We start from the raw sequence: 72,089 nt of genomic DNA, 5'->3' as shown, positions 1-72,089 counted from the left end.
TGAACGATTGGACCGCACGTTATTGTGTGCAGTAGTTAGTAATCTGACCTAATACCATTAGAGTAAAGTGGTCACAAACGCTATCTGTACATTCTGACGTGATTTGTGTAATTTTTTATTTTGGAAGGGAAGTTCGCTGGTCACTCAGGAACTATCTAACAACCCCAACTTTACTGGAAAGAGTAAGTGTCCTGCGGGTAACCCTCATATGTTCCAGTAAACTAAAGGTTCACAGGGGCCCTAGGTTGGGTCCAGCAGCTCTGGCTACAGTGATTGCAGCACAGGCCAACGTGGGCGAGAAGTAAGTGGGGTACTTGATAAACCACCACCGCCGGCCTGCCCAAGGACATCTTGGTTTGTTTGTAAGGGTTCGCTGAAAGCCTTGATATTCAAGGAGGAATAGGCAACGCCTGCAGATTATGGGGGCCATTTGTTCAGGTAGGGGGCGATCAACCTCGGTTCGGGTTGATTCAGAGAACCGATCCATCGGGTCGGCACGATATGTGATGTGTAAGAAATATGGAAATCACGCTGAAGTTTTATGTGATGAATGGGAGAGAATGACTGTACAAGACAGGGACAAATTCCCAAGAATAGGTAGCTTTAGTCCAGTAGTGTTACAAAATTTAAGGAGGAGGATAAGTCTCATTGAACCAACGAAGAGACAAAATAAACATTATGAATATTTACAGTTATGGCAACAGGAAAGTGAATTACAAAAAGAGTCTATTGACTTTTCTGACTCTATCTTGAGAGGAGAGATATGGCAGCAGGAGAGGAGTTGATTGCGGAGAGAAAAGCACAAAGGTGGAACAATAAAAACGCTCTTAGCAACTGTAATATAGATTATAAGAATAAGTGTAATAAATGTAACAATGATTATTGTAATACTGTTGAATGTACAACTATTAACCTGTGCAAGCTGCACCCCATGTCAAACCTCCCTCAGGAATACAAACAAGAAAGTGAGCCCAGAACGATGTCGGCGCCTCTTCCGGAAGCCATCCTACAAGACATCCAGGTGGACACGACCAAATTGGTAAAGGCAATAATCAAACCCCCTAACGGAGGGTCAGGTGAGGTCGTGTCCACAGGTACGTACAATGTTTTATATCACGCACAAACAAATGTACCCCATATTGTAAGACCAAAACAAGGTGATGTAATTGAGTTTAGTCCTGTCAGGGTGATCACAGTCCCCAATGGGAAGACTGACGATCAGGGAACCATTCCCGTCAAGGACAGTGCAATGCGCCATCCCTGGTCCCGGACAGAATTGAGATCAATCATGTCTGATTACCCAGATCCTAGGAAAGATCTAACTGTATGATCAAAGATTCACAGAAGGTATACCAACCCCCTAGACAACGACATAATCATGGTATCCAAGGAATCAGGTAGGTACAGGGAAAGCGGTTGATGGTGATGAGCATCCAAGCGTTTGAGGAGGCATCAAATCAACCAAAACCCCAGGCCATTGGCACATGGAGGAACTTCAAAAGTTATGACACACCATTATAATCAAGGATCACATAGGCAGGAAAGGTGATTATTAGGAATGGAGGCAAGCCTGAGGTAACGGTTAATAAATTGGGAGGTCATTCACTGAAGACACAGGAATGACCAGGTTAAACGTTGTAAATGTATTTGTGAAAAATGTTTTTTCTTTCTCTCTCTATCCCCATCTCTGACGATTATTGGTAAGAATTCAAACATTGCATATTCGCTTGGTCCTTGCAGAAGTCTACCAAACCCCAGCATGACCTATCCACCACAATGTATTCTGGCCAGATACAGACAGTGGAATAATGCAAGTGCTGGTGGGGAGGGACTGCTCAAGGAAACCATTAGACACGTAGATACGACAGCCTAATAGTCTGACAATGTTTTCTTAATGTTGACAATGTTTAAAAATGCTTTGTTTCTCTTCTCTTATTGATGGTTATTGTCGAGTTATGTAATGTATATATGCACATGAATTGTTCTCTATCTCTTTTGTTTTTATTTTCTCTCTCTTCTCACTCATGTTTCCATGATTTAAAGATGGTATGTCACCCCTCAGTTGGACCAATGGTAATGCCAGATTTTTGCTCCTTACAGAAAGATCGTCGGTTAGGAAGGAATATTGCATCACCAGAATGATCGTTTTTGAAGACTGAGAGACAACACCTTTGAGAGGACAGCAGAACAAGAAGAACAACAAGACGAGAGAACTTATTATCGTAACGAGTTCTCTCCCCCTCAAACTGATTTTCTTATACCCCATTTACAAATTTCTTCTTTTCTCCTCCTGTAAGATGGACTTGCCCCAAGAGACTGTGATATGGATTTTTCCCGTTAACCATGATGTTGACCAGAGCAGTCTGTTTCGGTGAGAGTACCAGTGAGGTCGAGAAAGGATCCAGAAAGGTCCTGATGACTGAGACGGAGGTGTAAAATTCCAATAGCAACCCAATCACCAAGCAAAGGCGAGTACCGGGCACGATCTAACAACCATGTTATCTGTAAACATTTTCTTTGAAGGATTGTTAGTTCAAAAAAAAAAAAAGAAAAACTGTATCTGTAGGCTCTGTGACAATGGTTGAAGATGGATGCATAAAGAAATGCCAATCCAGTCTTAATATCCATATGGACCAGCATCCATTGAGTGACCATCACTCCTTAGTGGGTAACGTGTTAAATAAAACAGATTGTTGGGTATGCTCTCAAGTACCTCAGGGTCATAGTAAATCAGGGCTAGTACCATTTCCTTTAACGGTAGGGGAGGTACTTGAGCTAAGGGGTGGGAGACCGGTGGACCGGAGGTTTAACATCTCCAGCCCTCCTAGTTTGAAGCTCCACCAATACCATGTGGATAGGTCCCTCTTATGTTTTAATATCTCCAATCCCCGTAAGCCGGGAAATTGGGAAGTGTCATGGAGCAACCTTACCATGACCTTTTCACACAGAGCAGATAGAATGCCTACAGATACAGAGATCGTACGCCACATAGCCAGTAGAGGAAAATCTTTCCGGTATCGATATACCTTAGGAAATAGGATTACTAGAGTTGGAGAGGTATCACCAGGATACTGTGCACATATCGTACAAACTGATACGTGTATTAAGCAGATGGAAGAATTAGGGTCAGGAGATTTCACCTGGAAGGTTTGTAACATGGTCATGTCCTTCTCCGTCCCTTATGTTCTCCCCGATGACGCATATTTCATATGCGGGAGAAAGGCGTATGAGCGGCTTGCCCCAAACCCTGAAGGATTGTGTTGTATTGGAAAAGTACTACCTGAGGTAATGAGTCTAAGGAGTGAGGAAACCGTAATTAACCTGGATTTGATTTATGACCCAATGATAGAAACCAGAATGTGATGAAAATGCGATTATACGGTCCGTTTCTTTCACCTGTTTTTCTGCTTTTCTCCAAGATACAAAGACCCCCTTGGACGAGGAAGCTGACGAGACGAGATGTATACAGACAACGGATTGACCAAAGAAGAAGATTTGACAACTTTAAATATGGACACTTGATGAACTTTGCCATAGATCCCCAGTTTCCCTAGTATCTTTAAACTCACGCTAGCCCAACATTTTTGTAAATCTGATGGCTCAGACAAAGCTATTTGCTCATGCCTAAGGAGCAATACAGCGCAAAGAAGACGACTCTCAACAGATACCGAAAACAACTTCGACGACAGAATATCATTGCATTTTCCATAAGTGTTCTTTATCTTCATCTCTACAACCCTCAGGTAATGACACACATAGACGATAGGGAATACAGGCACAGATATCAGCAACCACATACCTCCCCCATTCATGTATCATCAACTAAAATGTGCTCCCCCATTTTGTTACAACCACAGCCGAAATGAGCTCGGTAAAGTTTGACAGCCCATCCACAGACCCTTAGTACGGGATAAGAAGGAATTCAAATGTATACTTCGCAATACCTCGAAGCTTGATGTACAACACGTACGGCACGATGATACATGACCCCCCAAACATGGATTCATACACACATGCTTCTGCTATCTCACTAGGTCATACCCTCTTCACACCTTCTCCTCTCTCCTCCCTTACCCAACCATTGAAATGTATTAACCCCTGACATATATTTTTCTCTTTTTGAAATGTTTTAGGAAGTGGCAGTTATTGGTGACTGCCAAAGGGTGGACTGTCAAAGTCAAAAATATTACATAGAGAGACCATATAAACTGCACACATATAAGCCGCTATACTTGCAAATATGCGCAGCGAGCACAGCAAACACCAGACATAATGGAGATTTAGAATTGGCTGATGAATTAATGTCATGGATGTGTATCATTCGAACCGAACCAGATAAACACATCATGTTTGGTATTGAAGCAAGCAGAATGAGGTGTGGGTTAGTTTGAGGCCTGTTGTGTTGGTGTGGGACATTGCAGCGGATAGATATGATTATATGTATAAAAGCTAAGATCATATTGTTAGAACAATGGATGCTCAAGACAACCTTTTACTAAGTTTTCAGGGCTGAACCTGATTAGCACATACAAAGAGAATGGTGACTCAATACAAAGGAGAAAGAAAGACCCCTCCCCCAGGTACTGGTCAAACAGGAAGGTAGTGGTCAGGTGTGGCCTCAGAGAACAGATGTAATGTAGCTACACTCACAGACACACACACAGCTACCTGGCACCAAGCAGCATGGCGGCTGAATCCCCAGGACATCTTCCAAACTAAAGGCTAAGTATTGAACTTCACATGGCTAGATAAGGAAACAGATAGATTGCTTTCTGGTTTAAATAGGATATTGTAACTTGGTTGTGTGATTGTTGGGTGTTTGTGGATACTCTGTGAAGTCCGTGATGAATTGGAACAGTATACAATCTGTAGCATAATATTTGTGGTATTTGTTTGCCTATGGAGATTTAAAATAGATTGTGCTGGTTAGTTATAATATATATATCCTGTTAATCATAAATACCACCATGCAGTTACGTTTGTGTTAATTACATTGTGATCTGGTCTTGTGATGAATATGCTCTGGTTATTGAGATACTGAAGTTGTTTGGGATGTGAAATTATGAGATGGTTCTAGGAAGTTGGATTACATTGTGAAAGGTGTTTTAGATGGTTTGGAATTGTAAAATCAGAACATATGCATTGTTTTGAGGCTTGGACATTTTGGAATAAAGTGCCATGTGTTTGGACCTGCAAATCTAAAATGGCTGCTGCTGGATGTCTTCCCCTCCCCCTTTCAGCCATGTGGTGTGGTCTTTGGAATCAAGTGGAGGTTTCTCAAAATGGAGTCTAGCTTCCATCCCATGCTGTATTCAGCATTGACTAACTGCGCAGCGATTGTCTCTCACATGTGTAGTTTTATCTGCAACCATGTTGTCTCTTATTTAATGTTATCATTGTCTTTCTGTGAGCCAATCTCTCTCTCTCTCTCTCTCTCTCTCTCTCCCCCTCTCTCTCTCTCTCTCTCTCTCTCTCCCTCTCTCTCTCTCTCTCTCTCTCTCTCTCTCTCTCTCTCTCTCTGATCTGTTCTCTCATATCTCCCCTAGACTAGGCTAGTATTGTATTGTATTAGATAGTATTGTATTGTATTGCATTTAGGTCAGTGTAGTATTGTCTTTTTTGTATTTATTGTTTAGTTCTGTGGTTAGGAAGTCTCTGTTATATTGTAGTGTATCAATTGTACTGTTATCCCCTTTTACAAGTATATTAGATATAATACAGTTAATAGGCCTTGGAACCTAAACCAGCATCTGTGTATTTTCTATAGTGATAAGTGTTCATTTGAGCGTCGGTGACGCTCAAGCAGCTTTGTAGTTAGTCAGGTTACACAAGGTTGCATTTACACCCTGTACTCACATTAAGGTATTCAGTGTATTTCATTGGTATAAGGTTTTAACATAAAGGTATAGCGTTGTGAGCGTCTGCGCCGCTGGTGACCTCCTCGTGGTCTCGAGCGTATGCTACGCCATAGCGAATCATTCCCCTAGACATAGCCAATAACGTGTCCTGTGATCACTGGGCCGTGAGCGAACGTGACGCTTGAGCGTCTCGCCTACGGCTGAGCGATCGCTACGCCAATAGCGTACCATTACGGTACTTCTTGAGCAAACAGCGTACAGTGTTCTTAGCTTCATAAAGGGTTGTTTATACGACAAGGAATTTAGCATTGTCAGTACAGTAGTCCACTGCTCTACCTACCTCTGTGTCGTCAAGTATACTATCCATCCATACCTGTGGTGCATTTTAGTTGTTGTGCGAAGTATATATAGTAGGAGGACAGTGCAGAATTTTGCTGACCACCAGTATATAATATATAGCAGTACGGTACAGTATTCCATTGCTCTACCTCTATGTCATCAAGTATACTACAAAAGTTCAGTAAAATGACCCAAAAATCAAAATTAAAAGCATCTGAGGAGAAGCGTAAACTTGCCAATATGCCATTTATGACATGGAGTGGCAAGGAACGGCTGAGGCCCTGGCCTATGTTCATGGCTAGTGGTTCAGATTCACATGAGGATGGAAGCACTCATCCTCTCGCTAGAAAACTGCAGTGCCACTCCTAGATGGGCCAGGTTTTTGTGTCGGCCACTTCGGTCGCTTAGCTTAGTCACACTGCTACCTCATTGCACCTCTTTTTTTCTTTGCATCATGTGCTTTTTGGGGACTATTTTTTGAAGTGCCATCCTGTCTGACACTGCAGTGCCACTCCTAGATGGGCCAGGTGTTTGTGTCGGCCACTTGGGTCGCTTAGCTTAGTCACACAGCGACCTTGGTGCACCTCTTTTTTTCTTTGCATCATGTGCTGTTTGGGGACTATTTTTTTAAGTGCCATCCTGTCTGACACTGCAGTGCCACTCCTAGATGGGCCAGGTGTTTGTGCCGCCCACTTGGGTCGCTTAGCTTAGTCATCCAGCGACCTCGGTGCAAATTTTAGGACTAAAAATAATATTGTGAGGTGTGAGGTGTTCAGAATAGACTGAAAATGAGTGGAAATTATGGTTATTGAGGTTAGTAATACTATGGGATCAAAATGACCCTCAAATTCTATGATTTAAGCTGTTTTTGAGGTTTTTTTTAAAAAAAACACCAGAATCCGCCAAAAAATTTTCATTGAGGTTTTGCCAAAACGCGTCCGAATCCAAAACACGGCCGCTGAACCGAATCCAAAACCAAAACACAAAGCCTGAAAAATGTCCGGTGCACATCACTAATTATTATTATTATTATTATCCTTTATTTATATGGCGCCACAAGGGTTCCGCAGCGCCCAATTACAGAGTACATAAATAATCAAACAGGAAAACAGCAACTTACAGTTGATGACAGTATAGGACAAGTACAGGGTAAATAAACATAGTTACATCAGCAGATGACACTGGAATAAGTATCAGGTGGCAGAAGACTGCTGGATGTGGTACAGCTGAAGATTATTATAGTAAGATAAAGGATAAGCACATGAGGGAAGAGGGCCCTGCTCGTGAGAGTTTACAATCTAAAGGGGAGGGGCAAACAGACATGGGTGACACAGATGGGGTACATAGAGAACGTGGAACAGAGGGTTAGGATGAGATTTGACTGGGTTTGGTGAAGAAGTGGACCCCCAGAAGGCACAAGTCAATACTTAACATTGCAACATTTTACTGGGCTATGCAGGAGAAAATTAAAAATAGGGGAAAATAAAAATAAAAAATCGATAACTTCTACCACTTTCAAAAAGGTCAATGGAAGCTGAAATAATGGACAACTACCTCATGGAAGCCAGATACAGTATACCAAACAGTATTTGGCAGAGTTAGGAATGAGTACTTGTGAAATACAGTAACATTATGTCATAATATTTCAGAAACTGCATGGCTGGTCTCTTGCACTCTTTTGCTCTAATACACCACCTGCTTTAGGATTTATATTCAAAAACATTATGTCTCCATAATCCCAAAAACGTCAGTCTTCTTGGAAAGTGGTTTGTTCCTTTGTAAGGGAAAGAGAACAAACGTTCTCAAACAACGGTCTCTCAATTTCTTTTTCCTCTGGGAAGGGATTGTGGATTCGCAGGAATATCTGAGCATTTCTGTAATCAGAAAGCAGTGACTTTCTACAAATGTTTACGAATAATTCCAGTGATTTTGTCATTTTCTTCCAGTGATTTGGACCAATAATACCATTGATTAGAACGAATAATTCCAGTGATTTTGTCATTTTCTTCCAGTGATTTGGACCAATAATACCATTGATTAGAACAAATAATTCCAGTGATTTTGTCATTTTCTTCCAGTGATTTGAACCAATAATACCATTGATTAGAACAAATAATTCCAGTGATTTTGTCATTTTCTTCTAGTGATTTGGACCAATAATGCCATTGATTAGAACTAATTTTTCCTGTGATATTAAGGTGTTTGTGTCACTTAGCTTAGCCGTCCAACGACCACAGTGCACCTCTTTTTCTCTTTTCTTTGCATCATGTGCTGTTTGGGGCCAATTTTTTTAAGTGCCATCCTGTCTGACACTGCAGTGCCACTCCTAGATGGGCCAGGTGTTTGTGCCACCCTCTTGGGTCGCTTAGCTTAGTCATCCAGCGACCTCGGGGCAAATTTTAGGACTAAAAATAGTATTGTGAGGTGTGAGGTGTTCAGAATAGACTAGAAATGAGTGGAAATTGTGGTTATTGAGGTTATTAAAACTATAGGATCAAAATTACCCCCAAATTCTATGATTTAAGCTGTTTTTGAGGGTTTTTTGTAAAAAAACCCCACCCGAATCCAACAAAAAAAATTCAGGGAGGTTTTGCAAAAACGCGTCCGAATCCAAAGCACAAAACCCGAAAAAATTCCAGTGCACATCTCTAATTATAATAATATGCAGCACAGGTGAGCATACCCCTACACCACACAGGGCAAACCCTGTAAAAATTATTTGGATAATAATATAAGTAATGTATATAAGCCTTTTATTTGGAGTAAATAATATAAAGCACAGGACAGCACCATCGGACTTATGGCAGTACAAGACACCACCACTGGACTGATGCTGCACAAGACAGCATCACTGGACTGGACTTATATGGCACTAACCCTGGACTTATACGGCAGTAACCCTGGAGTTGTATGGCAGTGTCAGACAGGATGGCACTTAAAAAACTAATCTTCAAACCACATGATGCAGAGAAGAAAAAGAGGTGCAAGATGGAATTGTTCTTGGGCCCTCCCACCCACCCTTATGTTGTATAAACAGGACACGCACAGTTTAACAGACCAATCATTTCAGCAACAGGGCATTCCACACGACTGTGGCTGAAATGACTGGTTTGTTTGGGCCCCCACCAAAAAAGAAGCAATCAATCTCTCCTTGGACAAACTGGCTCTACAGAGGCAAGATGTCGACCTCATCCTCATCCTCCGATTCCTCACCTCTTTCAGTGTGTACATTCTCCTCCTCACAGAGTATTAAGTCATCCCCACTGGAATCCACCATCACAGTTCCCTGTGTACTTTCTGTAGGCAATTGCTGGTGAATGTCTTCCCGGAGGAATTTATAATTCTTTTTGATGAACATCATCTTCTCCACATTTTGTGGAAGTAACCTCCTACAATGATCGGTGACAAGGTTACCCACTGCACTAAACACTCTTTCGGAGTAAACACTGGAGGGGGGGCAACTTAGGTAAAATAAAGCCAGTTGTGCAAGTGCATCCAAATTGCCTCTTTTTCCTGCCAGCATACATACGGACTGTCTGACATGCCTATTTGCATGCTGTCACTCATATAATCCTCCACCATTCTTTCAATGGTGACAGAATCATATGCAATGACAGTAGACATGTCAGTAATCATTGGCAGGTCCTTCTGTCCAGACCAGATGTCAGCACTCGCTCCTGACTGCCCTGCATCACCGCCAGCGAGTGGGCTAGGGAATCTTATTCTTTTTCTTGCAGTCCCAGTTGGCGGGAGAATGTAAAGGAAAAGCTGTTGACGGGTCACGTTCCACTTGAGTTGACAATTTTCTCACCAGCAGGTCTTTGAACCTCTGCAGACTTTTGTCTGCCGGAAAGAGAGATGCAACGTAGGCTTTAAACCTAGGATCAAGCACGGTGGCCAAAATGTAGTGCTCTGATTTCAACAGATTGACCACATATGAATCCTGGCAAAGCAAATGAAGGGCTCCATCCACAAGTCCCACATACTTTGCGGAATCGCTCCATATTAGCTCCTCCTTTTATTTCTCCAGCTACTTCTGCAAAAACCTGTTTAGGGGAATGACCTGACTCAAGCTGACAATGTCTGAACTGACTTCATGTGTGGCAAGTTTGAAGGGTTGGAGAACCTTGCACAAGATGGAAATAATTCTCCACTGTGCTTGAGTCAGGTGCATTCCCCCTCCTTTGCCTATTTCGTAGGTGGATGTATAGGCTTGAATGGCCTTTTGCTGCTCCTCCATCCTCTGAAGCATAAAGAGTGTTGAATTCCCCCTCATTACCATCTCTTGCTTTAGGTGATGACAGGGCAGGTTCAGGAGTGTTTGATGGCACTTCAGTCTTTGGCATGTGGTGGCTGAATGCCGAAATTATCCCTCAATTTTTCGGGCCACTGACAGCATCTCCTGCATGCCCCTCTCATTTAAAAAAAAAATTCTGCACCCCCAAATTAATTGTACGTGCAAAACATGGGACATGCTGGAATTTGTCCAAATGTAATGCACGCACAATATTGGTGGCTTTGTCCGATATCACAAATCCCTAGGAGAGTTTAATTGGGGAAAGCCATTGTGCAATGATGTCCCTCCGTTTCCGTAATAGGTTTTCAGCTGTGTGCCTCTTACGGAAAGCAGTGATACATAGCATAGCCTGCCTAGGAATGAGTTGGCGTTTGCGAGATGCTGCTACTGGTGCTGCTTTTTTTGTTGCTGCGGGATGCAATAAATCTTCCCAGTGGGCTGTCACAGTCATATAGTCCCTAGTCTGCCCTGTTCCACTTGTCCACATGTCTGTGGTAAAGTGGATAATGTGGGTACAACTGCATTTTTTAGGACACTATGGACACTTTTTCTGACGTATCGCCTGCCTAGTGAAGTGGAACCTAAATGGGATTTGGTACTAGAGACACACTACCGCAAACAATTCTCTAAGTCCTACTGCACTAATGGCAGATACCGGATGCACGTCTAACACCAACATAGCTGTAAAGGCCTCAGTTATCCACTTTGCAAAAGGATGACTGCTGTCATATTTCATCTTCCCCACAAAGGACTTTTGGACAATCAATTGCTTAGTTGAAGTAGTATAAGTGGTCTTCCGACCTCCCCTTTGGGATGATGATCGACTCACAGCAGCAACAACAGCTGTGGCAGTAAAAGCAGCAGTAGGCGTACCACTCAAGGATCCTTTGTAGGAATCCCGGTTAGGAGAGGACTCCTCAGTCTTTCCAGTGACATGGCCTGCAGGACTACTGACATTCCTGACTGAGGAGGAAGTTGACGTTGAGCGAGTTGGTGGTGTGGCTTGCAGGAGCTTGGCTACAAGAGGAAGAAGGGATTTAGGTGTCAGTGGACTGCTTACGCTCTTACCCAAAGTTTCACTGACTTCTGATGAATGCATTACAGGTGATGTATAAGGGAGTATGGCCCTCATTCTGAGTTGTTCGCTCGCTAGCTGCTTTTAGCAGCAGTGCAAACGCTAAGCCGCCGCCCTCTGGGAGTGTATCTTAGCTTAGCAGAAGTGCGACCGAAAGGATCGCAGCACTGCAACAAAAAAAGTTCAGTTTCAGAGTAGCTGCAGACCTACTCCTACCTTGCGATCACTTCAGACTATTTAGTTCCTGTTTTGACGTCACAAACACGCCCTGCGTTTGGCCAGCCACGCCTATGTTTTTCCAGACACTCCTGCGTTTTTTTCTAGCACACCTGCGTTTTTTCACACACTCCCCATAAACTGTCAGTTACCACCCAGAAACACCCACTTCCTGTCTATTACTCTGCGGCTAGCAGTGCAACTGAAAATCGTTGCTAGAGCTTGTGTAAAACTACATCGGCTTTTGTGAAAGTATGACGCGCGTGCGCAGTGCGCCCCATACGCATGCGCAGAATTGCCGATTTTTTGCCTGATCGCAGCACTGCGAACAAAAGCAGTTAGCAATCAACTCGGAATGAGGGCCTATGTTCCTAGGTGGTTAACGTCCTTACCGCTATTTATTACAGATTGAAAGAGGCAGCAGATGGCTTGATACCTGTTGTCGGGATTTGTGGAGAAATAATTCCACACCGAAGAGGTGGGTTTTTTGGTATATTGCCCAGACATCACAATGGGCTTATTCATCCTACGGACAACAGGTGTCTCCCCCGGGGCCTGATTTAAACAAACCACATCACCATCAGAATCCTACTCGTCAACTACCTCTTCCGCGCCAGCACCACCCATATCCTCATCCTGGTGTACTTCAACAGTGACACCTTAAATTTTAATATCAGAAACTGTACTGTGGGTGCTTCTTCCAGCACTTGCAGAGGGCATGAAAATGGTGGAAGGAGCCACCTCTTCCCATCCAGTGTTGGGAAGGTTAGGCATCGCAACCGCCGACACACTTAGACTCTCCTTGGGGATTTGTGATACCATCTTAGAACGCATAGTGCTTTGCGGTGCTTTATCCGGCTTAACTTTTATCATTTTTCTAGCGGGAGGATGAGGGTTTCCATCGTCATGTGAAGCTGAAACACTAGTCATTAACATAGGCCAGGTCCTTAGCCGTTCCTTGCCACTCCGTGTCGTAAATGGCATATTGGCAAGTTTACGTTTCTCCTCAGGCCATTTAAATTTCTTCTTTTGGATCTTTTACTGAACTTTTGCTTTTTGGATTTTACATGCACTCTATTATCACATTGGACATCAGCCTTGGCAGACGATGTTGATGGCATTTCATTGTCTATGTCATGACTAGTGGCAGCAGCAGCACTAGGAAGAAGTGGTTCTTGATCTTTCCCTATTTTATCCTCCAAATGTTTGTTATCCATTATTTTTCTGGAGTTATATAACAATATGCGGTACAGGAGAGCTTACCTCCACACCACACAGGGCAAACCCTGTGAAAATTATTTGGATTAAATATTAATAACCCCTTTATTTGGAGTAAATAATATACAGCACAGGACAGCACCACTGAACTTATACCACTGGACTGGACTTATATGGCAGTAACACTGGAATTATACAACAGGATCACTGGACTTATACACCAGTCCTACTGGAATTATATGGCAGGATCACTGGATTTATAAGCCAGTTCCACTGGATTTATGCAGCAGTACCACTGGATTTATAGAGCAGTATCACTGGACTGGACTTATACGCCAGTATCAGAGCCGGATTAAGGGGGGGTTTCCGGGGGTAAGTACCCTGGGCCCCCTGTCATAAAAGGGCCCCCCGCCATGCACCGGAGATCAGATCTCTAATTCGATCTGGTCCGCGGCACTGTACTTCCGTGCATTGCGCTCCCCTCCCCGCTGACAGGTGACAGCGAGCCCAGCCGCCGGCGCTGCAGAGCTACCTGAGCAACGGCTCAGTCGCCCAATAGGAGGAAGTAAAGCTGCAGCCTGCGGCTCAGTGACTGGCTGAGCACGCAGGCTGGAAAGAGGAAGTTCCCACCTCGGCAGCGTGTGGGGATTTGTTCTGAGAAGGAGAGGAACATTCAAGCTTCCACTCTGCTGTTTGCAAGGCAGACTTTTTTACTTTTTAAGGTATGCATTTGAAGAGTTATGTGTTTATATATATATATATATAGTACTGTATATGCAAATATGTATGTATATATACACTATATATATATATAATGTGTGTATATAATATATGTATGTATATATATATATATATATATATATATTTGTGTGTGTGTGTGTGTGTGTGTGTGTGTGTATATATATATATATATATATCTGTCTGTATGTATGTATATTTGTGTGTGTGTGTGTGTGTGTGTATATATGTATGGGATCAGGTCAGGATCCCGGCAGTCGGGATTCCAGCAGACGCAATACTGACGCTGGAATCCCGACACTGCTCGGAACCCCGACAGCTGGAAACCGGAACGAGTGTTTGACGGTCCACCGGAGAAGTAAGCTGTGGGGGGTTAGGGTTAGGCTTTGGAGAGGTGGTTAGGTTTAGGTTGCGTGAAGGGGAGGTTAGGTTTAGGCACCCCCGGGGAGGGTTAAGGTTAGGCTGCAGAGGTGGGGGAGGGTAGACTGCGGGAAGGAATGGTTAGCGGGGCATTGGGGATAGATAACCTTACCCTTAACCTTACTTAAGGGCACTTACCTTGCCCGTCGGGATTTTCATCTTCGGAATAGCGCCCGCATATCAGACCCAACCCATACATATATATGTGTGTGTATATATATATATGTATAAAATTTACACCTTAGGGCCCCCCTGTCTTAAGTACCCCGGACCCCCCGATGCCTTAATCCAGCTCTGGCCAGTACCACTGGAATGCAGTACCACTGATGCAGCACAAGACACTACCACTGAACTGATGCAGGACACTTGCAACAGAGACATGTACTCGTCCTACACCCTCCAATGCCGGACTGATGCAGCACAAGACAGCACCACTGCACTGGACTTATACAGCTACACTGGACATATGGCAGCAGAGGACACCACCACTGTGACTGGACTGATGCAGCGTAAGACACTACACTGGACTGAGCAGCACAAGACAGCACTGGAATCGCCACCCCACTTTCCCTCCCGCACAGACACTGAGGATGGAGCCACGTCCTCTCACTACACTCTCCAATTCCAGAGTGAAAATGCCAGCGACACGCGGCTCCTTATATGGAATCCAAACCCTGCGAGAATCCGACAGCGTGATTATGATGTTCTGCCTCATTCTGATTTCCGGGTCAGGCAGGAAAACCTGAGACCGACTCGGATCCCGGCTCGGGTAGTGAAGTTCGGGGGGGGTTCGGTTCTCAGGGATCCAAACCCGCTTGTCTCTAGTTATAAGAAAATCTCAGAATTTAGGTCAATATTTCAAATATAAAATATACAAATTATGCAAAACAAAATAAGTTTTCAAAGTAACAAATATTAATACAAGCACAATAAAAAAAGAAAAGTGAAAATAGGCAGGTATCCTGTTTATAGCAGTTAATTATCATGGCTATCCCTGATATGTGAACCTAAAAGTCTTGATAAGTGACACAAAAATGCATAGTTATGCGGCTTTTCATGGACCCTATGTTTATTTTGGGCCAATTTTTGTTTTGGAGAGGAAAATGGAAAAAAAACCTGTGTTTCATGAGTGGTACACCATTAGCACTAATAGGATACTGGCCATGGTGTTCAATTTATTGAGAATGTATATCAGTGGTTCCCAAACTTGTTGGAATCATGTCATCCTAGATTATCAGAATTTTTTTCATGGCTCTACTAGGCCAAACGTTTCTTATTGAGATTTTTTTTTTAAAATAGTAAATTAAGTAAATTGTGTTTATATGTCATCCTTATTATGTGGTGAGGAAAGGATTCACTTATGATTGTTCACATATTTTATGATTGGCAGTCACAAGCACTGTTTTTGCCTATTATTTTGAACATAAATAATTTTAATTGGTCTTGGGCCACCAATCCAAGGCACCACTGCAAATGCACCAAGGCACCACAAGTTGCCTCTGCACAATGCATAATATTATGTATTAAGTATGAAGTCATTCCCACTGGAATCCACCATCACAGTTCCCTGTGTACTTTCTGTAGGCAATTGCTGGTAAAGGTCTTCCCGGAGGAATTTATAATTCATTTTGATGAACATCATCTTCTGCACATTTTGTAGAAGTAACCTCCTACAATGATCGATGACAAGGTTACCCGCTGCACTAAACACTCTTTCGGAGTACACACTGGAGGGGGGGCAACTTAAATAAAATGAAGCCAGTTTGTGCAAGGGCATCCAAATTGCCTCTTTTTCTGCCAGTATACATACGGACTGTCTGACATGCCTACTTGGATGCTGTCACTCATATAATCCTCCACCATTCTTTCAATGGTGTCAGAATCATATACAGTGACAGTAGACATGTCAGTAATCATTGGAAGGTCCTTCAGTCCAGACCAGATGTCAGCACTCGCTCCTGACTACCCTGCATCACCGCCAGTGAGTGGGCTAGGAAATCGTATCCTTTTTCTCGCAACCCCAGTTGGGGGAGAAAGTGAAGGAAGAGCTGTTGATGGGTCACGTTCCACTTGAGTTGACAATTTTCTCAACAGCAGGTCTTTGAAACTCTGCAGACTTGTGTCTGTCAGAAAAGAGAGATACAACGTAGGCTTTAAACCTAGGATCAAGCACGGTGGCCAAAAAGTAGTGCTCTGATTTGAACAGATTGACCACCCTTGAATCCTGGAAAAGCAAATGAAGGGCTCCATCCACAAGACCCACATACTTTGTGGAATCGCTCTGTCTTCGCTCCTTTTTAAATTTCTCCAGCTGCTTCTGCAAAAGCCTGATTAGGGGAATGACCTGACTCAAGCTGACAATGTCTGAACTGACTTCATGTGTGGCAAGATCGAAGGGTTGGAGAACCTTGCACAAGACGAAAATCATTCTCCACTACGCTTGAGTCAGGTGCATTCCACCTCCTTTGCCTATTTCGTAGGTGGATGTATAGGCTTGAATGGCCTTTTGCTGCTCCTCCATCCTCTGAAGCATAAAGAGTGTTGAATTCCACCTTGTTACCACCTCTTGCTTCAGGTGATTGCAGGACAGGTTCAGGAGTATTTGATGGTACTTCAGTCTTTGGCACGCAGTGGCTGAATGCCGAAAGTATCCCGCAATTTTTCGGGCCACTGACAGCATCTCCTGCATGCCCCTGTCATTTTTAAAAAAATTCTGCACCACCAAATTAATTGTATGTACAAAACATGGGACATGCTGGAATTTGCCCAAATTTAATGCATGAACAATATTGGTGGCGTTGTCCGATATCATAAATCCCCAGGAGAGTCTAATTGGGGTAAGACATTGTGCGATGATGTCCCTCCATTTCCATAATAGGTTGTCAGCGGGGTGCCTCTTACGGAAAGCGGTGATACATAGCAAAGCCTGCCTAGGAATGAGTTGGCATTTGTGAGATGCTGCTACTGGTGCTGCTGCTGTTGGTGTTGCTGTGGGAGGCAATAAATTTGCCCAGTAAGCTCTCACAGTCATATAGTCCCTAGTCTGCCCAGTTCCACTTGTCCACATGTCCGTGGTTAAGTGGTACAACTGCATTTTTTAGGACACTGAGGACACTTTTTCTGACATTTCTGTACATTCTCCGTATCGCCTGCCTAGTGAAGTGGAACCTAAATGGGATTTGGTACTGAAGACACACTACCTCAAACAATTCTCTATGTCCCACTGAACTAATGGCGGATACCGGACACACATCTAACACCAACATAGCTGTAAAGGCCTCAGTTGTCCGCTTTGCAAAAGGATGACTGCTGTCATATTTCATCTTCCCCACAAAGGACTTTTGGACAGTCAATTGCTTAGTTGAAGTAGTACAAGTGGTCTTCCGACCTCCCCTCTGGGATGACGATCGACTCCCAGCAGCAACAACAGCAGCGGCAGCAACAGCAGCAGTAGGCGTACCACTCAAGGATCCTCCAGAGGAATCCCAGTTAGGAGAGGACTCCTCAGTCTTTCCAGTGACATGGACTGCAGGACTACTGACATTCCTGACTGAGGAGGAAGTTGACATTGAGGGAGTTGGTGGTGTGGCTTGCAGGTGCTTGGGTACAGGAGGAAGAAGGGATTTAGTTGTCAGTGGACTGCTTACGCTCTTACCTAAAGTTTCACAACTTGACACTGACTTCTGATGAATGCGCAGCAGGTGACGTATAAGGGAGGATGTTCCTAGGTGGTTAACATCCTTACCCCTACTTAATACAGATTGACAGAGGCAGCAGATGGCTTGACACCTGTTGTCCGGATTTGTGGAGAAATAATTCCACACCGAAGAGGTGGCTTTTTTGGTAGTTTGCCCAGGCATCACAATGGGCTTATTTATCCCATGGACAACAGGTGTCTCCCCCGGTGCCTGACTTAAACAAACCACATCACCATTACAATCCTCATCGTCAACATCCTCCTCAGCGCCAGCAATACCCATATCCTCATCCTGGTGTACTTCAACAGTGACATCTTCTATTTGAATATCAAGATCTTGACTGTGGGTGCTCCTTCCAGCACTTGCGGGGGGTGTGCAAATGGTGGAAGGAGCCACCTCTTCCCATTCAGTGTTGGGAAGGTCAGACATCGCAACCGCCGACACAATTGGACTCTCTTTGGGGATTTGTGATACCATCTCAGAACGCACAGTTCTTTTCTGTGCTCTTTCCAGCTTAACTATTTTAATTTTTCTAGAGGGAGGATGAGGGCTTCCATCATCATGTGAAGCTGATCCACTAGCCATGAACATAGGCCAGGGCCTCAGCCATTCTTGCCACTCCGTGTCGTAAATGGCATATTGGCAAGTTTACGTTTCTCCTCAGATTATTTAAATTTCTTTTTTTGGTTCTTTTTACTGAACTTTGGCTTTTTGGATTTTACATGCCCTCTAATACCACATTGGGCATCGGCTTTGGCAGACGATGTTGATGGCATTTCATCATCTATGTCATGGCTAGTGGCAGCAGCTTCAGCACTAGGAGGAAGTGGTTCTTCTTGATCTTTCCTTGGGAGTTATATAAGACAATATGCAGCACAGAAATGACTGGAATGACTGATGGACAGGACACTACCACTGGTCTGATGCAGCACAACACAACAACACTGTAAGGGACTTGTGGTTGTTATTATTAATATTATTATTATTATTATACAGCAGCAGTGGACATATAGCAGCAGTGTATATCATCACTGGAATGACTGATGGACAGGAAACTACCACTGGTCTGATGCAGCACAACACAACAACACTGTAAGGGACTTATGGTTGTTGTTGTTGTTGTTGTTGTTATTATTATTATTATTATTATTATTATATGGCATCAGTGGACATATAGCAGCAGCATATATCGTCCTTGGAATGACTGATGAACAGGACACTACCACTAGTCTGATGCAGCATAACAATACACAACACCACTTTATACAGATACTCATGGATATATGGCAGCAGAGAACACCAACACTGTGACTGGCTGGACTGATGCAGCATAATACACTGACTACACTGGACTGGACTGAGCAGCACAACACCGCACAAGACTCGCCACCTCACTCTCCCACCCCCACACAGACACTGAACACTCTCAATACACTCTCCAAGGCTGGAGTGAAAATGGCCATGACACGTGGGTCCTTATATGGATTCTAAATCCCACGAGAATCCGACAGCAGGATGATGACGTTTTCCCGCGTTTGGGTTTCCGAGTCAGGTGGGAAAACCTGAGCCTGGCTCAAAACCAAACTCAGAAGGCAAAGTCCGGTAGGGTTCAGTTCTCTGAGAACCAAACCCACTCATCTCTACTAATAAGTGCATTATGGTATGTATTTTTATCCCGCTATGTATTATTTTTGGTGCGTTAATCTTTGATAAGCCACACGTCCTTTGTCTGATATAGTTTAAAAGTCTATGTTCACTATTTTTAAGATAGCTCAGTGTAGCTCTTATGGTCTAAGTGAAGAAACATTAAAGGATTAATAGTCCTTTTCCCTACTCCTGTTTTTAAAATGTTTTGGGTACGTATGATTATAGTATGCTCAAACTATTGTGATAACTGAATAGACTACTCATAAACTAAAGTTAAATTTTTTTAGACTAATATAGTCAATGTTTTTACATTGGAAAACTCTCACGTTATACCAAATGCGAGAAGCTATTTAAATATTTTGGTATGTAATAGACACCACATTTTAGAAACTATTTCTGTATTGTCTTTGCCCACTCTTTTCTAATAAAAAGTACTGCTCTTTATAGGTAAAAAAAAGTTGGTACCACTTATCTTTATACTTATTCTGGTTCCACCTGATAGAAGAATTCCATGAGAAAGATTTCTATTTCATATAGGTTGGCACCAGTAATATATTTTTTAACTTCAATTATTTTGATCTTCACATATTTACTCTCACCCATTGCCTTTATTAATTCTTTAACCCAAAAGATACCCCTGAAGAAATCCATCATGGATGAAACACATAGGGTTTATTAAACCTCATGCACCACCCAACTGTATGAGCACCCACCCTAGAGCTCACACCTTTTTGAATGTGAGGGGAAAAATTTGTGAACATCTCTCTTACTTTGGTTCTTGTGCATGAGATTGTATTACAAATCTGTGATTTTTATGTACATTGTACTGTCAATATTTTAACATTTTAAAATTAAATGTATGGTATCTTTTACTGATGTATCATTTCAATCTCTCTGGGTGACTTCTTGGTGAGAGGGATTATTACAGGCTTTAAAGCAGAGTATCCCATTAAATCTAAAGGGACAGAAGAGAACTCTCTATATGAAAATTCAGACTGGGTCACACCTATTCGTGCATCAACATACATAAATCAGCAAACTCTGGAATTTTAGTTTGTATCTATGTTTTTTTGGTTCCCGCTGACAGGGATTCCTCCTGTGGTGCTGCTACAATTCTTGCGCGAGATAAGGGTATTTGTTTGTATTATATTATATATACATATAGTGTATATATATATATATATATATATAGCGAGAGAGAGAGAGAGAGAGAGAGAGGGGTAGGTGAGGAGTAGCATTAGCCATTTATTATGTAGGGTATTTCACTCATTCACTTCTTTCAAACCCCAATGGAGCTTAAAATCTATATTCCCTGTCACATGGATGCACATACTCAGTCTCACTAGTATGTTTTGGAGTGTAGGAGAATATGAAAGCACCCAGAGGAAACACACACTAACATGAAGAGAGATACATACTCCATACAGATAGTTAAATGATCAGGAATTTATATCAGGAACTCAGGTTTGTGGCATGGTGATTAGTAATGCTAACCACCATGCCAACTGTGCTATCCAGTTGCCTGATTCTGAATCATACATGGCATATGAACAACTAGACAGTGAGGACACATCTGTATATTTGTTTATGCACTTTGTTGTATGCACTTTGTTGTGTACTCTTTGTGCCACCCTATAAAGGATAATAATAATAATAATAATAATAATAATAATAATAAAAAAGGTGGCCCACCTGGAAGTGCATTAGTATTGCAATATATTGACTTACATTTTATTTTAATTTTAAAACAGCTATATACTATATCACTTCAATGTGTTCTCATTCAATATTCTTGGGTATGAGATTGTATACTTTATAATTTGTAATAAATAAGCAATAAACGTGTGGAACTACAAATGCTTTTTACTGTTTTGTGAAATATTTTTACTTGGCAGGGTGCCTCTTTTTCTGAACATTACACAAATCAGTTATAATAACAGTAGAAACGTTCTACCTTTGATTTCAATCCAGATCACGTAATGAAAACAATGCATTTCTTGGGGTATATTTTTAATTACTAATACTGTAGTAGATTTTAATCATTTTCATCTGATCTTAATTGATGTTGGGCTGTCATGGGTAAAACACACATTTACTAACACTTAAAAATAATACAAGTTTGAGCATCCCTTATCCAAAATTCAAAATTCCAAATTTTTGGGTCCCCTACTGAGATAATGACATACATATATATATTATATATTATGTTTATATATAGATATATTATATAGATATATAATATAATATATATGTATAAAACAGAGGGGATAGGGATACCGGCGACTAATGTGGCTAAAAGATCGTGTTTAAAAAATGTTTTTTTTTTAAATGAAAGCCAAAAAATATAAAAACAAAAAGTTTTTAATACATGAGAGCTTTTCACAAGTGGCGCTGTACTATCTTCCTGTACTAATATATATGTATATGTGTCATTATCTCAGGAGGGGAACCAAAAATGTGTGATTTTGAATTTTGGATAAGGGATACTCAACCTGGTATAAAAAAAATCATCTGTTATTAAATATGTGGTTTAACCCTGGAAGCCCAACATAAATTAAGATCACTTTTAATCAATCTGAAATCGTTTAAAATCATTCTTTAGTAAATATACCCCTTAGAGTTTAAGGACCCCAGTCACACACAGCCATCAAGGTTATGGATGAAAGGAATGTAACATTTATTTGTAAACCGTTATTGATTTAACAGACTGATTCTGAGTTGAGAGCAAAGCAGAAAAGATTAAGTAACTTTGCACTTTAGTAAAAGCAAAACAGCCAGTGGGGCTGATTTAAAATGTGTGTCCAAACTCAAATTTAAATTGCAGTGTAAAAATAAAGCTGTCCAGTATTTGTTGGCTACATGCCAAAGCAGACAGTTTTTCCCTGCTTAAAAAAACAATAAATGTATGGGAACCCTTTGCATTGCAACATGGTCTGTTCCAGGTAAAAAGGTACTTGCTTTTCTAACATTTAGGGCGGAATATAATGAAGTTGGAGTATGGCGGCCATGTGGGATGCTCGCTGAACTCAGACATTTTCTTTAACGAGGCAATCATGTACAAGACATGGTTTATCCTTGTACATGACTGCCCCTTAAAAAAAACATCCGAGTTCAGCCGTCATCCAGCATGGCTGCCGATCTCAGACTTCATTACATTCTGGCCTCAGAATCAGCAACATATAACAGTGCTTTACACAAATATTTAATTCCTTCACATCACTACCAGTCTAGTGGAGTTTAGTTTAGATGAGAGCTGTCTAAGCTTAAGCATGCCATATATGAGTCATTTGTTTTATGTGATTGGTTGAAAAATTAGGCATCAATTACTAGGCAGATAGTTGGTGGTGTGTTTTGTTATTGGTTAGTCAGTGGCCAATTAAGGGGTTTAGGGGAATTTCAGTTTACTAGGATAAACTGCATTTAGGATAGGGTTTCAAGCTGGTTGCCATCTTTGCCAGTTTAACGTGCCAATGGATGTAACCTATGGTGTTTCCTCTACTGGCTAAGTACTGTATCTGTGTTTGCCTCTATTTGTATATTTCTGCCCATTTGTTTCTTCTTCCACTAGCTCGTATCTCTTTCTCCTTCTGACTACCTCTATTTGATGTTCCTACCCCCCTACATTTTTCTGTCAAATTTCCCCCTCACATACTCCTCCCCCAGTGGCTCTTATTGGGCAGAGATGCATGGAATACTGGGAAAGGCTTCTTTGCTGCTAGTTGCTCATACGATTAGATTCTTTGGAGTTTGGGGGTTATGCTGCCCAGCTCTGTTTTTTTAGCAGGAGCGGTGTTGGGGGCTGTCAAAACTGGTTGGTGCTGCATGTTGGGGGCAATGACACTGGTCAAATGAAGGGCATTGACTTACTTTTGAGGATAAGGCTGATTTGTCCACCTTGCTGTGGACAAATCAGTGGCCTTTGAGTGAGAGGTTCCACAAATCTGTCTGCCTCGGACAAGGCACAGGGGAAGTTTTATAGTATTGTGTCACACTTTGTTGCACAGTCCGGTGGCTTGGTTGTCAGGATTCACATGTTGCATTTGATAGATCACATTTGTTTTGCCCTGATGGAATGAATTAGTCTAGATTAGGGATTGAATTTTTCTTGGGTGATTGTCTTTTTTGGGGGGTCATGGCTTTTTGTTGGGTTTGCAAAGGAGGATACTGTTAATTGAACCTGCCAGGCAGTTGCTCCAAATCAGCTGCAATGTGTGGTATAAGGGATTATTGTGGGATGATAGGTATGGCCTACCACAGCCAGAGAACATTGGGTGCCTCATAATGTGTCATATCAATGGGTGGTGGGTCCTACACCCAGGACAGGCAGGGGTCATATTTTTACCCCACATTTCTTTAACATTGTATTTGGTTGGAGCTGAGTGTTTTTTAGCATCCTTCTTTGCAATAGAACATTTTAATTTTGTCATCTGTATTGTTATTATTCATTAAGCACAATAAAGTTATAGATTCCTTTTGATCTCTATCATCCCATCATGTCAACCTACATAGAAACTATGAGGGTTTTTTTGTTTTCTATGTTAGATGTGACTTATTCTACATACCAGTACTTTTTTTGAGTGTAAGTGGAAATTATATAATCTAGAGAAAACTCATGCAAACACAAGGAGAACATAAATACTAGGGTGGCCAATCCCGGGCCATTTTTTCAATCCTGGGAATCGGAATTGAAATATGCTCAATGCCGGGATTCCCAGGATTGGTTCCTTTTCAGTGTCCTCATCCTCCCCACCTGCCCAGTTCACATAATTTACCCTCATCCAGATGGGAGGTAGGGTGGGTCCACCTGCTGCAAGGAGGTGAGGTAAGATGCAGGCTGGTGCAGGAGCTGAGGTCTGTGCAGATGGCTGTGCAGCGCGACCTCAGACTTCACATCATGTTGCGCAGTGCGCACAGCCGGGGGGAGGTGAGCAGTGGGAGCCAGGCAGTGTCCGAGCCTCCTGAGGACACTCAATGCTGTCCGGCTTTGAAAAAAAATAATGGGCTTTCTAATCTTAAAATCCCCTGGATTGGAAACCCCAATCCCAGGATTAAATCACGGATAATTTTTGGTCAAAATCTCGGGATCCCGACTATCCTGATCCCAGGATTAGCCACCATAATACATACTCTACATAGGTTTCGGTCAGGAATTAAACTCAGGGAATTAGTATTGTGTTGCAGTTTGCTAACCACTATTTCAACTGTACTGCCTCTCGCTGCTTCTCATTGGACTGATAGTGATTATAAATCAACTTTGTCAGCCTTAATTTACCCACCGATTCTTTAATCTGTTTGATCCTTCTCTTAATCATGGTGATTGCAATTCAAAAACATTTACACTTCTGGAAATGTGGCACTGATCATAATAGCACTAATTTGGGAGGAACTTTAATAGAAAAGTTATAGTCACAAGAAACACAGCACAAATGCTGTACCCTCTTCTTTTGTGATTCCAAAATAACTAATAGAACTTTACTGTATTGTGTCCTTTCAGTCTTACTTGGTATGCTTGTTTGCATTTAATGAAAGCATGACACTTTCAAGAATGTATTCAATAATATAGCAATCTGCTATAGCAAATGATCTTTTGCATATCAGAGAAGGAATTTGAATTATAATATGGTCTTTTAGTTGCTTAATTTGTACCATTAAATTCTACATTGAATGTATCTTTATTAATTATTATTGCGACTATGGTTTTTACTAAATATACACTATAGCCAGTAAGCAGCTGAATGCGTTTGATCACACACTGATGCTGAATACAGTATAAGAAATTAGTTTGTATTGATGAAAAAAGATCATTTGGAAGGAGACAACTTGATGAATGCTTTTCACTGCAGGCTCCCTGCAGAAAATACATGGAGACGGCATGATGTTGTGATTTTAGTGAGCTAAGTGAAAACAAAATGTGATGAATTCATAAAGTAATTCCACAATGAAAATGTAAAGTCATCCACAATGTGTAAAAGTCACGACATACTCTGTATACATTAAAATTCAGTGATTTATATTGTAGTATTCAATATTTTGTAATTTGTGATTAAGAAATTGAATGAGTCTCTGGCACTAAATCTGTCAGAGTTGATGGATAGACCAAAATTGAATGGTAAACATTCAACAAAATAAAAAAAATTAAAAAAACAAATATAAATTCAAAATATAAATTCCTTTTTCAGAAGTTGTGAATATTACATAATTCTCTTTCAGTGTGGGTCCTCCATCCAAAATGAATGTTCCTAGGATGGGACACCATGCTGTACAGATGTGCCCTCCCTCATCATTGCTGCAGTACATTAAATAGCCCTACTAATGCTGCCTTGTCGTGAGCGTGTTAACTAACACTGAGTGTATTTGCATGCATTTTTCCCCTGAAAATTCTATGTGAAGCAGACTTTGCTGACTAAAATGTTATGCGGGTATGCGTTTAACATACCGCCCGTCGGGATCCTGACGGCCACAATACTACTGCTGAAATCCCAACACTGCTGCTGAAATACTGTCGAGGTACTTAATTCTCCCTCTGTGGGTGTCCACAACACCCTCTGTGGGTGTCCACAACACCCACAAAGGGAGAAAAGAACCTGTGGCGGTATTTCAGCGATATTTCAGACAACTTGCCCGCAGTGTGAAGAGCACAGCGAGCCGGCAAGGGGCCTGGATGGGATGCCGCTGTCGGTATAGTGAGAACCGGCATCCGGTATGCCGGAATACCATAACAATACCATTATGTGGTATGACTATATTCTGTGTGCGATTATAGCTGTATTTGCATATGAAATGCTATGTTACAGTGTTTTAACATTTTGAGGTGATTTCTTTAAAATGTTGAAATATTGGTTAGATTTCAGGTGTGCTTTCTTATAAACTTTGTGTGCCCTGTACCACTTTTATTATGTGTTGAAGTACTAGCATGAATGACAGCTGCAGCACAGGTACTAGATTGCTGATCCTGCTCTCTTATTGAATGATCTACATCAACTCACAGTATATCTACATTATTATGACAACCAGATAATAGCCAGAGTAACCACCATGTGCATCATGGACAGCAGCAAGATGGGATGAACTGTCTTTTTAGACACATGTGTGGTAGCCCCCAGGTTCATTTTGATGGTGAGTTGCTCCACTGTAGCATGTCGGTTGGCCCTCATGCACCTTAATGGCTGACTTTCACCTCTCACATCAATGGCATATGGTGCTCCACAGTTTCCACATTGGTTATTCACAGTGGTGTCATTTGTCCAACAAGTACAACGCAGTGCTCCAGGTCCAGTTTGACTAGTACTAAAATCCTCGTAATGGGGTTAAATGCCCCTGAGTGCTGCAGCCCACAGTCCCAAAATAACCTGGACACTTTTAGTGACTTTGACAGTTATTAATATTAACAATAGAATGTGCTTCCTAGTAAACTTCCTACAAAATATGATGGAGGTGTTTTTGTCCAATCCAAAACACGCAAGATCCAACGCTGAGAAGAGTACTTTTTTAATCTTTTTCTGATCGAGTTTGGTGGGGAAACCTGAGCTGGGACTCATATTTACTCATATTTACTCATATTGCAGACATCAGACATTTGGGAGTGTTTCCATAGAACCACACATCTCACATATATATATATATATATATATATATATATATGTGTGTGTGTGTATATATATATATATATATATATATATATATAGATATATAAAAGTGTGTATATATATATATATTTATATAAGTACTAAAAATAGATAAAGTGAATTAAATCAATCAAGTTAGACGAAAAAAGTTAGATGTGCCAATTTTTGATTGAGTCAAGTGTTCCAATTTCACATATCTGTGAATTGCAATAGTATGTGAACCTTTAGGCTTACCAGATATTTTGGAGGTGAAATTAGAGTCAGGTATTTTCAATCTATGGGATGACAATCAACATTGAAATTCTGAGATATTTTTACGGCAAATTTCAGCAGAAATATAGAAAATTCTGAAGGGTTCACAAACTTTATAGCGCCACTGTATAGCCTTGCACAATAGTTGGGTGCCACACTGATATTTCCATCTGCATTAATTTAATATGCATAGCAATTTTGTTCAAACAATATTTTTTTCTTCAAATTCACTATCCACTGTTTTAATGCAAGCTCCTCAAACATCAGTATGCTTATTCGTTTCATACATGCCACAGACTTTGTAAAAAAGCTGCACAGTATGTCCCACAACACAGTTCTGTACTGAGTTTGTGACTTATTTATGCAGCAAAGTACATTGCACACTGGAACGGGCATTGCATGTACAACTCAGATGCTAAAGACTAAGGACTGATGTAAGTAAACTGCACTATGCATCATGTAATAAAATCTTGTGCTTAATCCATGAAATACTGATCCAGACCCTATAAGCAGCTAAGAAGGCTAGGTGTGAGGACCGATGTGTAAACATATTGAAGATCACCACCATGATAATACAGTAAAACACGCACCATTTAGCTAAATGAGTTTAACCATCACTGTGATAACCACATAGTTATATTAAGGTACAGATCCCACCAAGAACAGCAATGATACATGCTCACAGCAGATTTTCTTAAGGCACAATGCGTCATTATGTTTTTATAATGTTCTGTCTATTTTAATACTTACATAACATGATACATCCCATCAACTCCTTCCCATATATTCTGTATTTCTTTTGCTTTCTACAGTATATCCTTTTGCTCCAGCTTCCTGAGGATAATTTTCATAATCTTAACATCATTCTGACTGCAGTTACTTGACATTTTTATTTATCTCATAATCAATCAAGCACCTTTTTTGTCCCCGCATATATCATGGTTCACATTTCTTTCACCTTTGAATTCTAAATTTATATTGGCAGAAATATCCATAACTCTTCTTTCAGAGTATGAAAATTGTTTTAAATTAATTTGTATCAAGATTTGTTATGTATGCTAAACAATATGTTATTATGTCATAAAAAGTGTCCAAGCCAATTTGGCTCCCAGTGCGAGATTTAAAAATGCGCCCCCCATGACATAAAAAAATGCGCCCCCCATGACATAAAAAATGTGCCCCCCCACACACACACCTAGATAAAAAAAAACTTGTGTGCGCACACGGCAAGGGGGCGTGGCCTCATCTAAATGGGTGTGGCCTCTTCTGAAAAGACTACCTCACAATCCAGTTTTTGATCCTGCTCCAACAGATCATGACCACCACAGGAAAAAAAAATTCTACCATATTAAGCCCCACACAGTAATGCCCCCTGCACCATATTATGCCACATACCGCAATGCCCTTGATACATTAAATCCCCACACTACGGCAGGCAAGAGTCCCCAATTCACACATTACGGCAGGTGTCCCCATTTTACACATTGAGAGAGAGAGAGAGAATACTTACAGAGGCGATTACCGCTCTTCGGCCCGCCTCACCAGTCGCTCCTTGCGCCGGCCTTTCCCTCTTCCTAACTTGGATCCCCCTCTGTACTCCGCTTGGGGGGGGGGGGGCTTCGTGGAGTGACGGGGTTGCGTCGTGACGTAATGACGCAACCGCGTCATTTTGTGAAACTCCGCCCCCGAGCGGGTTACTCGGGGAGAAATAGGAGGGGGAAGCAGGGAGCCACAGTTAGTGACACGGCGGGCGCCCAGTGCGGTTGCACTGCTCGCCTGCCCCAAGAAACGGCCCTAATGTACAGTACAGGTTAAGTATCCCATATCCAAATATTCTGAAATACGGACTTTTTTGAGTGAGAGTAAGATAGTGAAACCTTTGTTTTCTGATGGCTCAATGTACACAAACTTTGCTTAATACACAAAGTTATTAAAAATATTGTATTAAATGACCTTCAGGTTGTGTATATAAGGTGTATATGAAACGTAAATGAATTGTGTGTATGTACACAAACTTTGTTTAATTCACAAAGTATATGACAACATTGGCTAAAATGATTTTCAGGCTGTGTGTATAAGGTGTATATGAGACATAAATGCATTCTGTGCTTATACTTGGGTCCCATCGCCATGATTTCTCATTATAGTATGCAATTATTCCAAAATACGGAAAAATCCGATATCCAAAATACTTCTGGTCCCAAGCATTTTGGATAAGGGACACTCAACCTGTATTACTAAAACAAATTAGCAGAGATGTGTGCAGACTAGAGATATGTTGTGGGAAGTTTTCGGAGTTTTGTGTTTTGGTTTTGGATCTGGATCCTCGCTCGTATTTTGGATCTGGACGATTTTTGAAAAAAACATAAAAACAGCTAAAATTACAGAATTTGGAGGTAATTTTTATCCTACAGTATTATTAACCTCAATAACATTCATTTCCAGTCTATTCTGAACACCTCACAATATTGTTTTTAGGCCAAAAGGTTGCAACAAAGTCGCTGGATGACTAAGCTAAGTGACACAAGTGTGCGGCACAAACACCTGGCCCATCTAGGAGTGGTAATGCAGAGGCATACAGGATGGCAGTTTTAAAAACTAGGCCTCAAAGAGCACATCATGCAAAGAAAAAAAGAGGTGCAAGATGGAATTGTCTGGGGCCCTCGCACCCACCATTATGTTGTTTAAACAGGACCTGCACAGTTTATTAAACCCATCATTTCAGCGAGAGGTGGTCCTCCTGGAAATAGTTTGCCAAGTTCTCTGAATCATAGCTAGCTACAAACATACAACAGGTTTTACTATCTCACTCTCACTCAAAAAAGTCTCACTCTCACTCAAAAAAAGGTTTCACTATCTCACTCTCACTCAAAAAAGTCCTTCATATTTGATGATTTTTCACATTATGAGAAGAAGCAAGAGGAAAAGGACAGTGTCAGGAAGGTGATTGAAAATAAGAGAGGCACATGCAATCAGGAACAACACACAGGCTTTCACCTCCACTCCTATATTGGTGTGGAACAGAAAGGACTTCAACCAAGCAAGTATTTAATTATTAATTACCACATTACTTGACAAACTGAAAAACTAGGAGCCAAAGCCTCCTCTATTTTCAGGTATTCAGATAATCTGGTTTTAATGCTGGGATGCAAATAAACTGGTGTATACCACAGGATCATGATTGGATATTTTCCTCTCCATGGAGTCTTGTGACTTATTTTGTAAAAATCTCATGGGTTTCTTTATTTCCCCATTTTTTATTGCATTCTTATTTACATATTTTGTGGCAGATGCCTAATTTTTGTTTTTCACAGCTCCCAGTTACACGCATGTGAGCATACCTGTTTGTCTTGTTTATTTTATTCATATTAAGTACTAAGCACAGCTGTGCAGTAAAAAAAAATGTTGTTATTGAGAACCTGCCCTAGTGGAGCTTACCACTCTACAGTCCAAACTCATTTCATACTATAAGCAGGACTGCGGGAGGAAGCAATGCTAACCTCTGTGCCCACAGCATGCCTCAGCCTGGCAAGCCAGACATCTTCCTGGCTGAGCCACCATGAGACTCCATACTGTGCATTATCCAGTAACTGTTTGTGCCTCACATGAGCTCTTGGCCCATCTAGTGATGCAGTGCAATGGAAGCTGATGCAATGCAAGATCACTGAAACTCTGATCTTCTAACACCGCAAAGTCTTGCGATAACCCTACGCAGCCCTTAGGAAAAGAATATCCCTGTACAATAAATGTGCATCTTCTAAATAAATAATCCCAAAATGTGGGACATCAATGATAAATCATAATTAAGGTTCACTAATTAGAGCCATTCATTTGAGTGAGTCCCTAACATGAAATAATTGAGAAGAACATCTCTCTAATGCTCCGGCAGAAAACATCACGTTTACCTCTCCGGCAGTTGCGCTTGATTATGATTCAGTCTCTTCTGAGTTACACTAACTTTGGCCACAAATGTAGTGTCTCCCCACTTTATTTAAAAACACTTTGGCAATTTCCATTTCCACCTTTGCAGCTAGTTTTTACAAATCTGTTTGTGATATTTAACCTTGTTTCATATCTTCTCTAGGCTTTCATGTAAACCTAGGATCAAGTACAGCAGCACCCCTGGACTTATACAGCATAGGCAGCACCCCTGCAGAATTACTCAGCACAGCAGACATGCAAAAGTACCCCTGGACTTAACTGGCAGTGGGGCAGCACCCTTGGATGGAGAGGCAGAGGGGCAGCACCCCATATAGTCAACAACCCTGGTATGTTGTGACAAAGAAAAGACGTGCAAGATGAAATTGTCCTTGGGCCCTCCCACCCACCCTTATGTTGTATAAACAGGACATGCACACTTTAATAAACCAATCATTTCAGCGAAAGGGTCTGCCACATGACTGTGGCTGAAATTATTGCTTTGTTTATGCCCACACCAAAAAATAGCAATTATCTCTCCTTGCACAAACTGGCTCTACAGTGGCAAGATGTTGTCATCATCCTCAGATCCCCCCTTCAGTGTTTACATCCTCATCCTCACAGAGAAATAATATTCAAACAAACATTCCACATCATTTAGTTGACAGTTGACTGCTTACGCTTTTACCTAAGGTTTATGAACTTGACAATGACTTATGATTAATGCACTGCAGGTGACGTATAACCGAATATGTTCATAGGTGGTTAACATTCCTACAACTACTTATTATGGATTGACAAAGGCAGCAGATGGCTTGACACCTGTTGTCTGGATTTGTGGACAAATAATTCCACACTGAAGAGGTGGCTTTTTAGGTATTTTGCCCAGGCATGACAATGGGCTTTTTCATCCTATGGCCAACAACTGTCTCCACTGGTGCCTTATTCAAACAAACCACATCACCATCAGAATCCTCATTGTCAACTTCCTCTGCAGTGCCAGCTACACCCATATCCTCCTCATCCTGGTGTACTTCTACAGTGATAACATCAATCTCAACATCAGCAACTGGACTGGCGGTGCTCCTCCCAGCACTTCAGGAGGAGTGAAAATGGTGGTAGGAGCCTCCTCTTCCCATACAGTATAGTGAAGGTCAGGCCTAAACAACGCAACTGCAGACATTGCCAATACCCATGGATTTTTACAAGACCCCTGTAATTTTACAGCATACAAGGCAGGGCCAGTGTACATTGATTTTCACTGCACCCTAGAATTATTACAGCATACAAGACAGGGCCAGTATACATTGATTTTCACTGCACCTCTGAATTTTTATAGCATACAGGGCCAGTGTAATGTTATTTGAACAGCAACGCCCCTATATTTTACAGCATACAGCAGTGTGCATTTCATTTTTAACAACTGCACACCTGAGTCTTAAAAGCATACAGGGCCAGTGTAATGTTATTTGAACAGCAGCACCCCTATATTTTACAGCATACAATAGTGTTATTTTATTTTTTAAGAACTGTACCCCTGAATTTTAATAGTATACAGTGTCAGTGTAATGTTATTTGAACAGCAACACCCCTATATTTTACAGCATACAGCAGTGTGCTTTTAATTTTGGATAACTGAAACCCTGAATTTTAATAACATACAGGGCCAGTGTAATGTTATTTGAAAAGCAACACCCCTATATTTTACAGCATACAGCAGTGTGCTTTTCATTTTTAACAACTGCACCTTTGAATTTTTATAGCATACAGTGCCAGTGTAATGTTATTTGAACAGCAACAACCCTATATTTTACAGCATACAGCAATGTGCTTTTAATTTTTAACAACTGCACCCCTGAATTTTGATAGCATACAGGGCCAGTGTAGTGTTATTTAAACAGCATCCTTTATTTTACAGCATACAGCAGTGTGATTTTAATTTTTAACAATGGTACCCCTGAATTTTTATAGCATACAGGGCCAGTGTATTTGTTACCCCTATATTTTACAGCATACAGGAGCAGTGTGCTTTTCATTTTTAACAACTGCACCCCTGAATATGTTTAGCATACAGGTCCAGTGTACTGTTTTTTGAACAGCAGCACCCCAATATTTTACAGCATACAGAAGCAGTGTGCTTTTAACTTTTAACAAGTGCACCTCTGAATTTTTACAACATACAGGGCCAGCAGCAACCCTATAATTTAAAGCATACAGGAGCAGTGTGCTTTTGATTTTTAACATCTGCACCCCTGAATTTTTACAACAGACAGTGCCAGCAGCACCACTATATTTTCCAGTGTACAAGAGGACAGTGCCCCTGCACCCTGTACAACACAATGACTGACAGGCAGGACAGAAAAACCCATGTACAGCTACAGAACCTGGCCATAACAGCACATGAAAAACCAGTGACAGCCTGGACAGCCATAACAGCATCCCTAACACAGCTCAGGTACACCACAATGACTGCAGCAGCACCTCTAGAGAGCACACACTAACCCCACCCGAAGCCACCACCCACATATGGGGAGATTCAAATGTTTGAAAAGTCAGTTGGGAGTCTGTTTTTTCCTATCTAATAGACAGGGGAAAAAAAGACACCCAACCGACTTTTCAAACATTTGAATCTCCCCCATAGAGAGAGATATAATTCCCGTGATACTGGCATATAATTACAGTGATATTGGCGTATAATTCCTGTGATATTGCTGTAAAATTATAGTGATATTGCCATATAATTCCTGTGATACTGGCGTATAATTACAGTGATATTGCCGAATAATTCTCGGGATAGTGGCGTATAATTCCTGTGATATTGCCGTATCATTACAGTGATATTAATATATAATTACAGTGATATTGCCTTATAATTACAGTGATATTGCCATATAATTCCTGTGATATTGCCATATAATTCCCATGATACTGGTGTACAATTCCTGTGATATTGCCTTATAATTCTCGGGATACTGGCGTATAATTCCTGTGATATTGCTGTAAAATTATAGTGATATTGCCATATAATTCCTGTGATACTGGCGTATAATTACAGTGATATTGCCGTATAATTCTCGGCATACTGGCGTATAATTCCTGTGATATTGCCGTATAATTACAGTGATATTACTATGTAATTCCTGTGATACTGGCGTATAATTACAATGATAATGCCATATAATTCCTGTGATGCTGGCATATAATTCCTGTGATACTGGCATATATATATATATATCTATCTGTGCTGTAGCCCGGCACTCACCCCTTTTCTCACATCATTTCTTGCTCCGGTGCTCTCCACAGTGTGTGATCACCTATGTAGAACGTTTGGTTAGGCGGCACTCAGGAGACTGGATAGAATGCAAAAGTTTATTGCGTCACAGTCCGACGCACATTTCGGGACACAGCCCGTTGTCAGGGACAATCACAGTGCAATACCACAACTCACATATAAATACCCCTAGAAACACACAATTCTCATTATCTGATTGTGCTCACCTGTCGGGCGCCAATCCTCCACGAGTCCCGCCACTTCACCGGCTCACACGCTGATCTAATGACGTGATTCGGCTGCGTCGCCGCAGTGGGCCAATCGGGGTCCAATGGTTGGTCACCATGGCAACTCCCGACCACACAACTGCTTGACGTCACAATTCCTGCACCGTAACCTAGCAACCAGCAGATGCCATATGCGTGCGTACCTCGTCAGAGTAGGCATGTCCTACAGTAGAGCCAACCAGGATCCAGCCATGGATCTCCATGGAAACCAGTGACCCTAAAACAAATCAAATATAAAAGAATGACACAAATGTTTAAAAACAATACAAACAAATCCATATGAACACTGTATAATGTAAACACTAGGTTATACAAACATATAATGTGAAATACCAATACAATGCCCCGGTTTTGCAAAACTTTTTGGCAGTAGAATTATCTATAGGAAACACTGTAGCCCCAGGGTTTCATTTAACCCTCTGGGCGCTACAGTGTCCAACACAAATATCCATCTGCTTTCAAGCTGAAGCAGTTTTCTATCACGATCCCCCCCTCTAATGGATGGTGGAATATGGTCAATAATTTTTGATCTAATAGATGACACATTGTGTCTTTCCTTGATACAATGACTGGCCATGGGTTGATCGCTTCTACCTGTTTCTATAGCCATCCTTATGGCTGTTCTTTGTAAGGCCATCCTTTCCCGAAATTGACGCTTAGTTTTGCCTATGTAGTATAAGCCACACGGGCAAATTAAGACATACACCACAAATTTTGTGGTGCAGGTAAGTGAATAATTAATTGTATATTTTTTACCTGTCCTAGGATGAGAGATAAAGTTTCCGGGAAGCATGATACCACATGTGGTACATCCCAAGCATCTAAAACACCCTCTTTTTTGGGATAAAAAATGCTTGGCTTGGGAGTTGGTTTTCTCAGGGAATCAGTGACATCCAATTTGACCAGATGATCTTTCAGATTCCTACCTCTTGTGTAGCTGGGCATCAGTTTAGTATTAAGCAATGCAGGTAATTCTTTGTCACTGCTAACTATTGGCCATAAGGTTTTCACTTTCTTATTAATCCTATCACTCAATACTGTATACATATTGACCCATGGTATAACTAAGGATTGTTGAGGCTTAGTGGTGATTTTTAATAAAGTATCTCTAGAGAGCTGCATTACTTTATTTTTACAATGAATGAGGTGTGATCTTTTATACCCCCCAGAACCAAATGCATCCACCATCTTGTCTAATTCAGCTTCTACCTCATCAGGGTCACTGGTGATTCTCTTGATACGTAACATTTGTGAATAGGGTAACCCACGTCTTAGGGGAAGAGGGTGAAAACTGTCAAATTGTAGAACTGTATTTCTGTCTGTGCTTTTTATAAACAGATTAGTTTTAAATACACCATCGAACAATTGTATATTGACATCCAAGAAATGTACCTGCTCATTACTCATGGTGAAAGTAAAACTAACTGCCCCATCTGATTCATTTTGACCATTCAGGATTGCTAGAGGTAAAAGAGATGTTGGCATAAGCAACTGTGTCAGCTCTTCTTTTCAAAGTCTCCTGAGTGCCAGTCACACACTGTCTATACTATATATATAAATATATATATATATACACCCTGTTGCAAAGCGGATTACTGAGGCCATAGCAACTATGCTGGTGTTAGACGTGCAGCCAGTATCTGCCATTAGTGCAGTGGGACTACAGTGCCAACCCTAGATGGGCCAGGTGTTTGTGCTGCACACTTGTGTCGCTTAGCTTAGTCATACAGCGACATCATTGCACCTCTTTTACATCTTTTCATGATGTGCTGTTTGGGGCCTTTTTTGTATCTGCCCTTTTGTCTGACACTGCAATGCCACTCCTAGATGGGCCAATTGTTTGTGTCACTTAGCTTAGTCATACAGCTACCTCATTGCACCTCTTTTACATCTCTGCATTATGTGCTGTTTGGGGCCTTTTTTATATCTGGCCTCCTGCCTGACACTGCAGTGCCACTTCTAGATTGGCCAGGTGTTTGTGCCACACACTTGTGTCACTTAGCTTAGTCATACAGCAACCTTGGCGCACCTCTTTTTCATCTTTGCATGTGCTGTTTGGGGCATGGTTTTTTAAAGTGCCATCCTGTCTGACACTGCCGTATATGTCCAGGGGTACTGCAGTATTAGTCATGGGGTACTGCCATATAAGTCCACCAATTGCAGAATTTTTGAAAAATGACAGGGGCATGCAGGAGATGCTGTCAGTGGACTGAAAAATTGCGGGCCACTTTCGACATTCAGCCACTGCATGCCACTACTAGATGGGCCAGGTGGTTGTGTTGCTTAGCTTAGTCATTCAGCAACCTCAGTGCACTTCTTTTTCTTCTTTGCATCATGTGCTGTTTGGGGCCTATTTTTTAAATCTGCCATCCTGTCTGACACTGCAGTGCCACTCCTATATGGGCCAGGTGTTTGTGCCGCACACTTGTGTCACTTAGCTTAGTCATACAGCCTTGTCGTTGCAACCTTTTGGCCTAAAAACAATATTGTGAGGTGTGAGGTATTCAAAATAGACTGGAAACGAGTGGAAATGAATGTTATTGAGGTTAATAATACCGTAGGATCAAAATTACCCCCAAATTTTGTGATTTTAGCTTTTTTTATGTTTTTTTCAAAAATCATCTATATCCAAAACCAAAACACGAAAGGGTGGTTTTGGCAAAACCAACCCAAAACCAAAACATGAGTGGTGAATTAGAACCAAAAACAAAACACAAAACACGAAAAGTGCCTACCGCACACCTCTCATTTTTCCCTACTTTATTATTAACATCAGTAACATTTATCCCCAGTCATTTCTGTCCACTTCACCATACATTCTACTATGTGAAATGGCACCTGAAATACAATCCAAAACTCTAGATCTGGTATTAAGATCTGAGTTCCAACCTTGCAAGACTCGATTTTAGTCAGAATCCCAAGTGTTTCGAACTGGGACTTTGCTTATAAAAGATCCCAAATGTTTGTGTGTGCTCAGTTTTCCGCAAAACCTTCAGTATTACAGTGTTTTACAATTATTAATTACTATAGAATGCTTTTTTTCATTTACAGCTCATACTGTGATTTTCTATGGGATTAACACAGAAAAATATTCTTGAAATACAAAAAGGTAAAACAAATACATAAATACTCTAGATATTAATAACTTTTATATATATTTTAATATTGCAATTCAATACTAATACGAACCATTGTAGTCAGTGGGCAGGTACAATTGTTGAATTATTAAAGACAAGCTAATACAGAGCAGGAAAGTAGTCAATATAACTACCTACACATTCCAAAAATGTACTGATAGGTTAAATGACCTCTGACTAAAACATTCTTCTTCTTCTTCTTGTTATTATTATTATTATTATTATTTTAAACATCAATTGTTGGACAGAAAGATATAGAGAAAAGGGAGGAAGGGAACAAAGCCATAAGGTTTGAGACATATCAACATAGGACATGTAAACACAATGACAACAGTAAATATCAGTCAGATAAATTATAAAACATTCATACAAAGGTAAAATGGAGACATTACACTGAATGGACAGTATTAAACTGGAAAACTTGGAACATATCATTAGGGAGATGACTCTGCCTCATATAAGCTAAATTGTAGAGGGACAGTCTGGGAAATCTGAGTGATATAGTGAACCCCTTCACCCTCTGTAATGAATTCATGTCAACTCATTCAACAAACAAGTGAGGAGGAGGCCAAGAATGAATAAGGCCTAAACGCCATAACAAAATGGAAGTGAACTACGTTGTTAGCTTTTAGAAGGGCACGTGTGTGCTCTGTTTCCAAAATTGGGCTAATGTGGCACATGCGGCTATACAGATATGACTGAGTACATAGCGATGATGATGCAAAATCATATCAGGACATACATTTAATAAAGCTAGAGCAAAGGATAGTGTGAAAGAGTGAGTCAACACTTTATTAATCAATTGAAACACCTCTGCCCGGTAAGTATAAAAGAGCGTACAAGACCAAAAAGTGTGGAATGTATAGCCTACTTCATCGCAGAGACACCAGCCAAATTTTGAGCAGGAAGCCTAACTGGGGTTAGATATAACCTGTGTAATAATTTAATATGCATTTTGGAGTGGATCAACCATCGTGACATACTATAAGAGGTCAAATAAATCTTACTTTATCGTCTATCAGAGAATGAGAAACCTTAATCCACCTCTCATCACTTCTGAGCATTGGATTTGGAGATAGGCAGTAGATCCACAAGGATTTTGTATTAGAAAGATATATCCCATTTAGTACCCTTCTGGGTCAAAAGAGCAATGACAGAAAGTATAAGTGGGCAGGGAGGCCCCTTAGGACAGGGGAAACTATTTCACAAATGTTGTATTTGAAAATGATGGAGCAATTTAGATTGAGGAAGAGAATAATATTCCTGCAAGCATGAAAATGAAAGCCATACAGACCCATCCAGTACATCACCTAAGGACCTCAAACTGCAAGCATACCACCGTGAAAGATTAAGGTTGGTGATGAGTTTGAGTAATGCATGCAGAGAGAGTATAGAAAAATTAAGGGAAAAATAGGTAATCTAACGAATAACCTATCCCATACATGAAGGGAGGCTGAACAGGCTAATATTTCCAGATAAGTCCTTCCAAAGTCTGGGCTCTTTGCCATTTAAGCTTTAATTTGCACTTAGAGACAAGCCTCCCGATAAAGTGGAAGATCAGGAAGATTTAAACCTCCTCTAGCCTTAGGGAGAACCATTCTAGAGTGCACCAATTTAAGAGGATGGGTTAACCATATGTAGTTAGTTAAGATACTGTAAAACTGCATTTATCCGAGTGCTTTTTAGGAAAACTGTAAGGAATTGTGCAGAAAAGGTACATTCATTTGGATAGGAGAGACATTTTTAATGCTGCTTAGCGACAGGGGCATTTTCAGAGAGGAGGGGACCCTCGTGAAATCTCTGTCATGGGCCCTCTCCTCTCCGGCAGCTAGTAGACACTGGCATAATGCCAGAGTCAACTGTGCATGCGCAGGTCTCCAGGAACATGACACCCATGCCTTGTTCCTGGGGACATCTCTAGTGCACATGTGCAAATCACTTGGAAATGTCCACGTCTGCTATTTTCCAAGTGACTTGTGCCTGCACTGCAAGGCCTCTGCAGGGGTAAGTATATTATATGAGTGCAGTGTGTGCAGTGTGGGCACTGCCTGGACCAAGGGGCCCGTGTGCACCGCACACATTGCACCCATTATATAAACTCCTATGCTCAGTGCCCTAACCAGGAAATGTCATAGGAAATCCAGGATTTGGATAAAGATAATAAGGAATTGATGTGAAGAGACAAATTCACCTCAAATACAGAGGTAGTACTGGGGAGTATATGAGTACCCAGATATCGAATCGAAGCAGTCTGCCAGTTATATAGATAGGAAGAGTCAGAATAGAGTCCATGAGATTAATGGCAGGGCATTTGTCTTAGATGTGTTAAGTTTATAATTAGAAGACTTGCTATAACTATATAGTATAGTGTGTAAATGAGGGAGTGTGGTAAGGGGATCAGTGGCAAAAAGGAGGACATTATCTGCAAATACACATAATTTATGGAAACTGGTACTTAGACAAACTGTGGGGAATGCTGCAGACGAAACTTAACTGCTAAAGCCAAATAAAAATAGGGTAAAAAGAGGGCATCCTTGTCATGTGCCATTAGAGATCGGGAAAGCATCTGACAGGAAACCATTACTGAACATACGAGCAGATTCAGGTCATGTCTTTATAGCTTAGCACCGGCTTAAATAGCCAATTCTCTAAATACAACTTTAAAGTTTCTTGTTGAGGCGAGACGCCATCATGTCAATCTGGGGGCAACCCCACCTGTCGATGATCTGTTGAAACACCTGAGGATTTAGGCCCCACTCCTCTGGGTGGAGATCGTGACGACTCAGGAAGTCTGATTCCCAGTTGTCCTCTCCCGGAATGAAGATTGCAGACAGTTGATACTTCTCGCATGCAGGCCCAGCTTTTTGTCCCTCCTTGTTGATTGATGTACGCCACAGCCGTGGCGTTGTCCGACTGTACCGGAAATACTTGAGCAGAAGGGAGACCTGAATCAGACCATTGTAGATAGCCCAAAGTTCCAGGATGTTGATCGGAAGTAGGGCCTCTTGGGCAGACCAGCTGCCCTTGAACTGCATCCCTTGGGTGACAGCTCCCCATCCCTCAGACTCGCATCTGTCGTGAGCAGGATCCAATCCTGAATCCCAAAGCATTGACCATCCTGGAGATTGGAAGATTGCAGCCAACACGGAAGTGAAATCCTGGCCTGTGATGACAGTTGAATAACCGGTTGCATCTGAAGATGGGAACCAGACCACTTGTTCAGGATGTCCAATTGAAAGGGTCTGGCATGGAACCTTTTATATTAAATGGCCTTGTACAAGGCTACCATCTTTCCCAACAATCTTATGCAAATATGAATGGATACTTGAGTTGGTCAGAGAACCATGTGAACCATTTCCTGGAGAGTTCTCACTTTGTCCTCTGGGAGGAACACTTTCTACGCTACAGTATCCAGTAGCATTCCCAGAAACAGGAGCCGCTGAGATGGCTCCAGGTGGGACTTCTATAGATTGAGGATCCACCCGTGGTGTGACAGAAGGTGGATAGTGCGCTCTATATGGAGCAGTAGACGCTCCCTGGAACTCGCTTTTATCAGGGGAACGTCCAGGTAAGGGACCACGTTGACCTCCTGGACTCTGAGCTGGAACATCATTTCTGTATCACCTTTGTTAACACCCTCAGAGCTGTAGACAGGCCGAAGGGTACTAGTAGTGATCATTCAGCAGGGCGAACCTCAGATAGGCCTGATGAGGAGGCCAAATTGGGATATGGAGATAAGTGTCCTTGATATCCAGGGACACTAGGAATTCCTGTTGTTCCAGGCCTGTGATCACTGCTCTCAAAGATTTCATCTTGAATTTGAAAAGATTGAAAAGATTGAATTTGAAGCTTCAAAATTGGCCACACAGACCCGTCTTTTTTGGCACTACAAACAGACTGGAGTAGGATTAGGAACCTTGCCCTTGCTGTTGCAAGGGTACTGGAACAATGTCTTGGGACTGGACCAACTTTGTGATTGCCAGTAGTAGAGTAACACGCATATTTTCCAAAGCTGGTAAGCATGATTTGAACAATCGTTCAAATTGTAACCCTGAGGAATAAGGTCCCTTACCCAGGCATCCTGGTAGGAACTGTACCAGATGTGGCTGAAGTGACGTAACTGAGCTCCCACCTCGAGATCCTCCTGGGGTGGGTAGGCACTGGCATGCTGAGGTTTTTGCGGAAGCTGAACTGGTGCTCTGTTCCTGAGAGCCGGCAATGGCTGGCTTCTTAGGTTTACCTCTGGTGCTTCTAGCTGCATTGGATGCACCGCTGGCCCTAGATCAAAATCTGGTGGACCAAAAGGACTAAGTAGATGGTCCCGGGTAGGTACATCTAGCAGGCGGAGCCCCCAATGGAAGAAACATGGATTTCCCAGCAGTAACTTTGGAGATCCATGCGTCCAATTCACCTCCGAAGAGCCATTCACCCAAAAAGGGAAGAGATTCCACATTGCGTTTGGAGTCAGTTTCTGCAATCCACCGACTAACCATTTGGCTCTGCGTGCTGACACAGCCATAGCAGTGGTTCTAGCATTAATATTGCCAATCTCTTTTAGGGAGTCACAGAGGACTCTTGCCATGTCCTGAATGTGTTTTAGGAAAGTTACCGAAGAAACCAGGGTCATATCCCCCAAGAGACCCTCCTGTATTTGAGTAGCCCAGGAATGAATTGCATGTGTCATCCAGCAACTTGCAGCTATTTATTACATTAACAGAGGGAATAAGCCGCTAATTAGTACACCTCCTGTTTTTGCACATGCTAAATCAGCCTCTTTATGTGCCATATTTTAATGGTAATAGACGGTACCTGTACGGACTTGACCTTTCACTTTTTCTACATACCATATTGGTGCATTTATATGTCTTGCGTATTCATTTTGTGTTTTATGTAGTTTGTCTACTGTTTACCGGTAATAGGTTGATTTATTACATTTAAACACATTGCATCCCTCAGCATTTTTTATAGCATAATTTGCATGCATTTCCATCCTGAGCATTACTTGTATACATTTTTAGAAGATTTCTTCTTCATATATTGCACTATATATAGTTATATAAAATTACATTTTTTTAATAAAATTCAATTTTACACTATATATACTCAGAATAATCATTATAATCATTTATTTTGACTTATTTTGTGCTGGGAAACACCAATTTCTACCAACCTGCAATGACTGTTCTTTGAGATATACCTGCAGCAATGTAGATAGATTTCAGTGTGGTCTCAAATTTTCTATCCCCGGGTCCTTCACTGTAAAGGAGCCCGGAGCCAGGAGTACCGCCTTCTTAGAGAGGTGAGAGACTGAGACATCTACAGTCGGAGATTCAACCCAGAACTTTCTGCCCTCAGGGGCACAATGAAATGTATGCCAAAACCGTTTTGACACCTGATATTTCTTATCTGTTTTTTTCCAGGCTAGCTTAAATAAATCATCTAATTCTTTATAATCAGGAAATGTGACAGTCAGTTTGTCTTGAGGGAGGAAAAACGACTGATGATTTGCAGCGTCCTCTAGGGGGAGCTTTAGCACATCCCTTATAGCTAAAAGGAGGGGTTCAATACCCTGTGTAGGAGTGGAATCTGCACTAATGGGATCCACATCGTTCCCAGCATCCTGTATATCATCATCAGTAACTGATAGAAGTGCAGGTAAAGCATGTTTATGTTGACCTGCAGAAGAGAACGGGGGATGGGGAACATCAGCCCTGGCAGCTAGATCTGCTACTGCTAGTTGCAGTTCTTGTGTTTTGTGGGCATTTGCTGAGATGACATATTAGACATCATAGTTTTGATCGCACCCTGCCAGGAAGGCTTGTGACCCTCGCCCACATTCTCCTCAATGTTTTGTGAGGACTGACTACACTGCTCACATGAAATGGAACCAGATGAGAGTGGGTAGAATCTGGTGTTACATATACAGCATAATTTGTGTTTTACCAAGATGAAAAGTAACACATAACAATACACATACAAAACAGACCGTTTTTCAATGCAAGCCTGCCCTATTGCATGTGAGAGGAGACACAGAGGAAGAGAAGACACCAGCACACCCAATGCTAGAGAACCCCAGTGAGGCTGTCAGCATTTCTATATCCAGAAAAACTGTTTGTTTACAACAATTTCCCCTCACAAATAACGGCTCTCCCAATCAACTACACCCGGTACCAGTGATCCAGCGTGTGTCAGAGTTCGGAGGAGCTGTATGAGGCTGCTGCTGCTGCTTATGCAGAGGAAGGTGCCAAAAGGCAGCTGAGCTCGCTCAGATGTAGCTCCGCCCCCCTAATGGCGATGGAGCTACTGAATATATTTATACTGGCCATGTCTCCAAAACATGCTGTAACCTCATGTGAATGCTTAGTTCAGCCCACCTCTAGCCAGTTTTACACAGGGGCTATAGCAGGTCCCCCCAGGAGGGACCCGTAAGCCTTACCTGTGTGACAGCTGCACCATGAACCGGGGGACCCCCTAGTGGGGCCCCCAGTTTGTACTCACCACTGATGTTCACCTTCAGGCATTTGTTAGGGGTGTGCGGCGTGCTGAGGTTGTGACAGCTAATGCGCAGTCTCCCCCCTAACTCCCTCGGCGCAGGTATGCTGCTGCCCAAACAGCATACTGAAATAAACAAAAGTTTACAATAAAAAGAAGAAAATCTCTTTAGCTAGCAGAGTTGTGCATCCTCTCCTGAGGGCACCTTTTTCGAAACTGCCTGTGGGAGGGTGCATAGAGGGGAGGAGCCAGCACACCCAGTAGAAGAAATTCAAAGTGCACTTGCTCCTTTGGACCCCGTCTATACCCATCGTACTAATGTGTCCCTTATGGATGCTAGAGAAATAAAGTTCAGAAAGCAGCTTCTTTAATGAGGTAACAGTTTGGAGGTAATACTAACAGGCAAGTCCCTCGCTTCAAAAGTAAGCCAAAATGAGAATTTTATAGTTATAAAAACTGCAAAGTTAACAATTCCACAATTATCTACAAATGTTTTCATTAAAAAATCTTGGACAATGTAGTCTTCCAGTTTTGCTTTTCATTGTCATTCCCCACTTTATACTGTATGTAAATTTGCATTTTGTAGATTTCATAGTTTATAAATAGAACATTGATGATGAAGGGCACTTTATTTTACTTGTATATTATTGTCAGACCAGGATTATTGAATTTCACATACAAATAGGAAACAAGAGGAATATTTGCTGCACAGTTTAGAAAATATTGCTCATTACTAGGTGGTGTATGTCATAATAGGCTTTAAACTAATGTAACAATTATTATTTACCATTAATAAAAATACCAATATTTTGTAGATATCAGTACTTTAAAATGTATTTTAAGACATTTTAATATAAATAATTAAATAGGAAAGGTGACTCAGAATCTGCTTTCCTTTATAAATGATTCATCACAATCTGCTATTATCCACCAGCATTAACGCTACATATATATGTATATATGGATATACAGGTAAGTATAATATTCAATGAAGCTGCAATAGGGATTGAGATAAACAAGTGGAAATCTGTGAATAGTTATTGTTAAACTATTTATATAATTGCATTTTTTTATGTAATTGTGAAGGACTGTACTAATCCTCTATATTTTTCCATAGTAGCAAAGGGGTTTCAGTATATACTGTAACTAATAATATTTACCATGTGCATAAAGAAGTAGGCTATGTAATACAGCAGGTCTTAGTGACAGTTGTTCAAAAAACAATAAACAAAATGGCAGTTCCCTTGAAAGAACAAATTCACTGTACCAGAATTTATGTAAAAAGATGAAGGAGACCGGGGAAACCAAACATGGGGCCTAATTCAGACCTGACCGTAGTGGGCGGTCAAAATTTAGCATGGCTACGATCAGCCACCCTGACATGCGGGGGGGATGCCCAGCACAGGGCTAGTCCGCTTGCATGTCTGTCCCTCCCCCTGCCACACAGGTACAAAAGCATTGCACGGCGCACTAGCAGGGAGCTACCCATCACTCTCTGGGTTGCAGTGGCTGTGTGTGATGTCACATAGCCACCGCGGCCCGCCCCCTGCATGGTCTGGGCACACCTGCGTTGCCCAGACCGTGCCACCAAATTGGCGGCCCAATGTCGCCGGCCTGCCCCCACCCGCCCATAGAGCACCTCTGCCTGTCAATCAGGCAGAAGCGATCCCTGGGCTGAGATGCTGATAGCATCTCTGGCATGCACCGGCGCACTGCGGCAACTGCGCATGCGCAGTTCAGACCTGATCACCCACTGTGCGAAAACGCATAGCAGCGATCAGGTCTGAATTAGCCCCATCGGGCCTAATTCAGACCTGATCGTAGTAGCAAATTTGTTAACAGATTGTCAAAACATGTGCACTTTGCAGGGGGGGGGGGCAGATATAACATGTGCAGAGAGGGTTAGACTTGGGTGTGGCCCAATTGCTAACAAACTTGGTGCTGAAATCAACTCAGAATTACCCCCATGGTTTTGCCCATCTGCTAACAATTTTGCTGCTACGATCAGGTCTGAATTAGGCCCATAGTGCATTTAATATGACATATAAATAACAATTGTATATCAGTGTACCAGAAATACAATAATATTGTGCTTATCAAATCAGTTCCTGATAATTATTTCTTTCAGTGGATAATGGGGGTAATTCAGACTGGGCGATCGCAGTCTGAATCCCCTTGTGGAGTGCGCACGTGCACCCCGAGAGCTCAGTGAGATGCTAAGAGCATCTCTGGGCTGCGATCACCTCTGCATGATTGACAGACAGAGGTGGTAGCGGGGTGGGAGGGAGTGTGCCACGGCGTTAGAATGCCGTTGGTGGGACCCGGTCCGGTCAATGCAGGTTTGTCCAGGCCATTGCGGGGGTGGGCCGTGTCAGCTGGGTGATACCTGAGGTGACACCTTGATAAAGACCCCAGTAGGGGAGGAAACGCGTTGGTGGAGGAGGCATTCCAGTTTTGACACTTTGGTAGAAACCCTGTTAGATTCAGCAGCCAGGACGGTTGCGAGTGGTGTTCCCGGGATTCCCACTTTACCATACGAGCTGTTTTTGAACTGTCTAAACCACAGTTCCACCTTATCTGGTAAACCTCCATTGCATAAATTGACTGGAAGACCTACCTTGTCTAAATAATATGCCATTTGCACAGACCATTGGATTTTATACATTTTTTATGTTGTCTGTAAATTAAATACTGTATTACACTATATTCTCTTTCCCATTTCTTTGTTACATATACAAATGACAGGGATGATCTGATGAGAATTAAGTGAATTATTGAACGAACGGAAGCGCTGGTTAAGTGGTTTTCTCCATTTTTTTGGTTGAAGTTGTCAGATCTGACTCATTGAGGGGTTGTAGCTTGCTGAAATGTCAGGTGTCCTTATCCAGGAAATTTCTCAGCACACATCCAGGAGCAGTCACCATGTAGGAGAAGATCATGGTCAAGACAGCTAAATGCAGGGGAACGAGCTGATGACTTGCTGCTGTGGCTGGGCAAGGACCACAGGGGGGCACAGAGACCTGTTCATCACATCAGACTAGTCTATTTTTTCTCATGAATGATTCAAAGAGCAATTGATTTATGTTCAAACAACAAGGTATCTGCAATTTTACTACATATTTAGAAAGGTCACTGGAGCAGATTGTACAATTTGCATAAGTTACTAATTATAGTGTAACCTGATTCCAGAAGCAATAAAAACTATGAACCTGATTCATAGAACTATGCAAAGCTGATGTTCAACGGAGCTAAACTATTATTGGCCGACTGTGATTATGTTGTGTTCGCATTGTGCATGTGTCAAGGTGCCATTGCAAATACACATGCAATAAGAATTCCTTCGCAAAGTGATTGACAGAAAGTGACCATATGGGGGTATTTATTAAGTGTTAGTGGGAAGTGGTTGTTAGCTGTGATCCCTAATGTACAAAAACATGGCAACTGTATGACTACTGCTGGGTCCAGACCATGATTGTCTAATCATTCTACGGTCAAGGTTAGGATTCATCAAATTTCTACAAAACAGAAATGTTAATTGCTGAAAAGGATGAATATGTTGCATTATTTTATAAAAAAAATTATCTTACAGCATATCTACTGACAAGCTGATGTGTCTTTCAATGCAGTAAGTTATATTTGTGTAAAATTGGGTGAAAAGAATGACCCCAATGTACAGTATTTGTCATAATAGGCTTGCTTATGGGAGAAAATGTGGTGTTAGGATAAAAAGATTTATACGCATGTATATTTGGATTAATTAGTAATATTTCATTGTTGAGTACAGGATAATGATGAAATGGAGCCTTTATGGTGTCTCGTAGAATATGGTGTGGTCTTGCAATAGTTAGACTGTAGTTTATTTGTCTTATGCTGAACAGCTGGTTAGTCACTATGACAGTGATTCTAAAACTGTGTGCCTGGGCACCCTGGGGTGTCTTGGGACACTTGCAGGGGTGCCTTGGATTGGTGGCCCAGGACCAAACAAATCATTTATGGTCAAGGTAACAGGCAAAACCAGTTCTAGTGGCTGTCAATCCTAAAATATTTGGACATACAGAGCAAATCATGTGACTCACCACAATATTGAACCTAAGGATGACATATAAACACAATTTACTTAATTTTATATTTTTCCCAAATTTTCTTAATAAGAAACTATTGACTTAGGGGTGCTGTGAATAAAAAAATCTGATATTCTTGGGAACCACTGTGCTATGCCCTTCTGTTTATATAATTATTAATATTTAAAAATAATTGGCGAGATGTAATAGGGTCTGAGTAAATAAACATTTACTTTCATGGTATGTGTGTACTGTCTTTATTTTAATATTTATTTTACATGGGGACTAGAGGTACCAGCGTGCCCTTTAATGCCTGCATGCTGATTCTTGTGGTTCTTCTAGTACCAGGATGCAGGCTAGACTTCCTGGGACCTGTAGTTACACCTGTAAAAGACAATATTATTTATATTTATTACAGTTAAAAGCTATCAACTCTGCATCCACCACTAAGGGATGCCGGTGATAAACCTGGGCTTCAGTCCTGGCCTTTTGTGCCCTAAGAGGGGGGACCCCTGTATTGGGGGTCCCCACTCCCCCAGGAATCCATGTTGGGGCGGTAATGCTACGGCTGACAGGACATAATATAAACATGTTCCTCGGCTGTGGCATTACCTCCCTGGCTAGTGGAGCCTGGTGCTTGTTTTAAAAAAATATATACGGGGGACCCCTATATCTTTTTTTCCTCATATTTTGAAACCTGGACCAGGTCAAGAGCCCAGTGCTGGTTGTTAAAATACAGGGATATCTCATTAATTTTTTTTCAACTAGGCCGGATCAAAGATCACGGGGCTGGATATGCTTTTTTACTCTTTCTTAACTTTTACAGACAGAAGTATGCACAGAACTTGCTGATACGTGCATGCTTCTTATCAAACTCGCCAGCCAAAAGCTGGTCTGTTTTTTTGTTTTGTTTTTCCGGTAATGTTTTGGTCGTGAGTTTACAACTTGCACCCTACTACATTGCCGAGTTTTATGTATGCCCCTGGTTTCCTCATTCCGCAGTCATTTATAACATGGGTGACTTTTTAATGACATTGCTCAGAATTGGCCTTGAAATGTACTTCCCCCTACTGGAGACCTATATTACCTGCTCTGGTAAAAACACACAGTTGCCAACACACTAACGGGTATATTTACTAAAGTGTAGGTTTTTAGATGAGTTTTAAGATCAGATTCTATCAATTAGATGAGTTTTAAGATCAGATTATATCTATTATCTTCCAGAAGGTACTAGATATATGATAAGTATGCTGTTTAATCTGATTGGTTGTTATTGGTAACAACTCCACTTTGAAGAATCCACACTTTAGTAAATATACCTCTAACCATCTGTAGTTTAACAGCCCTACTGTAAGTATTCTGCTTTAAAAAAATATATATTAGTAAATGGACATCATGCTCCAAAATAGCCAGCCAACCAATGCATTAGACAGTTCAGTTTGCTCCCCATTACAGTAAAAACAGGACCAGATACTGTATTATTTTAAGTGTGTGTGTGTGTGTGTGTGTGTGTGTGTGTGTGTGTGTGTGTGTGTGTTTTATTTTTATTTTTTTGGGGGGAGGGTGATTTATATGCTTAATGTTGAATGTATGCTTTTTACTAGGAAATGTGTCTTCCTGTGTATTTGCAAATTACAAAATTTCCATTCCATCTTTTCCACCTCAATAACTGTACAGTGATTGCATTTGCAAGGATACAGGTGTGCAGAAATGTTATATAAACATTGTAACTACTACTTTTTTTGTGTCATATATATTGCTTTGTGATGATAGATGTTCATGAACATATAGTACTATATGTCAATTATGGGGTAAAAGGTTATTTGCCAAAAAAACATTAAAATGTATCATTTATCATAACAAATACATCTGGTACTGCTATATTTCAAATGTTGCCATCAATATATATTAGATCTAATATAAGTGTCATAAAAGCAAATCTTATGTTCTTTAAATGCTTTAAATAATACTAAAATGCAAAACTATATTATCAAAGAAACTTTATCTCAAATAACAAGTGTTGCACCTTTATGATACAAAGCTGTATTTTTTTTTCAGGATGTCCTATAACAATGCAGTTTCTATTGTTAACTCCTCAGGGTATATTTACAAAAGGTTAATTTTGTTTGGTTTTGTGATTGGGACCAATTTGTAGTCAAGTTTCAGTAAGTTTTGCAAAGCAGAGATTCACTAAAGGCAAAACCAACTGTAAAAACGTCTATAAATCTGATTCCCGACAAAAACAGTACATACGCAAAGCATTGGTAATTTTACATAGACAACAGTGGATCCCCGGATTTACTAATGGTTGGTTTGAAAATCGACCAAAAATTGACAGAAAACTGACAGATAAATCAGCAAAATAACAGACTAAGGGGATCATTCCGACCAGATCATTTGCTGCAGTTTATCACAGCGATCGGGTCAGAACTGCACATGCGCTGGCGCTGCAGTGCGTCGGCGCATGCCGGACAATCAAAGGCAGTTGATCCCCAGCACGGCGGCGTTTGGCTACCATTATGGGGGCGCGGTCTGGCCAACGCTGGACCATGCGGGGGCGGCCGCAGCGGCTACGTGACGTCACCCGCATTCGCTACGACCAGGGGCAGCTATGATCTACTCCTGGCCAGCCAGCAGGTGCTGGCCGGTAGTTACTCCACAAGTACGCTGTGCGATGCTTTTGTACTTGTGCGGTGGGGGGGGGAATCTGGACTGACATGCGGGACGGACTAGCCCTCTGCTGGGCATCCCCCCGCATATCAGGGAAGATGATCGTGGCTGTGCTAAATTTAGCACAGCTACGATCAACTCGGAATGACCCCCAAAGGGGGTCATTCAGAGTTGATTGCAGTAGCAAATTTGTTAGCAGTTGGGCAAAACCATGTGGACTGCAGGTGTGGCAGATATAACATGTACAGAGAGAGTTAGATTTGGGTTTTTTGCAGGGTAAATACTGGTGCTTTATTTTTACACTGCAATTTAGATTTCAGTTTGAACACACCCCACCCAAATCTAACTCTCTCTGCACATGTTATATCTGCCCACCCTGCAGTGCATATGGGGGGTAATTCCTAGTTGATCGCAGCAGGATTTTTTATAGCAATTGGGCAAAACCATGTGCACTGCAGGGGAGGCAGATATAACATGTGCAGAAAGAGTTAGATTTGGGTGGGTTATTTTATTTCTGTGCAGGGTAAATACTGGCTGCTTTATTTTTACACTGCAAATTAGATTGCAGATTGAACACACCACACCCAAATCTAACTCTCTCTGCACATGTTATATCTGCCTCCCCTGCAGTGTACATGGTTTTGCCCAATTGCTAACAAAAATCCTGCTGCGATCAACTTGGAATTACCCCCATGGTTTTGTCCAACTGCTAACAAATTTGCTGCTGCGATCAACTCTGAATTAGGCCTTAATAACAGAGAGGAGATTTAAACTTCTAAAATGCATTTTATTGTCTGGTACTTCACTTATGGTGCCGATAAAAGAAACACAATCATGTGGTACACTCTGGATATAGGAATCATAGCTATTCAATGATATGCTAATAATATGTAGGTGTGCACTATTCATGGGTGGTCTCTGCACTATTTGTGTGGTGCAATAACTCGCAGGACATTATGCATGTTTGTGAGACTATAGAAAGCTAATATAACATCATGCCACTGTGACTCCTGGCTTTTAAAGCAGATGTAGGTGTTGCTGGGGGGATGAGTGCTGAAATCACCTAATGAGGTGCATGATAAATTAAGGCTGCAATATGCCCATGACTTTCACAGGCACTGACTGAAATGAGCCAGTGGCAAAAAATGCAAAGCATATAGCAGCTTGTTCAAGCCAGATACAGCATGTGAAAAATGCAGTGTTTAGCTCAAGATGAGTCTTGATAAGGTCATACAGCATCATTATATTGGAATGGTTAAGATGGACCATCTGTTTGACCTTGCCAGCAGCAATGCACTGATGTTTTACTGACCATGGAAGAATCAACGAGTATCTCAAAAACTGTTATGGTTGCTCTAATTTTGCCTCCTTGGTCTCGTTAGTCAGGTAGTGATTTTCATACCATAAGAAAGTAGACCATCAGGCCTACTTCATGATTGTGCAAACAATTCCTATATCCTCATCAATTCATACCTGTCAGCAATTTCTGAGGTGGTACAATGCCAGGGCGATGGTTGCTGGGTAAGTCGCCTTGATTTTAAAATATTATGCTAATTGCACATTTTAATACAATATATGTGGATTTAAGCTATGGCTGTTTCCCTTAGCTTCTGAGAGCTGCTGCTTATTAAATAAACCCCTGTGACACCAACTCTCATACAGTTCTAGGCAGGCTGCTATTTTAAAATCATCTTTGTGATAAACCTGTGGATGTAAACATGGGACAATTTAAACATTATTTGATGCAGAGTTTGTTTGTCATTACCCTGTTATTACATCCAAATATGTGTTGGTCAGGTCATGTTAATATTATTACATTTGTCAAGATTGTAGCATAAATATAGTACAACTTATAAAGCATTCTACACAATTATAGTGAGATACTGTTTTATGTATTCACCTGAATAATGCAGGGTGAATGGCTGTTTAGTGTTTATCATGTTGATGCCTTCCAAACACGGAATGACGTGTTTTCATTTTTCAACCTAAGAAATATGTTCAATATAAAGTGTTGGTCCAAACCCTTTGTTTAATGCTGTTCTCCTCTCATAAGATGTTATGGGGCTGATTCTGAGTTGCATGCAGATGTGACCCCAGCTGCATGTTTTGTCGCAGCTGTGTCTGCATCTTTATGCAAGAAAAAAAGGCATTTGTTTCCCCCAGCACCCTGAATGATAACCGTAACCAGATATAAATTCCACATAATAATATAATTCAGAGATCTTCGTTACACATATTGCACATATGTGTGAATAAGCCCCAAAGCCGCATCACGGCGTCTCTGTATATTTGGGGTCCCTAGCGCTATATCTAGGTGCAGGGTGTGGCACCCCAAAACACCAGCATAAGCCAGAAAGCCCAGCGTAGCATACCAGTGAAAAAACTATAGTGTTAATAAATTAGTATTTAGGAAGCCGAAGCTATAGAGAAAGTGATACAAAAATGAAATGCAATTAAAATAGAGAAATAGTGTTAAAAAATTAATAAGTGAAAAGCGTTAATAGAATGTAAAGGTATGCCACACTAAGGCCATCCAGCTCAGCCAGTCCAGAAGCACCACACCTCACACCTCTACCCGACTACCCCTTTACTGTATACTACGGACATTTGTTATTGCTTGCCTCTGCAACAAAACAAACAATATTTTCTCCAAGGGTATGGATGCATTTGCTGATAAGGCCATGCCTCCTAAACACACCACCTTCTTTAACAAAACTGATAAAAATAAGGCTCCCTCTCAAAAGTCAACCCCATCCTCTCTGAATCATTCTGACCCTGGCTCCTTGGAGACTCATGGGGAAAGACCAACTCCTCTCACTGCAAAGGAGATTTCAGACTTTCTAATGCCCCTCATAGACAAAAGGTTCAAGAGTCCCAAATGAGTTAGAGGCTGGCCTGGCCTGCTTTGATTCTTATGCCTTCCACATAGTGGCATTGAGACATGGTTGGGGAATGTTGAGGACCAAGTTCAGTCCTGTCAATCCGAATGAAAGTTCCATGATAAGTTAACTCAACAGTTGTTGGAGATGGTGGATGACCTTGAAAACAGATTCTGCCAAAATAACCTTCGGTTTGTGGGGATCCCTGAGTCTGTAACTTGGCCAAACCTAATTACCCTCCTTACTACTGATCTGCTGTCAGCCCTAGGTATCTTGACTGACTTTGATCTCCCGTACATTGAAAGAGCACATAGGGTTGGCCTACTCCGGGATGGAGCTAGACGTCATTCCTGACTGGTACTAGCATGTTACCTGGACTACAGAACTAAGGAGACTATCTTATCTACCTACCACAGATATGGGAAACTGATAATTAAGGGTAGCAACGATTTCTTAGCCATGGTATCCCAGAAACGTTGGGAATTTTCTAAGATTTCTACCTACTTGCATAATAACAATGTCCGTTTTGCCCTACTGTATCCAGCCAAACTGAGGGTCCTGCGGAGCAACACTCATTTATTCTTAAATTATCCTAAAGTGCCAAAGACCTGTTTCATGGCTCCACAAGTTGAGTACACCTCTCAAAGTTTTGACTCTGGATTAGCGATAGCTCCCATTACAGGTAGGCTGACCATTTGTTTCTAATACCCTCAGAAGGTTGCATGCCTTCTTTCTTTTAAAATTTTCTCTTTGATATTATTGTTTTTTCTTCTCTGTGCACTTCTATATAATAGATGGTGCCACACTCAGTTTGGTGGTTAGTAAAATTGTAAAAAAAAAATAGTTTTGAGGTTTTACTCACAAACCTTTTAATTTTTTTTACTGTCTTTATCTTGTTTCTTTAAATTGTATGTATTAATTTTGTTGTCTTTTCATTGTGCTCTGAAGCCTCGGAGAAACAGTATCCACTACACTCCTTCAACATCCTTTCAATGCATTGAACCTCATCTGCTACCTGATCTCCCCCTCCGGGAGGGTAAGTAGCCATGTCATCCCCATCCCCTAATCCTGTTACCTCCCTCCCCCTGAATCCTTTACAAATCCTGTCCTGGAATTGTGGTGGGCTCAATATGCCTATTAAGGGTAAAAGAGTAGTTAGTCACCTTAAATGCTTTCATCCCGACATAGTATACCTTCAAGAGACACTTTAGGTCTCTTCCAAGGAGAACTGATTAAGAGCTGCCTGGATTGGCACATGCGTCTCGGCCCCATTTAGATGTAAGGCACGAGGGGTAGCTATTCTTTTTAAAAAGGGACTACCGTTATCTATCCTTTTCCAAATTATAGAATCTGAGGGCCGCTACATTATCATGGCTCTTGAATTATACCTAACTAATTATACCCTTGTCAGTATCTATGCCTCAAACCTGAACACACACCATTTCCTTCAAGACCTAGTACATTTTTTGCAAAGCCGGTACAATTACCCTTTAATACTTGGTGGGGACTTTAATATGGTGGAAGATCTTTCCCATGACAAATCCCCCTATCCTCTAGGACTTGTAGGCACAATGCACTGCCACCTAACTACCTTTAGACATGACTTAAACCTTTCAGACCCATTGGAAAAGATCCATATGCATTTATCCCTAGCCCATGGCTCTCTCTCAAGAATAGATAAGATTTGTATCTCAGATGACCTATTGATGATCATTCAGCAAGTTGATATCCTTATCTCAGATCATGCTCCAGTACCTCTGACCCTTTCTCATCCATAAATGCATCCTAACTGCCGCATTTAGTGATTCCTCTATTATCTTGCCCAATCGGTTGATTTCAAAGCTTATCTCATGCAACATTGGACTCACTTTGTAGATTATAACCTAGAGCATTGGGAACACCAGGCCCTTTTTTGGGAAACTTCCAAAGCGGTAATGCTGGAGCACATCATTAGTTATGTTTCCCAAAAAAAGAAAGAGGCGACAATCGAATATAACAATCTCAAATCATCAGTACAGGACTCATTTTTACAATACACACTGACTCCCTCTGAGGAGAATTTGGCCATATACAAGCAAACTAGACAACTCCTTGAAACACACTTGGCTACCTAAGCTCGGTACTGCTTAGAATACATGAAACAGACATTTTATCGTTGGGGGAATAAGGCAGGCAAACAATTAGCCTCTCTCTCCAAACCATGTAAAGCAAGATCCAATGTTACCTCTTTAAAACACCCATCTACTGGCGCTGTGCTCATTAGATCCAAGGATATTGTCTCACAATTCCAAACGCATATTGAGGCTCTCTTCCATTCTTTACCCGTAGATGCTACACTACAAGATACTTTCTTAAATTAATCTTTATTACCTAAACTGACCTCGGAACAGAGGGATGTTTTAGTGGGTGACGTTACCATGGAGGATCTTAATACAGCCATATCCAACCTCCCCCATGGTAAATCGCCTGGCCCCAATGGCTATACTAGAGTTATTCAGAAGTATTCAGGACCACAATATAGCATACCCTACTTTCAATTATGCTAACGTGATTCTTTTGGCCAAGCCTAATAAAGACCCCACTTTAATCATGCCATATAGACCAATCAGTTTATTAAATGTTGACTATACTATTAGCTTAAATCATGGCTTTGCATACCCAAATGATTCTCCCCAACCTACTGATGGACCAACAAGTGGGATTTGTCCAGGGTCGCCAAGCAATTAAAGCAATTAGAATGGCAATAATGGCAGTTGCAATGGCGAATAACATGCCTGAAACTGCAAATATGCTTTTGAGTCTTGATATACATAAAGCTTTTGATATGGTATTATGGCTGCATTTGTTTGCGGTACTGTAAAAGCTAAACTTTGGCACTGGATTCATTGGCTTAATTCAATATCTTTACCATAGTCCTTCAGCATCTTTGTTTCTTAATGGTATTATGGGACCTCCTTTTCCATTGTGGAGAGGCACTCAAGAGGGCTCGCCGCTATCCCCCTTACTAATCAATATGGCCCTAGATCCCTTATTACTTTTCCTTCAGAATGACCAGTCCTTTCAAGGCATTAAATCAGGACATCAGGAAAAACTCAGGACCACATTGGTAACTATGGTTGTGCACCCCCGATGGGCTAGGCGATTCCCTTTCATGTGGGCGACACATCATATTCCTTACCTGGGCATATTACTGCATCATAATTTTAACTTATTGTATAGCCTAAATATTAAGAAGATGATCACCATGCTCACCGGGGATGTATAATATTGGGATAGATTAACGCTATCTTTTTTGGGCAGGGCTAATCTCCTAAAGATGGTGGCAATCTCACGCTTATTGTACCCTATCCAATCACTACCAATACTTTTGACTAAAGCAGACTCCCTCCCTATTAACACGATAATTTGTATGTTTATCTGTAAAGGTGTCAGAGCTAGAATTGCTTTAAAAAACTCCACCAATCAAAACATAATGGCGGAATAAATTTCCCTGATGGTATTACCTATAACAATGCAGTGATTTTATGACACCTGCGTGATTGGATTCTCAAAACTGATTTACACTGACACATCCTTAAAACAAAATATTTTAACAAACTGAAACCTAACTTGTTTTCTTCATTTACATGATCAAGAAATACCGGATCCAATATGGTTGAATCCATTACTATGGTCAACTAGACAGCTGTGGCATATATTGCACCACAAACAAAACCTTAATGCATATCATTCCTTACACTTACCCTTGATTCATAATCCCAACTTCCAGGATGGCATGGCTGCTCACCCTTTCAGTACATGAAGCTCTGTATGTTACCACTCTCTACGTTCCTCTGTCTCTACTAACCATGAATGCCTCCTAACTTTTACGGAATTGACCTCTAATCACCCTGAGATGGGTTCCTAACCACTGATGTTTTTTGCAATTACAGTTTTATGTATCACATGTACTGCAACATTTTTTTAAAAAGATTGGAATAACTCTCTGGGTTCCCTCCTGACCATCCCACCACTTCAATGCAGAGCTTTATCATTTCATTATAATGATTTAAGAGAAATTTTAGATAATGCTAAGACACCGGGGGGTATGTCGAAATGGTTGCACCACTTCCCGACCCTATCGATACCAACTCTGGAGATGGCTCTACTATTTTACCCTAAAAACCCTGTCAGCCAGCATGTATATGGAGTTATCCCTGAAAACATACCACAACACTTACCTGTCACCATTCAGACACTATCATATGGGCACCTCGGAAAGCCACACTTGTTTGCATTACCACCAAGAGTAGGCTGACATTTTTCATTGTCTGTGGGCCTGCCTCTTGGTTAAGTATTTTTGGCACCTTATCCGCAGATACACAGAAGCGAACCTTATTAACCATGTCCCATTCAACCCGGAATGGGCAATCCTGGGAATAATCGACCCTGCCCAACGTACAACGACCGAAAGCAAACATTTTCAACTCGTATTAAGTGCAGTGGGAAGAAAAACTATACTCTACGGTTGGTTAGATAGTACACCCCCGCAAATACCCCTGTTTATGTACAACCTTAACTTTATATTTAATATGGATTGGATACACACGCTTTTGCAAAAAGAAAAGAAGGTGGAACGGTACTTTACAGTGTGGGAACCATATATAGATACATTACCTCTCTTTGTCAGGCAACAACTTCACCATAGCTTACTTAATACTGTGTGGTACCTGACTAAAATTGCTGTAGGTGAACCTCCAGTTGCTTTATCCTAATATCTCCCTGGCTTCGAATAACTAGTTTGAGCAAAAATATGTTATATGTATCCTGTATATTGTATTTCACTTATCACTTTAATGCAACATTTTGAGTTCCAATGTTAAGACTACGGGGTATATTCAATTGAAGTCGGATCTATTCCGATATTCATTTGTCGGAATGGATCTGACCTGGGATATTCAATGCTATCTCAATTAGACTTTTAAAAAATCGAATTGAGATGCGGGAGGGAGACGGGGGAGAGCAGCGCTACAGCAGTGGCTATATAGCCACTGCTGTAGCGCTGCTCGACCCCATCTCTCCCCCACCCATCTCTGCCTCTTCCTGTACCCGCATCACAGCCGCCGCTCACGGCAGCATCCACCTGGCTCCACGAGGTCTCGCTTGCTGGAGCTGGGTGGATGCTGCTGTGAGTGGCGGCTGTGACATCCTCCGGCTATGCTGATCTCCTCATCTCCAGCGCCGCTCTTCCCATCTCACTTTGACTTTTTTTAATGTCAAATTGAGATGGTCAAAAAGGGGAGTTTTGGCCCCGTTTTCGACACAAGCATGCGGATCGGCAGCTATTCCGCAGTTATTCCGCCGATCCACGTGCTTTTCGACAAGTCGAATTCCTCGACTTGTCGAAAAATTTGGGGTTAGATTGAATAGGTCGGAACCCCTTCCGACCAAAAAAAGTTGTAAACTGCCGTCTTTTCAACAGACGGCAGCTTTTGACTTCAATTGAATATACCCCTATGTATCTTATTTGATGTCTCAATCTATTTCATGTGTTGACTATTACTATTTTGTATATGTGTGGAAAGATACCGACTGTTATGTCAATATCTTTGACTTATCCTCTTTTGTTTATGATGATAGTTATTGTAAATGGGTTAATTGTACTTATAACTTTAAATTGGGTTTGTAACAATGATGTTGAAGTTGATAATATAGTTTGGAGGAGTGGTATATTATTGATGAGGAAATTTTATTGTAAAAGGCAATCAAAAATAATTCTTTTTTATGGTAGTTACATTTATCTGTATTTTATGCTGGTCACTGAAGCTCTTTGAATGGTATGGCAATCACTGATGTGCTCTGCATTATATGGCAGTCACTGATGCTCTTTGTATTATATGGCAGTTACTGAAGCTGTCTGTATTCTATGGGGTTCACTGATACTCTATGTACTATATGGCAGTCATCTTGACACTCTCTATATTATATTGTGGTTACCAATGCTCTTTGTTTTTATTTTCATTCTCTCTGTTTTATATAGTGTTAACTAATGGCTGCCTAATATAATATAGTAGTCACTGTGTTATTCCCTTTTTTTACAGAAATCACTGTAATGTCCCCTTCTTTATATTTTATTCTCTGCACTATTCTATAGATCGCATGGTGGTCACTGTGATATTCTCTACATTATCTGGAAGCCATTTAGGTAAAGGATGGGTAGAACCATGCTGAATACCTCCCCACCACCACCACCACCAATGCCCCCTTCCTGTCCTTGTGAAAAAAAATCATAGCTTCTGTAAAACACTATCACACTTATTAAATACTATTATGTATAATTCATTAGAAATGGTTAGCACTTTAACATTTTTTATATTGCACAAATGTGTCCTCATACATCTAGCCTCAATATGCCGTGCAACATGAGATGCCTGGTGAGAGTGACCCACTACGTCCCATGCAACTCTGTTAGCGTTGGGTGTCTTTTTTCCCCCCAAAAATTGACTTAGTCACAATGCAATGTGACAAGAATGCACCAGGAGACTAAGCTGATTTATATGATATCAACTCATATAATTGTGTGTGACTGAGCATGTTAATGGAGCACAATGGAACATGTAGTTGAAAAAAACTGAAGCTGCTACTTTGCGGTACTTCATATACAGATTCAGAGACTCAGTCACACACAGATATACAAGTGTCAATAACCAAATTAATCAGCACAGTCTACTTGTGCATCCTAGATGCATTGCATTGTGACTAAGATACATTTTTGGCAAAAAAAAAAAAATTGCACACTTAAGCACTAAGAAAATTCATAGAAAAATCATTTTGACAAATTCTGACAATTAACATGGAGTACAAGTGAAGTTCTTAGCACAAATTTGGGTCCATCCACCACATCCCAGGTGAACTTCAGCAGATGGGTTCCTAATATCTATAATCCTAACACATTATATCAGTTTATTCAGGTCTTACCTTTAAATAATGTCCATTATAATCTGTAGTCAGTAATGCAGGAACATATACTGATTAAAATAACCTAACAGTAAAAGGGAGGGGTGCTAATACCAAACCAAAGTATACCATATATACACACAAATATAGAGGATACAAAGGAGACTTGGACTACACACCCTACTTTTAAACATAATAAGAGGTGCTACCATACTGAGAGGCTTCTGGTAACATACAGGAAAATGAAAAATGCAGGAGCACACTCTAAGCATTAAAAATACTAATACCTATAGTTCAAAAAAGTTGATAACATTTTGATTAAGTCCAGCATTACTTTAAAAACAGTAAGCATCAATGATTTATTTTGGTTTTTGAGTTGTTCATATTACTGAGGATGGGTAGAAACATGCTGAACCCCCCCCACCACCACCACCACACACCCCTGCCCCCACCAGCTCCTTCTCTCAGTAAAAGAAAGCCTAGCTTCTGTAAAACACTATCACACTTAATAAATAATATTATGTGAGATCCATTACAACTGGTTGGCATTTTTACATTTTAAATATACTATGTTAAACTATAAAACAAAAAATTATTGAACAAGAAAAAACACGTTTGTTCAGCTTTTGCTTAATTTTAAAACAGTAAGCATAGATGATTTATTTTAGTTGTTGAGTTGTTCATATTACTGATTTTAGCTTGCTTCAGCAAACTATTAGATAGCAACATATTCTATTGGTAATCTAATATGAAAACTGCATAATCTAATTATTCAGTGTCAGAAACAAAAGTGAAGACAGAATAGCAGTGGTTATTATTCTCTTCCTATTTTATTGAGCTTTAAAATTTACATTTATGAGATTCTCTTTGCATTATTGGTTAGATTACACGTTTGCAAGTAATACAAAAATGTATTGACCAAACATCATAGAATGGTATTTATTTCGACATTACCTTTGTCATAATATTTTTCAAACAATGTAATATTACTATCTGTTCTTAATATTCAAATGTGGTTGTTATAACTTGCATTAGAACAAATAGAGGTAAACAGGGAATGTTGTCAAAGTATCAGCATCAAGATTGGTACAAGGATTCACAATCAGGAGGGTTTAGCATGACATACAGTACAGGGGATAAAAGGGTGCTGTTGTGGGAATCTAATATTACTCAAACTAAACAGTTGCCAGCTGCCAACAACTAGGGATGTGCAATACCCAAAAAAGAAAGAGCCAGTGATAGTGAATATGTGACAAAAAGGCACAAGTTTAAACAGTATAAAAATTCATACAGTAGTATAAAGTCAATTATCAGTATGTCAAAATTTCAAATATTTAATATAACAATTACAAATTACAATAAAAAAAATCACTCCAAGGAGTGAAATAAAGTGCTCAGGTACATACCAAAACACAATCACCATATACTAAACATGAAAATTAACAGGACATGTTGCCAGATCTACATATATTATAAATGATGAGAAACAATACTGGGGGCCAGATGTAATGGTGTCCGAGTTTGTCTGCAATGCGCAATACCATTTTTTTAAAGGGGCATTCACTTACAAGGCATGGTTTTGCCTTGTAAGTAATTGCCCCTTCAAAAAATAGTCTGTGTTCGGCCGGCATCCTGCATGGCCAACGATCTCGGGCACCATTACATCCAGCTTTATATGTTTTAGAACCGTAATCTGTGATCAAATGTATTATAAATAATCTCAATCAATTTGCCGGAAAATAAACACTCCCTCTGAAATAACCAAATAAAAGCCACATGTATTTGTGGAGAACATGTATCATTGCAGAAATTAAAGTGATTCTGTTTTGGAGCTCACTGCTCCTTTTGAAAGTTTCCCAATGTAATGCTCATGGTAAATGTAGATTATCAGTGGCTGATTTCCGTGGTTTTAGCTACAGTATGAGATGAAATGAAAGTTCAAGCAGACTTCAGATGTTATGTGATGTCCACTGTATAGGGGAATGGTGGAGAATGCTGATCCTAGGTGCAGTGATGTCAAGACAGAACAAAGGAACAGTAGAGCAGGTAAGTGCATTAACCTTTTGTTTTTCACAATGTCTAACGGTTTCATTAGAAGGAAAAATGCAGAGAGCATCCGTGACTGCCATATAATACAGGATCTAGTCTTACAGTAAACAACAAATTAAGAAGGGTATTCTATTGTAGGTCTGTACATAATTGTATCGTACAGAGAAGCAATCAATTAAGAAACAAAGAGCTGCTACCATTACTGTAGATGTGAAGGTCATATCTGCAGATACAGAGTCCTGGGGGTTGAGATTGAAATGCCTGCTGAAGAGATACCTGTGGTTAGAATACCGACAGGGGAAGGTACGTATACAGTACATACCTTCCACCAATGGCCCCCTAGCCCTAACCCTCCCCGAAGCCTAAACCTAACCATCCCCCCTCAGCAGTCTAACCCCTAACCCCCCTCCATGCAGCCTGACCCTAATCTTCAACCTCCCTCAACCTAACCACCTCCTCCATGCAACATAACTACAACCCTCACGGCCCCACAACCTAAACCTAAACCTCCATCCACATCCTAAACCTAACCTCCCTCCCTGTGGCTTACATCTATTGCAGCTCAGCAGTGTATTGATTGGGATCACGGGTGTCGGGATGCCAGTGTCGACATTCCTATCAGTGTCGGGATTCCGGATCAGTATTTTGACAGCCGGTATCCCAAACACTGGGATCGTGACTGAATCCCAGTCCTGGCACTGGAAAGTCAGATTCCTACTCAGCCTACAGGTAAATTTAGTGTACTGTTGTGACCTAAACCACCAAGCCATTCAGCCAAAGCTTTGGAATAAAAAAAAATAGGCATGTACATATCTCTGCTTGAACTCTATGTGGGTGATGACCACATTGGCCTGTTGGTCAATCTTCTTCCAAATTCTTTTTTTTCCCTATCCATATTGATGGTTTGGAAAACAGTAGCTTTTCTAATATAAGCTGCACCACCTCCTCAACTACTTTGTTACATAAGATGGGCAAGTGCTGGTTTGTGGGGACATACTGTAGCTTGAGCCAGGAGTCTTATCTTTAGGCTAGGATATGCAGTATTTGTGTTTACTTTTGTAAATAGTATTATCATGGTATGGTATCTATCTCTCTATCTATCTATCTATCTATCTATCTATCTATCTGTATATATATATCTATATACACATATATATATATCAGGGATGTGCTGTGAGCTAAATACCTCAGTAGGCACTGGCTAGCACCAGAGCTAGATTTACATGCAATATATGAGCCAAATCGTTCATCTGGGCATTATACACAGGTGCAGCAATATAAACTCCTGGAAATTTGGTGAGTTTTGATCAGAGATATGCGGAAAAGATAGGCATGTGATGCACTGCCTCACCTGCCATAGACTTTTTACTTCAGAGTTTTGGCTATAAAAAATGATTAGAATCATGCAAAGAAGATATTTCAAACATATTCTTTGTATATTTCATATACTTTATACAGTCAAAACTCTGACACAAACGTAAGTATGACAGGAAAGGCTCTCCCTCACCTGCCTCACCCCACCGCACGTCACTGATAGATATATATATATATATATAAAAAAGCCCTCTGTCACAACTCGAAGGTGTGACCATGACAAGCAGGTTAAAAGTCAAATGAAAGGTTATTAAACAGACTCCGTATAATCACAACAGCGTTCACAGTCAGTATTAGCAGTGGCAGATAATACAGTTCCTGGATCACTAAACCATAAAAGGTATAACAGGGCACTGGTAGGTTGCAGAACGGATGTTATAGTCCTTGGGTAGAATAACCTTACCAGGCCAGGCTGTAGTAGTGGAGACAACCGAGGAACACGCCAGTAGGTGTATGAGATGATGCTGGTAACTGGAATGCACTGTAGGAGTCACTGGACGGAACCAGACAGATGGTGGAGACACGGAGTTAAAACTGAAAGATGCTAGGGTGCGTGGAAAAAGATGAAATGAAGAGTGGTTACCGGTGGTAGTGGATACTGCTGATAAGTAGAAATCCGCTGGGAGAACACCGGCTCTTTAAGGAGGCTGAATTCTGTTGGAAGCAGGTTGCTGGAAACAGATGGGTTAAAAGCTGAAAGCTTGGAAGCTGGAAGCAAACAAAGTAATAGCTGAAAGCTGGATCAGTCACAGAGGATTGCAAAGTCAGGCTGCACCGCAGGATGGAAAGCAGGTGAGGGTCTCTTTGTGGATGCTGGAGACAGGAGCTGGAACCTGGAGAAACAAGCCACAGGAGAGAGAGACTGGAACAAGGTATGACATTCAAAGCACTGACATCTATCTTGCCCAGACACAGGATACTTATACCTGCTGCTATGCAGGCATTGGCTGGGCAATTATGCAGATTCCAGAGATGGTGGATTGGAGGAATTGGAGCATGTGATCAAATCCAACATGGCTGCGCCCATGCTGGAACCTGGAGGGAAAACCTGGTTTGGAATGAAATGTGCAAACATAGTGATAATGGCGGCGCCGGCCGCGGAGGACAGGAGACGCCAGATGACAGCCATATAATGAGACACTTGGAGGGCAGCAGAGGCCGCGGCAGGCATGATACATGATTCTGAGAACCTGCAGCAATAACACAGTAACGGCGGCGGAGGCCGCGGAGGACGGGAGACGCCATGTTGGATTCAAACATGGCGCCGCTGTGGTAGTGTCTCAGAATGACAGGAGGGATGTGCAGAGTGTTGACACAGATGAAATCCGGATTTGGAACGCTGGGCCAGTCTCAGAAGACACCTAAACGGCAGGTAATGGCGTCCCGATACCCGGATCGTGACAGCACCCCTCCTTTACGAGTGGCCCCTGGACACTTCTTAGGCTTTAAAGGAAACTTTGAGTGGAAATTTCGGACCAAGGCAGGAGCATGGACGTCTGAGGCATTGGTCCAAGAGCGTTCTTCAGGACCATAGCCCTTCCAGTCAATGAGATACTGTAGCTGACCATAACGGAAACGTGAGTCCAAAATCTTGGCCACCTCGTACTCGACTCCCCGTTGAGTCTGAACTTTGGGAGCTGGAGGAAGTGCGGAATGAAACCGATTTAGGATCAGCGGTTTCAACAAGGAAACATGAAATGTCCTGGGTATTTTCAAGAAGGGTGGTAACTGTAATCTGTAGGCAACAGGATTGATGACTTGTTCAATCTTGAAGGGACCGATGTAGCGAGGTGCAAATTTCATGCTGGGAACTCTCAACCTCAAATTCTTCGTGGACAACCACACACGATCACCCACCTTGAGAGCAGGAACCGCTCTACGCTTCCTATCGGCAAACTTCTTATACCTGGATGAGGCTTTAAGCAGGGCTGCGCGGACGTTCCTCCAGTTATTTGAAAACTGACGCAAGGTGATATCCACTGCTGGAACAGAAGTTGCGGGAAGCGGTTGGAATTCTGGGACTTTAGGGTGGAATCCATAATTAATGAAGAATGGTGTAGAAGAAGATGAGGAATGGTATTGATTGTTGTGGCTGAACTCGGCCCAAGGAAGAAGTTGAACCCAGTCATCTTGAGAGGAAGACACATATATACGGAGGAAGGCCTCCAAGTCCTGATTCACCCTCTCGGTTTGACCATTGGTCTGAGGATGGTAAGCCGTGGAAAACTTTAACTTGACTTGGAGGGCTTGACACAAACTTCGCCAAAATGTGGCTACAAATTGTACTCCACGATCTGAGATGATCTCTTCAGGAAGACCGTGAAGTCGGAAGATCTCTTGTATAAATACTTGAGCCAACTTGGAAGCTGACGGAAGACCGGTGAGAGGGATGAAATGTGCCATCTTGGTGAACCGGTCAACTACCACCCAGATGGTATTAAACTTGTTGCAGATAGGTAGATCGGAAACAAAGTCCATCGACAAATGGGTCCATGGTCGACGGGGAACAGATAATGGAACCAGTTGCCCCGCAGGCGACTGGCGGGAGACTTTGTGTTGGGCACACTTTGGGCAGGAAGCAATAAATTCCATAACGTCCTTCTTCAGAGTTGGCCACCAGTAGGACCTAGAAATAAATTCAAGGGTTTTCTGAATGCCTGTATGTCCAGCAAAACGGGAAGCATGGGCCCAATGCATGAGCTTCTTCCTTAGAACTGGCTTAACAAAACTTTTCCCTGGTGGAGGCGTAGAGTCCATCCCTACCGTGGAGAATGCCAACGGATTAATAATAGGATGCTTGTCTGCAGACTCGGACTCATTTTCTTGCTCCCATGAGCGGGAAAGGGCATCGGCCTTACGATTCTGAGAACCCGGACAGAACTGGAGTTTAAAGTCAAACCTAGAGAAGAAAAGTGCCCATCTGGCCTGACGAGGATTCAGACATTGTGCGCCTTTGAGATATAAAAGATTTTTGTGGTCGGTAAGTATGGTGATTGAGTGGGAAGCTCCCTCCAACAGGTATCTCCACTCCTCCAGAGCGAGCTTGATGGCCAGCAACTCCTGATCGCCAATGGCATAGTTGCGCTCAGCTGGGGAGAACTTCCGGGAGAAGAAACTGCAAGGATGTAGATGTCCATCTTTGGCCCTCTGGGATAACACTGCTCCTACTCCAACGGAGGAGGCATCTACCTCTAAGATAAAAGGAGAGTCGGTGTCGGGCTGTTTCAGAAATGGTGCAGAGATGAACCGTTGCTTCAGAAGGTGAAAGGCCTGCGTAGCTTCCTCGGACCACTTGGACGGATTAGCACCTTTCTTGGTTAATGCAGTGATAGGCGCCACAATGGTGGAAAAGTCTCGTATAAATTTTCTATAATAATTGGCGAACCCTAAGAACCTCTGGACCCCTTTGAGGAAAAGGGTATAGGCCAATTCTAGATTGCTTGGAGTTTCTCAGGATCCATCTCTAGTCCGGAACCAGACACAATGTAACCTAGAAACGGAATGGTTTTAACTTCAAACACACACTTCTCCAATTTACAATAGAGGTGATTGACACGGAGACGGGAGAGAACCTCTTTTACCCAGAAACGATGATCTTCGAGATTATTAGCAAAGATGAGGATGTCATCTAGATAAACCACGACATGGCGGTACAAGATGTCCCTGAAGATCTCATTCACGAAGTGCTGGAAGACTGCTGGAGCGTTGCTCAATCCGAAGGGCATGACGAGGTACTCATAATGTCCATCACGGGTGTTAAAGGCGGTCTTCCACTCGTCACCCTCACGGATTCGGATGAGATTGTAGGCACCCCTCAAGTCCAGCTTTGTGAAAATGGTTGCACCACTAACTCTATCAAAGAGCTCGGTAATCAGGGGTAAAGGGTATCGGTTCTAGACGGTAATGTCGTTCAGACCTCTGTAGTCGATGCACGGACGCAGACCACCGTCTTTCTTCTTAACGAAGAAGAAGCCTGCGCCGGCTGGAGAAGAAGATGGTCGGATGAAACCCTTCGCCAGGTTCTCTTTGATGTACTCTTCCATGGAATGTGTCTCAGGCAGAGACAACGGATAAGTTCGACCTCGCGGTGGAACCTTCCCTGGAATGAGGTCGATTGGGCAGTCCCATTCTCTATGAGGAGGAAGGATATCAGCAGAGGCTTTACTAAACACGTCCGTGAAGTCTTGATATGGAGGATGCGGAACATCAGATGACCTGGGGAAGGAAGAACAAACAGGAAGAACTTTGGCTAAACAAGTCTCAGCACAGGAGGGACCCCATGCCAGTATTTGCGTAGTCGTCCAGTCAATCGATGGGTTGTGGAGACGGACCCATGGAAGGCCTAAAACCACTGGATGTGTGGCTCTTGGAATCACTAGAAAAGAAATATACTCAGAATGAAGAACTCCCACTCTCAGACGAACTGGAAGAATCCTTAAGGAAATGACTGCGTCAAAAATCTTGCTGCCATCCACGGCAGTCAAAGAGATGGACGAGGACAGTCTCTCGGTGGGTAGGGACCACCGTTTAACATAAGCTTCGGTTATGAAATTCCCAGCTGCTCCGGAATCAAGGAGGGCAATGACGTTCTTGTAACGTTGAGCAATTTGGAGCGACACTGGGAGATTACAGTCATGAGGAGATGGAGAGGAGATCATTACTCCTAGCCGGCCCTCTCCTTGGCGAGCTAGGATCTGGAGTTTCCCGGACGTTTGGGACAGGCATTGATAGTGTGCGACGGAGCTGCACAGTAGAGACATAGAGACTCGGAAAGGCGTCTTCGGCGCTCAGCGGGAGATAGACGAGAACGACCAATTTGCATAGGCTCATCCTTGGATGGAGATGGTTGACGAGGAGGAGGAGCAGAAGATTTAGCAACGGATGATCTTCCTCGCTCGGTTGCTCTCTCTCTGAACCGTAGATCAACCTTCGTGCATAGTGAAATTAGCTCATCCAACTTAGAAGGCAAGTCTCTGGTAGCTAACTCATCTTTAATGCGTTCTGACAAGCCATGCCAGAATGCAGCATACAGGGCCTCGTCGTTCCAGGCCAGTTCAGATGCCAGGATTTTGAACTGTATAAGATACTGTCCCACAGTACGTGTTCCCTGGCGTAGACGGAGAATCTCAGATGAAGCAGAGGAAACCCGGCTCGGCTCGTCGAAGATGCGCCTGAATGATGCTACAAAGTCAGTATAGGAGGACAGCAGGGGATCAGACTTCTCCCATAACGGTGATGCCCAATCAAGGGCTGAGCCACTGAGGAGAGAAATAATATAAGCAACTTTGGTACGGTCACTGGGGAAGTTGCCAGATTGAAGCTCAAAATGGATTTCGCATTGGTTAAGAAATCCCCTGCAGAACCTTGGAGATCCGTCAAATTTTGCTGGCGTTGGAAGATGAAAACGTGGTATGGAAATGGGCAAGGTGGGTGGGGTTACAGCTGGAGTCACTGTGGTGGACGCACCAGACGTGCCAGGTCCACGGAGGGTCGTCTGAATCCCATCCAGTCGAGTAGAGAGATCCTGGAGACAGCGGATGATGTGACCTTGTGCAGCCTCCTGATGTTCGAGTCTGGCTGCCAGTTCTTGCATAGGTCTAGCCGCTTGATCCTGGTCTCCGGCTGGATTCATATGGTCAGTGCTTACTTTACTGTCACAACTGAGGGTTTAGGCTGACGGGAGGAAGCCTCAGTTGTAGGGGCTGGAATGAAGTTAAACTTAGATGGTTTAATCAGACCCCTGGACATGTAAGTGTGGAAGGAAACCCGAAGGTGTGACCATGACAAGCAGGTTAAAAGTCAAATGAAAGGTTATTAAACAGACTCCGTATAATCACAACAGCGTTCACAGTCAGTATTAGCAGTGGCAGATAATACAGTTCCTGGATCACTAAACCATAAAAGGTATAACAGGGCACTGGTAGGTTGCAGAACGGATGTTATAGTCCTTGGGTAGAATAACCTTACCAGGCCAGGCTGTAGTAGTGGAGACAACCGAGGAACACGCCAGTAGGTGTATGAGATGATGCTGGTAACTGGAATGCACTGTAGGAGTCACTGGACGGAACCAGACAGATGGTGGAGACACGGAGTTAAAACTGAAAGATGCTAGGGTGCGTGGAAACAGATGAAATGAAGAGTGGTTACCGGTGGTAGTGGATACTGCTGATAAGTAGAAATCCGCTGGGAGAACACCGGCTCTTTAAGGAGGCTGAATTCTGTTGGAAGCAGGTTGCTGGAAACAGATGGGTTAAAAGCTGAAAGCTTGGAAGCTGGAAGCAAACGAAGTAATAGCTGAAAGCTGGATCAGTCACAGAGGATTGCAAAGTCAGGCTGCACCGCAGGATGGAAAGCAGGTGAGGGTCTCTTTGTGGATGCTGGAGACAGGAGCTGGAACCTGGAGAAACAAGCCACAGGAGAGAGAGACTGGAACAAGGTATGACATTCAAAGCACTGACATCTATCTGGCCCAGACACAGGATACTTATACCTGCTGCTATGCAGGCATTGGCTGGGCAATTATGCAGATTCCAGAGATGGTGGATTGGAGGAATTGGAGCATGTGATCAAATCCAACATGGCTGCGCCCATGCTGGAACCTGGAGGGAAAACCTGGTTTGGAATGAAATGTGCAAACATAGTGATAATGGCGGCGCCGGCCGCGGAGGACAGGAGACGCCAGATGACAGCCATATGCTGAGACACTTGGAGGGCAGCAGAGGCCGCGGCAGGCATGATACATGATTCTGAGAACCTGCAGCAATAACACAGTAACGGCGGCGGAGGCCGCGGAGGACGGGAGACGCCATGTTGGATTCAAACATGGCGCCGCTGTGGTAGTGTCTCAGAATGACAGGAGGGATGTGCAGAGTGTTGACACAGATGAAATCCGGATTTGGAACGCTGGGCCAGTCTCAGAAGACACCTAAACGGCAGGTAATGGCGTCCCGATACCCGGATCGTGACACCCTCACTCATTCACTCACTGTCTGACGCATCACTAGTTCTCTTACTGATAACTTAGGAAGATGAAATTTAACATATGTAGGTAATCTTCATGTGGAAAATAGGAAAACTACATAATTAGATTTTTAATAAACCCCACCCTAAGGGGATGAAAAGGGGGTATACAAAATGACATCAATACCGATTGCGTGAACAATAACACCCCAAACTGACAATTGGATCAAAATTTTGATTGCACCTCCAGTGTGTAGAATTTAATAAACTACAAAAATGTGAAAGCCCTCACTCACTCACTTACTGACTGACTGACTCATCACTAATTCTCTGCTTCCCGATATGTTAGAAAGCTGAAATTTAACATAGGTATTCTTCAGGTTGCCAGGATCCTGGGCTATTTCATGATTGTACTAGTGAAGCTTACCTCCTGATCCAGTAACCTCATCTCAGGAATCACCAGTTGAGTACACAGGGACCCAAGACATGACACAGGTGGGAAATAGGAAAACTACAAAATTAGAATATAAAATATCTCTCCTAAGGGGATAAAAAGGGGGTTGACATAATGGCATAATTACCGATGCATGGCTTGCATTCCATGAACGATAATGGTCAAATGCACAATTGGATCAAAAAAATTGGATTGCATCTCCAGTGTGTAGAATTTAA

Source organism: Pseudophryne corroboree, chromosome 8 (genome assembly GCF_028390025.1).
Source record: "Pseudophryne corroboree isolate aPseCor3 chromosome 8, aPseCor3.hap2, whole genome shotgun sequence".
Classification (NCBI taxonomy): domain Eukaryota; kingdom Metazoa; phylum Chordata; class Amphibia; order Anura; family Myobatrachidae; genus Pseudophryne; species Pseudophryne corroboree.
This window is presented reverse-complemented; position numbering follows the sequence as displayed.